The following is a 57,705-nucleotide window of genomic DNA, read 5'->3' as shown; positions in this document are numbered from 1 at the left end:
GCCAGTGTTTAGACACCTCCCCAGAGGATGATGTAAACAGGAAAAACCATGTGCCTGTCAGAGCATCTGTCGGCTCTCAGAGGCCTTATAAGGGCCTGCTCCTGTGACCCAAGACCAGCTGGGCCCCAAAGGGTCCCTGTGGTGGCCAAATCCATTCCAGGATGTGGCTGAATACAAAACAAATAAATCCCAGTTGTTGGTCACACGCTGTCGCATCCCGGGGCCTGGGGGTGCCAAATGGGGCCAAGATGTCTTCTCCCTTGACAAGGACCGGGAAGCCAGAGGCCGACTGGAGTGACCGCTATATCCACGTCTCTGTACATTGGCCCCGGAGGATGCTGGGAGGTGGCTCCAGTGAAGGGAGGGGAGGATGTAGATTTTCTTGGTGAACTTCAGTCCATTTGGCCTGGTCCCTGCTGTGACATGTGTTGGGATTTGAACCCTGTCCCCCAGAAGACTGGTCATCCAGTTTTCATGGTCATGGGCAAGCTTAAGCGCCGGAACGAGGGGTTATTAACAAAAAGCACTTCTACACGATCCCGTAGTCAAAAGATGAACCGATAGGGCAAGGGAAAGGCTTTTTCTTCTGCTTTATTGAATAAACAATAGCCTAGAAGTGAGGGAGGGACAGGGACAGAATCGTACTTCTGATCAAAGTCCCCCAGTGCCTGGAGGGGGTTGAATTCCAAGTTCCAGTGGTTCCCCCTTGAGGCTGCCAGATCGGGTCTTTGTAGCCACATCAAAATCCCCAGAAGTGAATCCGAAAGGAGCTGAGGGAAAGCATCCCATGAGCCACCTTGAGCTGCAAATCTAAAGTACCCTCCAATTTCTGGGTTCGTAATGGCCCTGGTCTCATGTCCCTCTGTCTGAGAGATGGCCAGCTTGCAGCTGTCACAAGCCAACCCAAAGGCCTCTTTATGCTCCTTTTAGCATCACCAGAAAGCAAAGGGCGTCAGAACCTCACAGTGCCAAAACTAATGGAAAGAAACGGGAGAGATTCAAAGAAAAAGTCAAGGAAGAGAGGATTCTGGCCTCACTAATGTGCTGGGCTGTTATGGAAGAAGAGGAATTACCCTTAGTTGGGGTGGTTCCAGGTGGGGACCCTCTTTCAGAGGGTCTGCCCAAGCCTCAGCCCCATAGCAGCCATGACAGAATGGAGAGCCCTGTCCCCAAGCCAGGTGGTGGGAAGAGGGGTGGACACCTGACCAGAGTCATCGGGCCAATTGGATTCTCTCTCTGGGAATCTGGAGTCAGAGCCGAGAGATACTACTTAGGAGTGGCCGAGGGCCATTCAGAACCCAGGAGATATAAACCTGACTGCTGCGGGGAGGCCACGTTCGGCCTCCTGTCAGACAAAGCAGAGATTGCCGATTCACATGTAGAGCAAAGTGCAGGGGAGCTGAGGTGAGAGGCAGAGACTCGAGGCACAGAGAAGAGAGAAAACATGCTGATTCCTGGCTGGGTGTTCTGAGGTGTAGCTGTCTTTGTCCTTTCTAATTGCTTTGTCAAACCACCTTGAGTGGGCATTCTTTGCTATCAAAATCGACCCCTCCTGGTTCGGAAGGATCCGAACAAGACTGTTAAACGCGGCCTGGGCAGTATGGAGTTGGCCAATCATCTTAAGGGTGTTTGAACCAAGATATAAGAGCGTTAAGGCCCCTTTGCCTGAAACAAGGTTTGGAAATACTCGAGCTTTCTCTGAGCTCCGCAACCAGCACCTTCACACCCCCATGCAAATCCCCAGCTCCTGGTGACCGCGGGAGTTGTTGGGACAAGGGAGCAGGATGGGCAGTGGCAAAGGCCACCACCACCAGGCAGTCCCGGAGCCCCCTGGGCTTGGGGAGAAGACACCGGTGGGCCAGGCCAGCTATACATGGGCAGCACCCACGTCCGGACCACCCACGTCATTCGCAAAGCCGGGAATGCAGCCTTGCCTTTGCTGGTTAAAACCCCACTCCCTCTCTCTGAAGGTTAGAAATTTAGGGCACCTAACTTCTCAGAAGCCCCGCTTTTGCCAATTCTGAAAGTATTGGCCAAGTATCCTGGACACTCATGACCCCCTTGGGAAGATGGAGGCTCCCCATTGGCCCTTCCTGCCCCCACCCCACGCTGGGTACCGCCACCTCCCACTTTGGAACACCTTACTTCATGAAGTCTGGAGACTTGGCCATCGCGTGCTCAAACTCTGAGAAAGACAGCATGTTGTCATTGTCGAGATCCGACTCACTCAGGACCTGGCCAGGGGTACAGGAGGAGCCAGAGAGCAGAGAGGGGCCCAGGGTGAGAAAGTGACGTGGAGATACAGGCAGAGGGGGGAGGGGTGCCTCTCACCAAGTGCGGCCACAGGCCAGGTTCTCTGCTAAGTGCCTGGCACATATCCGAGTCCCGGGACCCCCTGCGAGACAGGTGTTCTCCCCACCTCCCACCCTTGTTACTTCCCACCCCAGACAAGGGCATGAAAATTCAAGCTTATGTGCGCTGAAGCCTGGGACTTCATGGGCTCGTCTCATTGTGGAAGAGACCCCTTGGTGCCTCTAACACAAACGTGGCAGTAGAAATGGTCACGGAGGCGAACAGGGTGGCTTCCCCCACCCCCACCTGTCACCCAGACACAGGCAGGGGTTCTGTAGGGCAAGGGGCCCAGTCAGGACGAGGAGGCAGTGATGACCCCTCCTGGTTTTATCTTTGCTTCTGGTTTCGACCTAGACCAAAAGCACTTGAAGGTTCTCATGGTCTTAGGACAAACAGATTCACAAGGCTGTTTTCACGGCCTGTCACACTGGGGGCTGTCACTGTAGGACATCCGGGCATTGTGTTGTGCTGGGATAATGTGGGCCAGGGGACGTTGTGATGTGTCCATCTGATGCTAAGCCTCCATTGGGCCACCTGCCTGCGGTGACTGCAGTGTGGGTGGCTCGGGCACCTGCTCTTGGGGACCCCGGAAGGGAATTAAGATTCTGGAGGAAAGACAAACACTTAGGGGGTAGTTGCCTACATCCGTGTGCCCGTCCCTCAGGACACCTCACCCCGCCTGCCACCCAGGGACTTTGGGTGATAACCTGGCCCAACCCAGCCCGTGTGGCCCCCGGGCACACACGTGGTTCGTGACGTCAGTCAGCAGGTCCTCCGACACGTCGTCGCTGTTGAGCAGTCGGAGGACAACCTTCCGTAGGTCCTCGTCGTCAATGAAGCCGTTCTCGTTAAAATCTGCAGGGTGGAGGCAGAGCGTGAGAGGAGGGGGCCTTGCTCGGCCTCCCAGGAGTCCAGGGAGCCATGGCCACCCAGAGCCCCGCTGTCCCAGGCGGGCCCAGAGCCTGGCTCCTGGTGACACTTGGGCGGGCGAGAGGGGAGGGCGCCACGGCAGCAGGGCCGGCTGCAGGGAAAGCAGCGCTAAATAACACGCTAGAAATAGCGACAGCACTGAGCGTTCACTGAGCGCACGCTACCCACTCAGACGTATCCTGAGAGCTTCACCGGTTCTCGGTCACTGGATCTACACAGTCAACCTGTTCTTGGTCTCACTACCAAAAAGGCACGAGCACAGAGGCGTCAGATGTTGGCCTCCCCTGCCAGTACGTGCAAGGCGGGGACAGGGACCCAGCCGGGCTGGGCCCCGAGCCGGCCTCAGCCACCGTGCTGCGGAGAGCTCCAGCTCACAACTCACAAGGCAGTAGGTGGCTTGGTGGCTGCGGGCCGGGGGCACGGAGGAGCAGGAGGACGCCTGGACTCGAGCACAGGTCCTGGGCCCTGCCCCTGCGCGGCGTGACCCGAGCGCCTGCCCCACCTGCGCCGAGGATAACGCCCGGTTTCCACTCCAGGGGGCACCCTGAGCCTTGTCAGACCTTGGGTCCTCCTTTTTGAGTTCAAAAATAGGGGTCATTCATACGAAACTTATATAACATTGTATGTCAACGACAGCAGAACGTGGGCATTACGCCAGCTCCCCAAACACTGGACCGCCAAGGTGCATTTAACCCGGTTTCCTACAGAGACCCCTTGGAAGGGTGTGGTTGGTCCTGTCAGTGCAGGTCTTCTCTACAGGCCCAGAGCATTCCTGCCTCCGGCCTTTGCAGAAGGCAACCCCCTGGAGAGAGGGCCCCCCTTCTCCTCCAAGCACTGGGATGCTCTGACTCAGCCCGAGCTTGCTCTCCCTGGCCTCCCTGTGAAGTCTCCCTGACACCTCAGGCCCAGAATGGCTCCCTCCTCAAGCTCCAGCAGCTTCTCACATAGGACTTGTCCTCCTGGACTGCTGTCCTCGGCACCAGTGGCCGAGGACTGCCTTGTCTTCCCGTGGCGGTACGTGCTTCTCACCACAGCCTTACTCAGGTGTAGTGGGCGGACACGGTGGGTGCCTGCTGGGTGCCCATCCCCGAGCTCTGGCACACAGCTATACCAGACTGGTTCCTGGGGCTTCTAGTCCTGGGGTGCAGGGGAGACAGTTGGGCACCTGAGTGGCTTGGCTCCAGGGAGAGAGGAACGGGCATTCCAAGGGTTCCAAGGGTTTCCAGGTGGCCAAGTTCATGTCTGATTGGGGTTGGGGGTGTGAATGAGGAAGACTTCTTGGAGGAAGAGGCAGCAGAGAGGGACCTACAGAAATGGCCACTAGAGGAGGTGCCAGGGTCACTAGGGACAGTGGTAGAGAAGGAATAGCACCAGAGTGATCAGTCTGGGGTGAGGGGAGCAGAGGCTTGGAGGTCTGGGAGAGAGAGCCAGAGGTTAAGTGTGGAAGGTGGGCTGAACTGCATAGAGCCTTGAATGCCGAATGAGGGGAACCCCAGCACAGTCCTTGAACCACTTGTCAGCCATGTGTAAGTGCAGTAAACTTAGGCAGATACAGCGGCCACCGCGACAAACACAGATGTGCCAGGCAATGATCTAAGTGCTTTCTATTTACTGCATTTAATCCTCAGAACACGGATGAAGAAAGTGAGGCACGCTGAGATTAAATAACCATACTTACTTCCTTAATCTCATTTCAGTCTCTTGCCTTAAATATCTATCTCCAGCCTGGGCTTCTCCTGCACCCCAGGCACATGTACCCATCCACAGCCCCTCCTGTCCTCCCCACTTGGAGGTATGATATGTCCCTCAGATTCAACTGATCCCAACCCAAACTGTTGATGTGCCTCCCTCTTCCCTGTCCCCAAACCTGCTGCTCTCAGCTGTGTGTTTCCTAGCAATTGGGCAACTCCACTCTTCCGGTCACTTGGCCAATGAGCTTGGAGCCGTCCTGGACCATGTCTTTTCCTCGCTCCCCACAGCTAAGGTGTCAATAAACCCTCCCAGATCCCCCCTGGAGAGACAGTGGACCCAGCCTGATGACCTCCCCACTGCACTGCCTCCACCGTGGCCCAGCCATCATCACCTCTCTCCAGGATTACCCTGGTGGCACCCTAACCAGTGTGCTTCCTCTCCGTCTGCCCCCCTCAGTCTGTTCTCCACTCAGCAGCCTGTGGTCCTTGTACCACATTCCTCCCTCAGCACCCCTTCTCACAGCCTCCCATCTCTAGCCAGAAGAAAGCCCGGGTCCTGACCGTGCTCCCCAAGGTTTACCCTGCCCTCACTCTGCCTCCTTGCCTTTCCCCATCAGACAGGCACGATCCTGCCCCAGGGCCTTTGCACTGTGCTTCCCCTCCTGGAACACTCACCCAGGGATCCTTTGGGTCTTCATTGAGATGCCACTTCTCACCAGAACCTGCCTAAAATTACGCTTCCTGTCCCTTTCCCTGCTTTATTTTTCTCCCAGCACAGAACACTGCCTAACGCATTGTATATTTCACCTATTAGCTTTATTTCTCTCCACTAGAATGTAAATTCCTGGAGGGCAGAAGGTTTTGTCTTTTTGGTCGCCACTGTGTCCTCAGCTCCAGGAACAGTGCCTGGAACAGAGTAAAGGCTCGCCGAATATTCCTTGAGTAAGTGAATGCATGAACTACCCAAGGTCACACGTTGATGAACGATGGAGACAATATTAAACCCAGGCGGTACAACTCTGCGGGCCGTCTGTGGTCTTAATCACTCATAACTGCTTTCATGGTATTCAAGTGCCCATTTTTTAGCTGGGTATATGACCATCTAAAATGAACACAACATTTCCCAGCCTCCCTTGCTGCTAGTTGTGGCCCCGCATGTTAGAGTTCTGGCCAACGAGACACGAGCAACTTCCAGGAAGTCTTTAAAGAGAAAGCATAGCCCTTTGTGACAGTGAGGCGACGCTAGGAAGGGAGGATAAAGGGACACCATGTCCTCGACATCGCTGCAGTCACTTTGCTGCACCCCGACATTGCAGAACTCCCGGGGAGCCGTCCTGGACCATGGCTGGGAGGATCTTCCACCGCATTGGAATTCCTGCATCTGAAATAACAGGCAGCTGCCAGAGATCTGGGAAGCTGCCTTGTGTAAACCACCTGGGGTTCCCTGTCATCTGCAACCAAATTTAATCCTAACTAATGCATCATCTGGGCCTCAGTTTCCTCATCCATAACACAGAAAATAGCTGTACTTCCATACGGTGGCTGTGAAGATTAAAGATGCAACTACAGGGAAGCCATGTCGCATGGGGCTTGGACCACAGAAGACGCCCAGGACAGAAGGAGCGTATTAGATAGAGCAGAGGCTCAGTTCTTTGCCACTTGATGATTGTTAAACACTAAAAACGCAAACCCCGGAAACTGTGTAACATCTCACTTTGAAGAATGAAAGCTAGAGCTATCCGGGGCCTAGAATGGAGGGGCGAGGTCGCCAATGTCCCAGGCTCCTTCAGGGTTAGAGCCCAGACTTCTGTCTGTCTTCTTTGGACGGGATATGGATGTGGAAAGTACAGCTCACCACCTCTCTTCTGAAGCAGGTGGCTCTCCCCTGGCCAACTGTTTATCAGCCCCAGGAACTGGAGGCTAAGGCCTGAGACGTTCATCCAGGCTCTCCCTGTGCTGCTGTGCTGTCACCCATCGTGGGTGATGGCTGGGAGCAGGTGGAGGGGTGGAGGGACCAGCACCCGGACCAGAGGGAGTGGGCAGCCGCAGTGACATTGCACTGCTGGTAAGAAGCTCCGCAGCCTCTCCCAGAGACCCCGCAGTGTCCCCGGGCGTCCTGCTGGCCCAGGTCCCATATGCAGAGACTGCAGCAAAGTGACATGGCTTTGGTCCCAGGCCATCTGAAAACAGAATAATTTGCTAGAGTAGAATGTAGTCCTGGACAGTTCCCCTCCTTTGGGGGTGCAAGGGCACAGCAGCCTGGGAAAGGGGTGGGGGCTGAGAGCTCTGGGCCGCTGGCCAGCCCATGCAGACTCGGCAGCCTCAGACCTGCAGCTTTGGGCCGCTCTGAGAAGAGGGGGAGGGCCCACCTTTAATTCTTGCTGTTTCCCGACAACGGGAAGGTTAGACGGCTTGGAGAGCTGGGGCCCCACCTTCAGGTCCCCCCAGAGCACTCTTGCCATCGTCATCTCAACCTGTCATGGTACTCCTTGCAATTTACAAAGTACTTTTACAGAAATTAGCCCATGTGGTTGAGTGAGGAAGGGCACGCTTTCACCATTATTTCCCAGGAGAACTGAGCCTGCCTCCCTGGCCTCTCCCGGCCCTTGGCACCGTGTCAGATCTTGGGGCGGTGTGGGAGGATCTCCCGCTGGCACTCTGACACCTGCCTGAGGGTCGTTCACATCTGATGGAAGCTGTGCTGATGGAACAGGAAGGCAGTGCTGGGGTGTTGGTCTCTGGCAGGTAAAAAGTCCCTCCAGAGAGGGCCGGGGGTGGATCTGTTAGAGGCCAGGAATGTCCCTCAAAGCGGAAAGTGGAGCCCAGCAGGTACATCCCCGGTGCTGGATTCTTGACTGATGGTCATTCACTCCTTCCTTCCGACTCTCAGCAGCACAATTCTCGTTCAGGGTGACACCGTGTTCAGCTTAAAATACTCAACTTTCCAGTCTCCCTTGCAGCTATATGTGGCCGTGTGACATCATTCTGGACAACACAGTATGAAGCTGCCAGGTGGGGCATCCAAGGACACTCGTTAAAGAAGAGTCAACTTAATCTGTGCCCTTGAATGTACACTTGATTCTTATCCCTTCTCCCATCCCTTTAGCTTCCTGTCGGGAATGAAGACACAGTCTGTAGGCACAGAAACCATCTTGTGATGATAAGGACGACAGTCCCATACTAAAGATGGCATATTAAGGGGCTTGAAGGAGCCAGACCCTTGGTTACTTCCCCCTGGCTCTGGAAACCCTAATTCCAGGCTTTTTTTTTTTTTTTAACATGGACACTCTTACATATAACTGAATGCAGGCCTACCTGGTATAGTGGGTCTGAAACTCCACTGCACTTTAGAATCACCCAGGGAGCTTTACAAAAGCCTGCCCACCCACCAGGGCAGACCCAACACCCTTACATCAGATCTCCGCAGCCGGGGCCCCAGCAGCCGTGGGTCTTAACACGCCAGATAGTGTGCAGTGTGCAGCCACGTTGGAGAAGCAATGAGTTAGAGGAGTGTTGCCTAGATTTTAAGATGTGGAGGGACCAGCTGGGGGTCTTGTTAAAATGTGGACCCGGCTCCAGCAGGTGCACAGAGGGGCTGGAGATGCTGCGTCCCTAACAGGCTTCCTGGAGATTTTGATGTTGCTGGTGCATGGACCACAAGTGGAGTACCAAGGCATCAGTCAGAGCATCAAGTTAGGTCTCTGGACTTCGGCTACCAAGGGTCACCACGGCATCACCACCACCACCTTCTCCTTTTTTGTCTCCTCTTCCTTTTTATTCCTCCCCTTCTGCCTTCAGTGCTGCCATTACCACCTCAATGTACTGAGCCGCTACCTCGAGCCAAGCACCGGGCTCCGAGATTCACTTGTCCCATCCCTAATCCTGCTGACAGCTCTGTAAGGCGACAGATCTTCTGAGCCCAGAGAGAATTCAGATTTGTCTGGGTATATCTGATGAAGCCTTGGAGTTTATGAGTCCCCAGGCATCTATTTGCACAGCTGATTTGCATGAAGGCTTTGCGCTTTTTTGTTTTTGTACTTGAGCTCAAGGAGGAAGGAAACCCCTTAAGGGGGCCTGGAGAGAGGGGCTGGAGGAAGATACAAGGACAGTGTGGGGGACAGGTGGTATCTGACCCCTGATCTGACCTGAGGCACTCAGTCTGACCTCCTGGGAGTGAGGACATCCTCCCTATTTCTGAGCTGAACACGGTTTAGCTCCTGTGCCTTGAAGCTTAAAGAGAACCTGCTGTTCTTGTAGCTCCCTGAAGGCTTGGGTGTTTTTGTTTGTTTAGCTCTGGAAACCATGGAAAGACAGCTGAGGCAGACATCTTTGGGAACATCTGCTCTGCCTACACTTTGCCATCTCTGAGAAGTGTCCCCACCCCCAGCAACAGGGCTCTAGAGCTAGGTTTATTTATGTGACTCTGCATCGTTTTGGCTGTGGTTGATTGGACAAGGCTGTTTACCCAACCTGGGGGCAGCAAGACCATTGGTTTGGCTGAGCCATCAGTATCTCCTGAGAAAATGGGGGACCAGTGTTCATCTTTGGCCCATAGGCACAGAAGCATAAAAGTCTGCAGAAAGAGAAATTGCACAGGGAGAAGCAGAGTTGAGAGACCAGGGAACCACAGAGAGAAAAGAAGAAAGTAGCTGCCTCACTTCCTGACCACTTGCCAGCTGCATCCTCGGGAGGCTGCTTCAGTTCTACCATGGGCTCCATGCTGTTCCTGATGGACAAGCTCTAGTGCCCCCCTCCCCCCCCCCCATGACCTGCACCTCTTGGTGTTTGTGCATATATAACCCCCACATCCCTTTGGTGGCTTATAACTAACCAACAGAATTTGGCAACAGTGATGGGATATTCCTTCCGTGATTACAATATTGTATAAGACTCTACCTTACCAGCACACTGGCTCCAGAGGCTCTCTCTCTCTAGCTGTCTTTGAAGAAGGAAGTGGCCGTGTCAGGGGATGCCCATGGGGCGAGGAGCACGGGTCAGCCTCTGGAAACTGAGGGCAGCCTCCAGCCCATAGCCAGTGGAAACCAGGGCTCTAAGTTCCATAGACATGAGGAAATGCATTTGCCAGCAACCAGGGTAGGCTTGTAAGTGAATTCCTCCCCAGTCAAATGCAGCCCAGACAGAGCCTTGATTGAAGCCTTGCAGAATCCTAAGAGAGGACATGGAGAAGCTGCGCCAGACTCCTAGCCCACAGAAACTGTGAGATTATAAATGTGTCACCTAAATCCACTAGGTTTGTGGATATACTGGCTCCAATATACTACTGTCCCTCATCAGCTGCCTTTCACACAGGTAAGTCCCTGATACTTGCAACCCAAAGACTCTTGGCTAATATGAGAGTACTCAGCCTGGGCCGGTGCTCTGCATTGGGTAGAGCTGTCCATCCAGGAGAGTATGGACAGGAGGCGGAAGAGGCTAGGGACAGCACAGCAAGTGCCATGCGGCACAAGTCCTGACACAGAGGGGGCAGCAACTAGTGGGCTAGACTTCCCCGCGGAGCCCCAGAAGTACTTGGGGTAAGGAAGGAGGAAGACTAGTGAACAGGTGGGAGCCACTGAGCCAACCAAATCTGGGTATGTGATTTCATTTGCACTTAACCCTGCTTGAAGTTCACTGTAAATGCATGCCTTGTGTCAAACTTAGGACATGTGGGGCCATTACTTCTTCGGATATCTTTTCTTTCCCATTAATTCTTTCCTTCCGAGATTCCAATTGAATATATATTAGATCTTCCTATTGTCCTTCATGTTTCTGAAGCTCTGCTTCCTTTTTCTCTCAATGTATTTTTCTTCTATTCTTCAGATTAGATTATTTCCATTGAACTATCTTCAGGTTTCTGACTCTTCCTTCTGTCATCTCAGTTTTCCTATTAAGTCCATTCAGTGAATTTTTAATTTTATTTTTTATTTAAAAAATTTTCAATGCTTTTGTTTTGGAGAGAGAGAGAGAGACAGAGACAGAGTGCAAACAGGGGAGGAGCAGAGAGAGAGAGGGAGACATAGAATCCAAAGCAGGCTCCAGGCTCTGAGCTGTCGGCACAGAGCCTGACGTGGAGCTCAGACCCATGAACTGTGAGATCATGACCTGAGCCGAAGTCAGATGCTCAGCTGACTGAGGCACACAGGTGCCCCATGAATTTTTATTTTAGATATATATTTTATCTTTCACTTTTATATTTTCTGTTTGATTCTTTCTTATAGTTTCTATTTCTCTGTTGAGAATCCCTACTATTTCTTTCATTATGAATTTCTTTTATATCACTGGCCAAGGTTTAGTAGCTGTTTTAAGACACTTATCAGCTAATTCCAACATCTGGGTCATGCCAGAGTCTGGCTCCATTCTTGAGAAAATATCAATTTTTATTTATTTTATAATTGTATATTGAATAATTTTGTATTATACCTTGGACATTTCTGGTTTTCTAAAATTTTTGTATGTTGAATAATTGTGGATTATATTTTAGACATTATGAATGATTTATTGTAAAAACTCTGGATTCTGTTATATTCTTCCAAAGAGTGTTGATTTTTTTTTTTTTTTATTCTATCAGGAAATTGACTGGACTTAAACTGCAAACCCCATTACCCAGGGACCTTGTTAAATGCAGTGGCTGCTAAAATCTCAGTTCTGTTATCCTTACCTGAGCTGCTTTGAGTTTGCCTTGCATATGTGGTTTAGAGGTCCTTTCTCTTGCTTTCGTTCATGAACTCTCCCTATTTGCACTTTCCAGGGGAAAAGTGCCCCAAACTTTCTGATTCTTCAAGTCAGAAAAAATTTAGGGTTTCTATCAGTCCTGCATGATGCCCCTCACTGAAGCCCACCTTTAGGCTAAAGAAGTTTGAAAAGAGTGAGGGAGAGGACCATCCAGTACCATTTCCTCCTTCCAAGTGTCAACTCTCTGCCTCTGGTAACTTTCTAGTGCCATCAGGTAGTTGATTTTTATATGTAGTTTTTGAGTTTATAGATGCTATCTGTGGAAGTGACAGTATGGTAGGAACTTACTCAGCTATTCTCAACAGGAGAATCTGTGACTTCATTGGAGTTTATTGGATACTAAGCCTGAGGACATAGGAGATACAAAAATATCACTGAGTACTTTTTATAGGTGAGAAACCTGAGCCCTCACAGGTCCATCAGACTTAAAACTCCTCCTCCACCCCATTTTATCCAAGTCCACTTGGGCAAAGCAAGAATAAGACGGTGTCCACTGTGTGGAGACAAGGAGGACCTGGCAGGAAAGAGAGACAGGGGAAATGCCAAACTGCGCCAGCCTGAATGTTCAAGTCCTTTGGGACCAAGGAGTTGCCACAATGAGCTTAAAGCCTTGCACATGGTCTGTTTGAAGACTTCTCAGATTTCTTTGTTTCTTTCCTTTTAACTTCTCTTGAGAATTCCAGCCATCTCAGTTGTGCTAAGGGCACATAAGTCTGCTGACAAGCAGAACTCTGGCAGTGCTTTATGGCTACCCCAGACAAAACCAGAGACCAAAAAAATGTCATAGGACCTCAGAGATGATCTTTCTCAAACACCTCGTTTTAAAGCCGATGAAACTGAGGCCTAGAAAGGTGAAGCGATTTGCCCAATACTTCCCAGCCATTTAGTGGCTGAGCTAGTTCTGGTGTTCAAATCTCTTAATTTCTGCCAAACAAGCATTAGCTCCTTCATACCCATATGTAGTCCTCAATCTCTCTCTCTCTCTTTCTCTGGCCTGTCCACACTGCTACCATGAAATATCAACACCAATGACTCCGTTTGACTCTGATGGCATGGAGGGTAGGGCATCCATCTATCCATTGAAGTAGTAATTCACAACCATGTTATAGTACTCAGGAAAGATGATAATACCCATAAACGCCCAAGTGAATCCCAGTGAACATCATCCCACCAATGAATTGAGGTTGATGGGTTCCAGATTGATGTATACTCTATGGTGCTTCCCCCCCCCCACCACCACCACTTAGTCACCCACCGTAGATGCGAAAGGCATACTCGATCTTCAGGCTGGGGCAGGCCTGCTCACTAAAAACAGATGCCATACCCAGGACATCCTCAAAGGAGAACACATCATCGTGGGAGAACACTTTGCAGATTCGGTCTCTAAAAGGGTTGACCTGCAGGGAAGGAGGAAGAGGAGTGAGGAGGTCTGTCGGGATCAGGTTCATGCCTCCCTGGCCCTCACATATCTATCACAAGCACAGCAAATTCCTCTTGGGCACCATCCTCCACTTTCTGTTTGCCTAATTCATTTCCACTTACCTGGGCTCCTTTCCCCCAGTTGCTCAGTGGCCCGGTCCTGGCTGTTCTAAACTCTCCTTGCCTGCTGCCAGGTCTTATCAGATCCCAACTTTGCTGTAGTGTTCTAAAAGGACCCCGATCCCTCCCCTCAACCGACCCAGATTCTTTTTCCTTAGATGCACCTCAGCCAAGAAAGCTATTTGATTCTTTCTGTGAGTTCACGTAGTAGATCTGAACAGCCAACTGTGCCCAATTTTTAATTAGTTGAAACAAATCTCTGGATGATTGTTCTAGTCACTGACAAGATACCTCTTCAAGGCTCCAAGCTGCATGCAAATGGATTAGTTCCTCTGCCTCAAGCACCCAATGGGCCTATTACCTCCCTCAAGGACAGTTGAGCCCCAGCCCCAGCCTGTATGCTTGTTGAACTCTCCTTAGGGTTTTCCCAGCAACAGCCAATGCGTACCCATCTGGTTTTGATTTCCCCATTTACAACACATGAAAATTTCTTTTTCATTTCTTTTGAACTGAGCTACATGTTGAAATCTATGGTTTAGGGGCCCCTGGGTGGCTCAGTCGGTGAAGCATCTGACTTTGGCTCAGGTCATGATCTCACGGTTTGTGAGTTCGAGCCCCGCATCGGGCTCTGTGCTGACAGCCCGGAGCCTGGAGCCTGCTTCTGTTTCTGGGTCTCCCTCTCTCTCTGCCCCTCCCCCATTCGCTCTGTCTCTCTCTGCCTTTCAAAAATGAATGAATGTAAAAAAAAAAAAATCTATGGTTTAGTTTTATTTGGTATTCCTATGTGTTTGAGATGAGAGGGAGAATGTTCTGTGTCACCTCAGGTGGCCATGGAGCTCTCAAGCTTTTGTGAGCAAGTGAGGTATCTAAAGTCCTTGTTAAGAACATGAATTGTGAGCTCCCACCCTCAGATATCCCGTTTTAGAAAGCCTGGGATGTAGCCCAGCATTATGGATGGATTGTGTCTTCCCCTAAATTCGTATGTTGAAGTCTTAACCCCCAGTATCTCAGAAAGTCACCTCACTTGGAAACAGGGTCTTATAGATATAATTAGTTAAGATGAGGGCATTATGAACTAAGGTGGGCCCCTAATCCAATATGACTTGTGTCCTCAGTAAAAGGGGAAATTTGGACACAGAGACACACACTCGAGGAGACCACCATGTGCAGAGGAAGGCAGATATTGGGGTGACGCATCTACAAGTCAAGGAATGCCGGACATTGCCAGCATGCCACCAGAAGTCAGGAGAAAGGCATGGGACAGATTTTTCCTCACAGTCCTCTGAAAAAACACACGCTGCAGACACTTTGATCTCAGCCTTCTAGCCTCTAGAACTGGGAGGCAATAAACTTCTATTGTTCAAGCCACACAGTTGTGGTACTTTGTCACGGCAGCTTTAGCAAACTACCGTATCTAGGAAAATGCGTTGTGAATAAGGTCCCTAGGTGACAGGGTTAGTCTCACGTGTATATACATACGTATGTCCCAGGAGCGACCAGGGGCCCGGAGAATCCGGAGAATCCCGGCTACCTTGCTAGAACCTTCAAACAAACTCCTGCAGTGTCTGCTTCCTTCACCCTTTCACTTCAACACCCCCACTCCCTGAAAAGCTTATTGCGATGGCCTCAGATGGATGCCGATAAGGGCTCTCCACTGTGATGTGTTCCAGGTCACGTGTATGTAGCTAAGTGGCTTCACAAATTACTTTGCCAAATTTTAACTCAATTAACTCTTGCAAATGGTGGCTTAACAAGATTTCTGCAAAGAAATGACAATCCAAGATAATTCTTATAATGCAAGTGTGGTGATCAAACCAGAAAATGTCAGAGCAGAACCTCTGCTACTTAAAATACAAGTTCCTCGTTATTTGGTAGTTGAAACGGTGAGAATCGAGTCAGACATAACTGAAGTCCCGGCTTCAATTCTCATTTCCTGTGCTCAGACAGGGGCAAGGCAGACCAGCAAGCATTGAGCCTAAACATATATCCAGCCAGGGAGTGAGATACCAATCTTCCCTTCCCTGGGGGCCCACCTTCAGGACTTGGCTTTTCTGGGAGTGATGGGGGAGCAGAGATGGTTGCCAGGAAGCCAATCTACTCCCTCTTAGATCCACGTCACGTGACTGTTACACACACACACACACACACACACACACACACACACACACCTTACACCTTGTCTTATAAAGAAGATTGGGAAGGAGACGGTGTGGTAGTGGGGGAAGGAGGGAGGTAGCCAGAATAGGACATAGAACGCAATGCGTTGACTGCAAAGACTTTTGGAAGATGTGGGGAAAATATTGCTGAAGATGTAGCAAAATAAGCATTAGAACAAATTTCACACTGTGGGAAGTTTGCTAAGTAGTTGAAGGAAAGTACAGATGTTTCTAACATGGTTTTCCTAGATTCGGTTTCAGTAATGAAATACATAAAGAACTACATTTCTGTGAGCCACTAACGGAAAGAGGCGATATTGACTGAACAGTACATTACTTCTTTAATGAAAACACCAGTGATGGGAAAAACCGTCTGAGCGCAGTCACTGATGGAGTGGCTGCTCCGTGATGAAAAGGATTCTGGGTAAGGGTTCAGGGATGGCCACATGCAAAACCAATGCCCTGCAAAACTTCCTGCAGGCTACCACAGTCAAGAGGTTAAGTCTGGGAGTACACAAAGTGCTACAGGATGCATCGGTGTGGTTCGTTTTTTTAAAAAGAGTTTAAAACACAGCAAAACATACACAGTGATTTGTGATCAGAAGGGAAGTGGCTCTGAAAATCTTCTGAACCACATAGAGGTTTGCTGGCCATCTCCTGGCAGAACACTTAAAATAGCCATCAAACTTTAAGAGGAATTATATGTGTTTCTTGTACAAAAAGGCAAACATTCCAAATTCGCGGAGCGTTTTATGATGACAAGGGATTGTTGGCAGATATCCACTGAAAAATGAGCTCAAATTCTTCTGAATCTTCAAGGTAGAGGTGACTCTTTTTAACAGTGAGTGAGAAAAGTCCTTGCTTTTCCAAAAAAAACTCCTGCTTTGGAGAGAATGTTTTGAACATCAGATTTTTGTTGTTGAAAACATGTGGAGTCACCTAAAATAATGCTTCTATCTGTGTACTAGAACATATTAGAAACAGACTTTTCCAATCTGTTTGAAAACCATCCAAATGGAAAGTGTCAGTGGATTTCGGGTCCATTTGTTAAAAATATAAAAATGCAATGTTTTCCAATTAGCTTCTAAGAGCCACTGACTGGCATAAGGGAAGATGGACATCTACTAGCTTAATTTCAATAAAAGGCCTTTAATTGGTGGATGGGATTGAAAATGAGTGCCATAATTTAATACAGGCGGCCAATGATACATTTCTTCTCTTTGGATCAGCTGTGACAGCCACTAAAAATAAACTCAACTAGAACCAGACCCCCAAATGATTCCATCTCCAAGTGTTAAAGCAAGATTGTAAAGAATAATGAAGCTTATCCAACCACGTTGCTTGCCCTCACCCCACGATTATTAATTATAAGCAAACAATACAATTATGAGAGGAGGAAATTTTGTTGTACAAATGAAAGGGACATTTGTTTTTAAGATATTTTATGTTTATTTCATTGATAAAATAATTAGCTTTTAAATTTTTAAATTTTTTTATGTTTATTTTTGAGAGAGAGAGAGAGAGACAGAGCATGAGCGGGGGAGGGGCCTCAGAGAGAGAGGGAGACACAGAATCCGAAGCAGCCTCCAGTCTCCGAGCTGTCGGCACAGAGCCCGACGCAGGGCTTGAATTCACAGACCGCGAGATCATGACCTGAGCCCAAGTTGGACGCCCGACTGACTGAGCCATCCAGGCGCCCTTAGCTTTTAAATTTTTTGTTTTGCATGTTTCTGTTGTAACATACTGGTGTCATAGTAAAGGCATAGGGTTGGGATACACACATATTATGGGTGTGCAACCCCATTTTTTAAGTGCTGGGGAGGCATGATTAAAAATAGCTAGTGATCTCTGGTCTAGTCTAATCCCCTCACAAATCATGGACATGGAAAAGAGTCCCCAGAGTTGAAGGAGTGACTTACCCAAGGTCACTCAGCCTAGGACACAATTCTGAGTCCAGCACTGTTTCCACTACGGGCCCCTGTGGCAAATAAACATAAAAGAAAAGGTAGCGACGAGGCAGAACATGTGACCTTTAAAACATAAAAATCCTTGCAACTAGAACCTCTTAAAAGTCTTACTTTAATATAACACACACACATACACACACACACACACACACACACACACACACACACATTTTTGACACAGAATGCCAAATGGAGGCTAGCCTGAAGTCAAAGTCATGGCACCTGCCTGTGAGAGCTCCACGTCTTGCCGGCTAGCCAGGAGGGGCCATGGTGGCCGTCCCGTTAGCAGCCCTGGAACAGGACAGTGAGAGCAAACACAGTGGAGCTGACAGGAGGTGAAGTTAACGGGGAGCTGGCAGGCTGGGGCGTGGTGGAGGTGCCAGAGTGAGGGGTGGGGGATGCTGTTCCAGAGAGGATGGCAGGGCAGATGACACACAGGGCCAGGCGTCACCAGAGCTGTTTCTGGGCCCTGAGGCCAATGGGTGGCTGGTACGTCCTCTGTGAGACCCGGCGGGCACTTGCCAGGAGGGTGTCCCCGGCCTGTCTCTGTTCCAGCAATGGCAGCTTCCCCCTCTCCCAGGTTCCCTGCCTCATCCCTTCCCAGGGATGATCCCAGGGCACAGACTTCCCCTGTGGCGACATGTCCTCAGCACGCCTGCAGCTCTATGCAAAGGGATGCTCTTAGTGCTGCAGGGATGGTTTCTGAGGGTCCAGGAGAGGCCCATACCTCTCCCTGCTCTCCACCCTGAGCTGAGCACCAGTTCAACCAGCGTCCTTGGGTCCAGCCCAGCCACCAGCAGACAGAGCAGCTGGGAAGAGGCGGCAGAGGAGCAAGCCTCTTGAGTGATCATAGTTCCAGTTTACTGTGTTTCAGATTTGTGTTGCTATTACTTTAAAAGTCTGAAATCTGAACCAATGAATCTTGGGATCTATCTAGAGAGTTACAGTCTGTATTAAATTTCACACTCATTTAGAAGCCGCCAATACTCCCAAGGAGGAAGAAGATGACATTTGACAAAGCAATGCCTTCGTTTCAAGAATAACACGTACCCCAGTGCGAAGGCCTTCTGAACAAGGGAATATAAACATGTCAGCATAGAAATTTATACAGGTAACTCAGTAGTGCGATCTCCATCGATGCATGACAAAACTAAAAAAGATGAAAATAAACCCCAAATGCTGGGGATTTTTTTTTTTTGGAAACAGAAACTACAGTTTGTTGACAATAAAAAGATTGCAGTCCTTGCCAAAAAAACTAAAAATTTTTAAGAGATCTTCTCAAAGTTATTGAACAAGAGATTTGATTTGAAGATGAAAATCAGAAGGAAAATATTTGGACTTAGTTTAAAAATATCTCCTCACCATTTCTCCAAGTAGCACACAGTCAAAAGGAGCTTTTTACCGTTGCTGGAAAAAATTCACACAAAAATACGCTAGTGACTCAACAGTGACGTCACTGATGAAGTTTTATTTTCAAGAGCTTGTTTTTTAGGGGGAAAAAAAGATCAAATAGTAGTATTTCATGTAGAACTTCTCATGGCTAATTAAACTTTCTTAATTTTTGGTGTCTGTTGGTTTTGAATAAGGCTTCATTTTTGTTCATTTTGCCTGCTATCAATACTTGTTAAAAGTACCCGATGAATGTGTGTAGTTTTTAGATTTTAAACAGATGTAAAGCATGTGTCAAGGAAGGGAGTAGAGGGAGGTGTCTGCTGGGAGAGGTACAGAAGATGCCAGTCCCTTCTGGGTCTTGTGTGGAAGCCTGAGGTTACTGACACAGACTCCTCATATCTGTGCAAGATTGGGTGAGCAAACACCAAGTCCCAGGAGAAGAGTGTAACAAATCTTTTGTATTTTAGTGCCTTTAAAAACTTCCCTTAGGGGCATCTGGGTGACTGAGTCGGTTGGGCGCCCGACTTTGGCTCAGGCCATGATCTCACGGTTCACAAGTTCAAGCCGCGCGTTGGGTTCTGTGCTGATGGCTCAGAGCCTGGGGCCTGCTTCGGATTCTGTGTCCCCCTCTCTCTCCGCCCCACTCTTGCATGCGCTCTTGTCTCTCTCTGTCTTTCAAAAGTGAATAAACATTAAAAAAAATTTTTTTTAGATTCCTTCAGATAAACCATATTTATGGAGTGGCAGACTCAATATTACTAAGATATTGATTCTTCCCAAATTGATCTGCAGAGTTAATGCAATGCTAGTTAAAATCTTCCAGCTGGGGTTTTTGTAGAAATTGACAAGCTGATTCTAAACTTTATATGGAAATGCAAAAGATGAATAACAGCCAAAACATTTCTGAAGAAGAGGAAGAAGGTTGAAGCACTTATATGAATCAAGATCTTGCTATAGCTTTAGTAATCAATACAGTGTGGTACTGGTACAAGGAGAGACAGACCAATGGCCATAATAAAAATTGTGGAAACAGACCCACACATATTGGGCTATTGATTTATCACAAAGATCACATGGCTACAGAGTGGGAGAAAGGAGAGTCTATTCAATAATTGGCGCTGGGTTGATTTCTACCTCACACCATACGCAAAAGTCAATTCCAGATTGATCATAGATCTAATGCGGAAAACCAATAGTAAAACTTGGAGACAAAAGCAGGAGAACGTTTTCATAACCTTGAGGCAAAAATTCTTTACCAATATACAAAAAGCATTAATCATGAGGGGAAAAAAAATCCATGAATTGGAGTATATTAAAATCAAGAATTTATGTTATTCAAAAGACATCATTAAAAGGGCAAAAAGGTAAGCCACAGCAAGTGATAGGTACTTCAACAGGTGACTGGATAAACAAAGTCTAGATTATCCATACATGAGACTACTTCTTGGCAATAGATAGGAGCTAACTAGTCAATTCCTGCATGTCGATTCTGTTAGTCAACTCTGTTGCATGTTGATTCGTGCAACAACGTAGACAATTCTTAGATGTGTTTTGCTAAGTAAAAGAAGTCGGATCCAAAAGACTATGCAAAAATAAATAAATAAATAAATAAAAATTTTTAAAAAAAAAAGGGGCGCCTGGGTGGCGCAGTCGGTTAAGCGTCCGACTTCAGCCAGGTCACGATCTCGCGGTCCGTGAGTTCGAGCCCCGCCTCAGGCTCTGGGCTGATGGCTCGGAGCCTGGAGCCTGTTTCCGATTCTGTGTCTCCCTCTCTCTCTGCCCCTCCCCTGTTCATGCTCTGTCTCTCTCTGTCCCAAAAATAAATAAAAAACGTTAAAAAAAAAAAGACTATGCATCGTGTAAGTCCATTTGTATGACATCCGGGAAAATGCAAAACTATAGGGATGAAAAACAGATGAGTGGTTGTCAGTAGTTGGGGGAGGGAACGGAGTTAACTACAAAGGGGCCTCACAAGGAAATTTTTCAGGTGATGGAATTGTTCTGTATGGTGGTACTGCAGGGGCAGGTCCACACCCCTATGCATTTGTTTAAACCCATAGAACCATACCCCACAATGGGTGAAGTTTATAGGATGTGAACAAAAAATTTAAAAAGTTTTAAAGACCCGGGATGCTAGTAAACCTAGAATGACATGGAGACCACGATAAGTGAAAGTAACTGTATTACAAGTGTATGACAAAACCTCACCAAAAGGAATTGGGAGGGAGAGGCTGACCAAATGACTTCGGGAAATGGTGGTTTGACTGAGTACATAAGTCAAAAAAAAAAAAAAATAACAAACCCACAAACCAACACTGTGCTCTAGCTAGCAAATTTTTTTCACACAGGGGGAGGGTTAACCATTCTGAAACTGCATGGATACTGGGGTTGAGCAAACAGGTAAATAAATAACAGATAGTAGGACCCAAGTTTCTCACTGTCAAAAGAAGTTACAAATAAGCAAGAGGGGAAGTCTGGATGTGGTGCTGGGTTAGTCAGAGAAATCAGTATGAATTCATGGGTATCGGTATATATATACATAACCAGAAATAGTAGTGTGTGGTATATATGAGTTAATATACATACGTGTATTTTCTAGCTCCATCTACTAAGTAACTTTACAGTGGAGAAACCTAGAAACAACACCTTGATTACGTGTTCAAGGTTAACATTACCAGTAATAGGTCATGTTGATATTATGTCTTCCCTGATACGCTGTGATGAGAAGGGCACTTCACCTCTATGGTATTCATTGCACAAATCCATAACCCCTGTCTAATCAAGAGAACACAGGTGACGGACCCAAGCTGAGGGAGGTCCTACTAAAACACCTGGCCGGCGCTCTCCAAAAAATCATGAAAGACAAGACTGAGAATCTGTCACAGATGAGGGGAGACTGAAGGCAGTGTGGGAGCCTGGAGTGGCTACTGGAACAGATAAAGGACATAAATGAGAAAACTGGTAAAATGTAAATAAAGTTTGTCATTAGTTAGCCACGTCCCACCAATTTTAATTTATCATTAGGGTGGAATACATACATATAGGGGAACAAAGATAAAAAGGAAACTAGGCAATCCAAAATATAGGGAGCAATAGCTTTAACTCTGAGAGAAAGAAAGAAAAAAAGGCTCTCATCCTATTATTCTATACCCAACAAAAATATCCTTCCAACTTAAAGGCAAAAGACTTGTTCTTCCTAGACAAACAAAAGCAGAGAGAATTCATCCGCAGACCAGAGCTACAAAAAGATTAAAGTCCCTCAGGAAGAAGGAAAACAGCAGAAGGAAACTTGGATCTACACAAAGGAATGAAGAACACCAGAAATGATAAATATGTGAGTAAATATAAAAGAACTTTTTCTCATTTTAAATCCTTTTCAGGGCTCCTGGGTGGCTCAGTCAGTCTGACTTCAGCTCAGGTCATGATCTCACGGTTCATGAGTTCAAGCCCCGTGTCAGGCTCTGTGCTGAGAGCTCGGAGCCTGGAGCTGCTTCAGATTCTGTGTCTCCCTCTCTCTCTGCCCCTCCCCTGCTCATGCTCGGTCTCTCTCTCTCAAAAATAAATAAACACCATACAGAGAAAGACAGATACCATATGCTTTCACTCTTAGGTGGATCCTGAGAAACTTAACAGAAGACCATGGGGGAGGGGAAGGAAAAAAAAAAGTTAGAGAGGGAGGGAGCCAAACCATGAGAGACTCTTAAATACAGAGAACAAACTGAGGGTTGATGGGGGGTGGGGTAGAGGGGAAAGTGGGTGATGGGCACTGAGGAGGGCACCTGTTGGGATGAGCACTGGGTATTGTATGGAAACCAATTTGAGAATAAATTTCATACAAATAAATAAATAAACAAACAAACACCAAAAAAATATTTAAATCCTTTCCAAAGAGACATATCCATATATATAGCTAGAGATTTCAATATCCTTCTGTCAATAGTTGGTAGAACAATAGACCCAAAAATCATTAAGGATATAAAAGGCTATCAACCAACTTGTGTTACTCAACATTTTACAGAGCACTCCACCTTACACAGTACAATACACATTTTTCTCAAGTGCACTTGGCACATTTACCAAGATAAATCACATTTTAGGTTATAAAGGAAGTCTCAATAAATTTTAAGAGATTTAAATCATACAGAATATGATCTCTGACCGCAACAAAATTAAATTAGAAATCAGTAACAGAAAGATATCTTGAAAACCCCCAAAGTCAAAGAAAGCACAAGGGAATTCAGAAAATGATTTGATCTAAATGAAAATGAAGACACAATATATCAATACCTGTGGTATTTGGTACAAGCACTGTGTACAAGGAAATTAACAGCATTTGATGTTTATATCAGAAAATAAAGGACTTAAATATCCATGTAAATGGGATAAAAAGGCCCTTCACCCAAGAGTCGGAGTTGGTCACTGGAAGAAAAGGGAGTCAGAGATTCCAGGTCTCTCAGGTGGAGCCCATTCTAACCCCATGCTCCTGGGCTACTTGCCCCAGGAAGGTGGCCGCTGAGGACATGAAGGAGCTTGTCACCAGAGGCAGTGCTTGGAAACCACGGGTGGATAGAGCTTCTGGGCTGGACTGAGAATGGACAAGTTGGATGTCCCTTCACAGACGGCTTCTCTTCCTTCCATCCCATTGCCCGGGAGGAATTCCTAGATCTGGGTCTGAACCGGGTCACCCTTCAGCACGAGAGTAACTCTGCCAGCAGGTGGCAGTGTTGAGTTGAAGTTGTTCAGTCAGCTCTCAAACCCAGCACGGGTGAGTACCTACTGTGTGCAAGTCACTGATCTGGGCTGTGCCTATCTCGCAGGCAGATGGCAGGATACACATCACCACTCTGTTTTACAAAGACAGGAAAGCCCAGGGAAGAAGAATTCACACTCCTAATTCAATGCTTTGTCTGCACCGCTGCTCTTGACTCCATTGGGTATTTAATTAATTTTTTTTCCAAGACAATATCTCAAATTCATATTTCTGCACACACAAAGCAGGTGGGGTTTGAGGCATTACCCTGAGTCCCAGGCCCCTGAGAGTTGGCAGTCGATCAGAGAACAAACCAGTAGAGCTTGAGGATATGGCTTCTCAGCTAGGACACAAAGGCACAAAGCTCATGACCTGAACTTCAAGTCCTTGGAGCAAATGCATAAGGTGAGTCACTGCACAGTGGGCACTGAGCAAATTCTGGGACCCCCCCAAGTGATGGAGATGCCACCTCTGTCCTTTATGGGACTCAACCCAGGCACTCAAATAAGTCCGTTCAGAAACAGCGGGGGCGGGGGATAGAAGTATCTGAATCAAGTACAAGTAAAATGACAAGAGCCTGGACAGAGTAGTGTTGCTACAAGGTAGGCTAGACAAAGGGCCCGGAAAGAGAAACCAGCCAGGAGACAGAGAAAGGACAGGAGCCAAGGCCACATCAGGCAGGGAGCAAGATATGGTGGGACTCTGGGGCGGGGATGAGGAAACCAGGCCAGGCAGCAGGGTCCCCTTCCTTCTCCCTGTGGCCTGAAGCCCCTCTCTCCCCTTCCAGCCGGGCCAGGTTTCAGCCGGATGGATAAAAATGTTCTGTAGGAGAGAGCAACCGTGGGGCTTAACCTGGACCCTCCAGCCTCTCAAAGGCCCACACTGGTCTGTATGATCTTCACCAGGTGGAGAGAAGCCTGACATTTCCATTTAAGGGGAGTCGGGGACAGAGAGCGTGAGGGATGGGCGATGTGCTTAGGTGAATGCACTCTTAAGTTGGCCAGGACTTTGTTTATAAAAAAGGGACAGTCTCTGCATTTTAGATGTTCAACCTTCCTGAAGTCTAAAAACAGAGAGGCCCGTATGGGAGCTGTCTCCTAGTGACAGATGGGTTGGCAGGGACAGGCTGAGGATGTGTCCTGCCGGCAGCTGGAGGCAGATCACTGGAGGAACAAACAGGGGAGAAAGGCAGTAAAAAAATGTTCAATATTATTAAACATCCATGGATCCACGTGGCTTAAACCTGGCTCAGGCCCACCAGCCCCATCTCTCCCCAGATTTCAGGCCCACAGGTACCTGCCACTGCCCCGAGGAACCTTCCAGAAGAGCTACCTGCCACCCCAGAGGAGTTCGGGGAACTGCATTGTTTTGGGGGTGGCCCAGGGGCCTGGCATCATGCTGTGGGGCACTCGAGGTAGGGAACAGAAGGAGCACAGGCTCCGGAGTCAGACTGACTATAAAAAGCCAGTAGAATAATTTTGTTTGACATCTGTAAGATTTTGGTATCTTGCAGCTTCTGAGGTTTATACAATCTCAAGTGCAACTTGCCCAAGCAAGAAAGGAAAAAAAAAAAAGGGGGGAGCCAAAAAGACCAGTTGTCCCTCACTGGTTTACCAACACCTATTACAGGAAAGACGGACTTAGCCATTTTATAGATGAATGTCTATTCACATCCGTACATCCCTCCACCTCCTTTTTAACAGCTCGAGATCAACTCTAGAAGCCAAACAAGACATCACATCCCTGGGTAACAAGAGCCACAACAAAACCAGCTGCGTGACTTTGGGCAGACCATGGGCCCCTCCACCTCCCGTATGTAAAATGGGCAGAATCGTAATTTTGCTCATGGGGTTTTATAGGGATCGAATGGGCTCATGTTTGCAAAACAACTGCTCCTGGCGGGACCTCAATAAGCATTAGCTTCAATTAGTAAGCCCCCCAACTTCACCATCCCCTGCACCAGGATCGCCAGCACCCCTAGGCCCTGGCAGAGCTGAGAAAATTTTTTTGAGATAGAGAGCTGGGGAGAGGGGCAGAGGGAGAGAGACAGAGAGAGAGAGAGAGAGAGAGAGAGAGAGAGAATCTTAAGCAGGCTCCACGCCCAGCATGGAGCCTGATGTGCGGCTCAATCACACCATCGCGAGATCATGACCTGAGCTGAAACCAAGAGTCGGACACTTAACCGCCTAGGCCACCCAGGTGCCCTTAAACACTTTGAGCTCCCAAGCAAAGATGTCACCTGGGCCTACATGTTGCCCGGAGCTCACCCTGCCTGCCCATGGGGAGTGGAAACGTTAGTTCTGGCTCCAGGGGATGCCCGTGGCCCAACATTTCCTCAGGGGCACTGCTGACTGTGGCCAGAGGCCTCACCTCCGTGCGACATCTCCAGGGGACTCGGGAGAGCAGTCTGAGGAGAAGATGGGTGCGAGGGGGGCTGGCTAGAGACTCACCAAGATGCTTAACACACCCACTGGCTTTGCGTCTGAACCCACAGGTACCTGTCACCAGAACTTGCACTCATTACCCCATCAGAGGCTTTGTGAATCAGCTCCTGCCACAGCAGGACCCAAGAATCCGTATCTTAACAAGCTGCCCAGGTGGATTTTATGGCGCGGATCCTTAGACTACACTAAGTGACCCTGTCAAAGTCACAGTGCTTATCAATGACAGAGGCACGACATCAGATGCTGCCCCCCCCCCCACCGTGTCCCCTCCAGGACACAGCATGCCCAGCCAACAAAGACGTGGGTGGGGATGGGGGCCAAATGGGGAAGCGGTGGGCAGCACAGGCAGCCTCCAGCCTCACCCCGGGGCCGATGCCCAGCTGGCAAACATTTGCTTTGCACGAATACCTCACAAACTTCCTTTGCCTCCCTCTCGCTTCCCTCCGCTCCCATCCATCCCACAGGCCAGCCCCTGCAGAGGCAGGTGGGGTCCATCGCCCCCACCCCACGGGGGCCCTCCCTTATCTGAACTCTGGCCGCACATGGTCAATTCCACCCGTGGCAAACTGTCGCTCCTGCAAACGTGTCCTTCAGCTGCTTTCCCTCTCACTTCCCTCTTCCAATTTCTGCCAGATTTATTTCGGAAATGTTTCCATTTACTGCCTTAGACCTTCTGATGAAAACCACTCCTCCCGGAGTACCAAATAAAGCGCTGGTGTTGAACGAACGACTCTCTAGTTCAATCCTGTAGCTTCGCTGTTTTGTTGAATTACTAAGATAATGAGAAAAAAAAAATTGCTCTTGATACTAAAGCAGCTGGCATCTGGGGAGGGGGGTCCTGTAAGTGGGACCCTGTGCTCCAGGAGGTCTGGGTGGAGAGAGGGAGAGGGAGAAGCAGGGGCTCCAAAAGGCCCTCTAGGCTGTGGAGAGTGAGGGGGACAGATGGGAGAGAGGGGCGGGGGCGGGGGGTGGGGGGGAAAGGCAGTGGATGCAAATGATTCAAGATGGTACCCTTCCTGGGACCTACCTGCCCCTTCAGCAGTGCCGACCAAAATCCATACAGTGGTTGGCGTGAGTGGAGTGGAAATCAGTGAAGAGGTCAAGGATTTTGTTGGGTAAATAAGAAGCGAAGCACATGTGCAGGGAGACGGAAGGAGAAGGGACATAAGCATAAAGGGAGACATCAGAGCCCTTCTTTGTCCTTGCAAGCCCTCTCCTTCCAAGAAGAGGAGGAGGAGGAGGAGGAGGGGAAGGGGAAGAGAAGAATGGGGGGGGGGGCTCTGCTCTCTCACAGGGCATCGTATCAGAGGAAGGTGGCTCACAGCCAAGTCAGCTGGGGTTTTCCGGGGCAGGAAGGCCCCCAGGTACTTAGGGCTCCACGTTCTGCAATCGCAGCAGGACGGGTCCCTCTACTTGAACGAGGCCGCACCGTGAGTGGCGTCAACCTGTGGTTCAGGCTGGGAACTTAACAAGAGTTTATCCGTCTTTCTGTGGAAAATGCAAACAAAGTTCCAAAGAGCCAATATAAAAACGGCCTGTACCTGTACTTGAAGGGCACTTTGTGCAAAGCAGGACACGGTGACTGACGCAATGAGGTCACCCAGGGCAGACCAGGCCCGAGACGCTCGGGGAGCTGGCCGGAGCTGAGCTCCCCGGCTTCTCACGGGAGGGCAGGCTGCGTGTTGTTGCCCCTCGGCCCGCCCGGTTCCGGCCTGCTGTTTATAAGCAGCCTTCCTGTCTGTAAGCAGCGGGGGCTCTCAGAGTGTGGGGGCTGCTTTGCAGCTGTTTGGGGCCACCCACCCCAGGGCCCCCTGGGAACATGTTCCTCTGTGAACTCTGCAGAATGTATATCTTTGCCCGGAGACAACAGTCTCTCTTTTATCAACACATCTAAGCAACAGCAGTTGCTGTATCTCGTCACTCACTCTGCATCAACCGATAGAAACCGAAATGGGCTCGCCCCCCAGCCCGGTAGCGATGCTCAGTGATCCTTTAAACATCACAAAGTCCAAACCGAAGCGGCTCAGAGGCCCTGGACCCTTTCGGTCCCTGATCGTTGGGATTATTGGCCTTTTGAAGCCCCCAACTTCCTCTCCTTCACTTTCCCCTTCATCCCGGGAACGTTACCCCAACCACAGCAGGCTGTCCTTGGCGGCTGAGGGCCCAGCCAGCACGACTCGTCATTACTTACGCATTCATTAAGTGCCTACTACGGGCCCAGACCTCTGGGCACCATGACTTATCCACATTTCCCCTTGGGCCCGCGGGGGAAACCGGTGCTCATTAAACATTTATTGCACGTCACATATTGTGCCATTCACACTCACACATGTGACCCCATCTGTTCTTTACAACAATCCACGCAGTAGATATGACTAAGTTCATTGTGTAGATAAAGAAAACCCAAGAGCTGAGAGGTGGAAGAACTTGACCAAAACAAGAGGGAGAGCGGCCATCAGATCCCAGGTCCGTCTGACCCTCAAACCTGAGCCCCCTCCATTGATTGTGTCCCAGGAAGATGCTACATCAAAATGGAAAAAATGCGCACGGAGGGGTCAGGCTCTTGGGTCGGCAGGTGGGTCCAGGCTGAGCCCCGAGCAACGTGCTGTGACTGGTGCTGGTCCTCCACCAAGGGGAGGACTGAAAAGTGTCCTGTGAATCCTGGCATTGGGGGTGGGGGGAGGACGCACTGATGCTGGGCCACAGCAAGGACGTGGACCCCTGCCCCCGGTTCACAGCAGCGCAGAAGGAGGAGTCCCAGAGCTAGGGCCACCACATCTCAGCAGGAAACGCCGAGCAAATCCCTGGTGCACGGCACGTCTGGGGAGGTGCTCACGCCGGACCCTCGTGGAAGATGGGGAAAATGGATAGGACCCCAACACACGCCTATCGAAAAACCACATGCAAGGCGACCTTTCCGTCAACTTGGAGAGCGGTCTCCAGGGCTCTCTCTATCTTTCACCATTGACTTGGGTTAGGGATATTTCAGAGCCCAGGTTTTACATTTATTTTGTCCCTCTTTCCCCCCAGAGGCATAAATGTTCCTTGGTGTTGCTACTTAGTATAATTATCATTTTAATGGCTGCATAGTTCAAATTCAAATTCACCAAGTGGACGGCCCTATCTCTCTCCTGCCTCCAAGGGGAACCTGGAAATCTAAACTAAGAAAATAATTCCGTAAAATGAAGAAAATAATACATGAGGATACGTATTGCAAAATTATTTATAGTAGCAAAAAAAAAAAAAGAAAAAGAAAAGAAAAATCCCAGACTGGGAACCATGGTAATGTCCTGCAATAAGAGGGTGGTTTAGTAAATCAGAACGCAATGCAATTATGCTACCATTAAAATGATAATTACATGAACTATGTAACAACACGGAAAAAAAAAAGCCAACACTTACGCCTAACGGTAGGAAAAGCACAAAATAAAATTGCATGCCTGTGTGTCTACAGTGATGTAAAATAGTGTGCCCAGCAGGGAAAGGTCCCAGAAGCGATGACAACTTCCGTTAGGGTGGTCGGATGCTAAGGAGTTCATTTGTAGAAAACGTATGTTAATGCTGACATAGCATTTGAACGTAAATAAAAAGCGAGTTAAAAAACAACGTGTGCTTCAGAGACATTTTGCTAAGCTTAAAAACAAACTCTCCTTCCCAGGAGGTGGGAAGCAGGGGCTTTTGCTTTGCTTTCCTGCTTTCTTCTCTGCAGAGCAAGGGCTGGGCCCCAGGCCGAGCTGGATTGGGCTCCCAGACCCAGCGAGAGGGCGGGTGGATTTACTTCTCCTGCAAGGCCAGCAGGGAAGTGCCCGACTGGACTGAAAGTTCGGTGGAAGAAGGTCACTGTACCTTTCCAGATACACTGTAAAGTAGAGAGCCACGGGTTGGTAACTAAGCAGATAGTGAGCATTTTTCCTGAGAATTCTATGGGATTTTATTGGCTCTCTTGGTTTGCATGACTGGGGAACCACAGGGTCCCGGCCTCCCTTGCCCTTCAGGGTCGCTGCTGGCTCAGAGGCCTCTCTGAGGGGGAGGGGGGGTCCCCCACCTCAACTGCCTGGCCTTGCTGGGCAGCCCACCCTTACCTTCGGGATTTTCCCTGTTCCCGGAGGGCTTTTGCCGGGAATACAGAGAGCAGAAGCGGCCGGCCAGCTAGGACACTGCTTGTGCAGAGAAGGGACCGACCTGTCCCTGACCCAGAACTGCCCACCAGCTGTTCTCCCTGACCGACCTCCTGAAAACGGGGGACACCTGAGTCCTGGGGGTGCCGGGTGAAGGAGGGGCTCTGGATCAACAGGGGCCAAGGAGCAGGATGAACTAGGTGCCTCCAGCCATCTCCAAAGAGAACCCATTTCTAATCTTTGCCTTTTCTGCCACCTGAGAAGTGTCGTCTTGGTCTAGACATCTGCTTCAGTTCCCCCTGACGCGGGGTTGGCCTGCGGGTAGCACTTCCCTCAGGCGTCAGGCAGAGAGGAGGAGGGGGAAGAACCCTCTCCTAAGAGCCTGGCGGGAGCTCTGGAGGCAGGGACGTGCACGTTCAGGGGATGGAAGGACATCGATCATCTCTGCTCCTACTCTCTACTTCAGCGTCCTAGGCAGGTGGGCCACCCCCGCCTCAAGTCTGATCCCCCTGCACTGCTGTCTGGCCAGCTCACTCCGGGATGCCTCCAGGGACAACCAGGGACAAGGAGCTTGCCGTCCGAACGAGCCTGCTCCGGCTTCTAAAAGTGTCATGTGTTCAGGGATTTCCACCTAATCCAAGTGATCCAACTCGTCCTCCACCTACATCCTCTGAGTCTTTCTTCAGGTGGGACACGCCCACTTCTTAGCTGCCTTCCCGGTGGTGGTGGCGTTTGGGGACCCTCCGACAGCCTGGTGCTAACCAGGGACGCTGCCCCACTCCCTCAAGCCCCTGCTGCGAGGTCAGAGGGCAAAGCCACTGCCTCCCTTCCAGAAGTTCTTCCTCTGGGGAGGCTGCCCGAGATCCTCTCCACCTTCCCAGACCATTTCGGCATCTTCACGGCCAGCCATCGTCTCATCCAGCCTTTGTAAAAGCCCTCGAGGCAGGCAGAGAAGCTATCACTACGTCCTTCAGGCGGGGAAAACCCAAGTCCTAACACAAACTGCAAACCCTGGTCCAGGACCGTGAACAACAAGCCCGTCAGCCTGAGACTTGTGGGCAGAGCCCCGGGGGTCGCAGCCAGTGCCTGGCACACAGGAAGGGCCCGTGGCTTCTGTAGGGGCTGAGCTAAGAGGAGGGGAAGGTCCCTGGCAGGTCCCTCTGTGGTTGGGCCCGTGCTGGGCCTGGCCTTCTGCACCTGGGTGGATGTGTCCCCGGCCCCAGCTGTGTGGAGCCCCAGCGGCCCACAGCTCCAGGCAGGCTGCGCAACGCCAGCCCCCACTGGCTGTCGCTCACGCCCCTGGGAAGCCTCCAGAGCTATGGGGCGTCTTGTCCCTGTGGAGGCGGCGGGAGGCCTGAGGCCCGCCGAGGGTGGAAAATCCTGGGAACCGAGCCCCAGCCAGCCCAGCCAGCACCTCATTAGGTGGCCCAAAGCTGGGGGGAGGGGGCATTTCAGGAACATTGTTGTTTATTTTTCTATTTTTAAACAAGTCTGAGGTCTCTGGGGGCACAAATGAAGTTATCAGAAAAGACATGAGGGGAATAAAGCCTCAAGCCAGCAGGCTGAGAAGGGCCCTTGGGACCAGGACTCTTGAAAAGCTGAGATGGGGTCTGTTTACCTTGTACTCCCCGACACAGGACTGGGACCAGGGTGCTGGACAAACATGTCCCCAAGCCCTCTGCGGCCCGTTCCCTTGGGTGCTGCCAGGGAATCCGGGCGCAGGCAATGCTTTTTAACTGATCCCATCAGTGTCGTCTCCACCTCGGGAAGGAAATCCGGATTTCCTTCTCACCTCAGCCTCGGGAATGGTTTTCCCAGGGGCAGGGAGCCCGGTGGGGCCACTGCCCCCATGGCGCCCGGGCCCAGCCCTCGCCCGGCCACCGGCTGGCTCTGTCGCCACACAGCCCCTCCACCTGCCTGACTTTCCATTTCCTCATCCGGCAGTGGGGCTGGCCACTTCCGCCTCGACCCCCAGAAGCCTGTCACAGGGACAGGCAATGAGATGATGTGTCACCTGGGGAAGGCTGGCACCCTTACTTCACTGGATCCTAACACAGCCCTGACACGGCCCTGGAAAGGAGACCTGGTGTTCCCATCTTATTTATTTATTGTTTTAAAGTTTATTTCTTTTGAGAGAAAGAGAGAGAGAGAGAGAGAGTTGCAGAGGGGCAGAAAGAGAGGGAGAGGATCAGGAGCAGGCTCTGTGCTGACAGCAGACAGCCCGATGTGGGGCTTGAACTCACAAACCATGAGATCATGACCCAAGCCAAAGTCACCAAAGTCGGACGCTTCACCGACTGAATCGCCCAGGGGCCCCTTGGCGTTCCCATCTTAAAGGTAAGGAAGCTGGGGTTCTGAGGGTTTGTCTGAACGACTCCCCGAAGCATTCAGACCCAGGCCTGGCTGGTCCACAATGCCAAACTGCCCCTCGAGTGCTCTCAAGGGTAAGACAGCTGCTGCTCTTGGGAGCTTTGGGAGACATCATGAATCGTGGACAGAACCAGGTAAAGGCCCGAGTGGGTTTGGCTGCAGGAGACATACCTTCCAGAAGTGAGAGGTGTGGTAAGAGGCCAGGGGAGCAGAGCAGGACTTGTGGGCAACAGTCCTAGTTTGACTGGGGTTTGACCTGGAGACAACGAACAGTATCTACTTCCCAGGTCAGTGAGAGGGCCCAAAAAAAGATGTGGCACGTGAGGTGGCAAGAGGATGCTCGGACTCTGCAGATGAACCCAAAACACCTCTCCCGCCCTGCCCCGGATGACAATGTGACATATGGGCTGAACAACCGTCACTCCTGTGAGTAGAGGGGAGTGCTACGCATGACCCCCTCCCAAAGGCCCCCGCAGAGGCAGCCCTCAGCATCTCCCATCAGGACCCACTGGGGGAGGGGCTGCCCTTGGCCATCCCACAGGCTCCCTCCTCCCCCCTGCATCCCCAGCTTAGAGCCACAGGGCATCCGTGCCTCGCTCGGGGTCCAGATAGAAAGCTGAGGCCAAAGTTCACCCAAGGCCAGTCAGTCAGCGGAGAAAAGAGCCACAAGTGGAACCCAGAGCCCTTCCCCCGCCTCCCAGGCTTTCCTAACTGCTTGTGTGGGAGGCATCATCACCCCCATTTGGAAGAGGAGGAAACTGAGGCTCCGAGGTGGACAGCGACATGGACTCAGGGCCACTGGTGTCCGCCATGCGACGACCCACGCCGAGGGCCAGATCCGTCTTCCCCTTGCTGACTGCTCACCCGCAGCAGAGGCAGCTTCCCACATCGCTGAGCTTTTTCTGAAACCAACCACTTCTTAATTCTTTGGCTGAATGTCTAAATACGGATTTTTGCCAATTCTGAGCCCTGCTAACTGATGAAGTTGTCAGAAAAAGATCTAATGATGCTTGAAAATGCAGGGAGTGAGCCAGCTGCCAAATTGCCCTCCCAGCTCTGACTCTGCATCAGAGTCGGGACCCTCCCCCCGGGGGGGGGGGGGGGGGAGGAGGAGGGAGTCGGCCGTGGAGCTGCTGGCGGAGGCTGCTGCCCTTCATCAGCTGTGTGACTGTGGACAATTTGCTTAACCCCTTTGCTCCTCTGCTTCCCAGCTGGAGGGGAGGATAATAACTTCCTCCTCGCCGGGAACTTTAAGGATTAAATGAGATGATGTGTCCGTGACATCCCAACACTGTGCCTGGCACAGCACAGATTTCAGGGTAGGCTGGGAGGGTGGGACAGACGGGGTGGCCGGCTGGCCTGCACGCTGCTGAATGGACCCCCGTGGCCCTGGGTCTCCCGCCCCTCTGGGGAGGCGCTGGGTCTCTGATCAGCACCCGGTATTTATCTTGGGAGGGGGTGCTTGTGAACTAGCTTACTTCTCTCCTAGGAGTTGAAAGGCTCAGAGCGACCTCTTGCCCTGTGAGGTGGGGCCTCCGGGTGGGAGCCTGGGAGGCTGGGCTGGGGTGTCCGCGGGGCAGGGCTGCCCCTGGGTTGTCTCTTCTTTCTCAGTGGAATATTTGTTCCACTGGGGAGTCTGGGCACTGGGGGGGCAGGGGGGCGTGGCTTGGGGACTTGGGAATCAGACAATTCCCAGGCTTGCCACAGGAGCCCCGGGAGGCTGGGCTCTGGGAGGGGCCCTGACGAAATGACCTGGACCTAAAGGCAGGCCTCCCCAACATACAAGACCCACATGTGTGATCTGTCGCCAAGGGAGGGCTCGGGAGGGCATCTCGGCTAGAGATGGGAAAAGCCATTCCTCCCTCAATCACCACCTGTGCAGGCCACCAGCTCCTGCCCGTCCTCCTTCCTCCTTCGGCCGCACCCGTGCATGTGCCACCTGCTCGGTGACCTTGATGTCATCTGCCCCCAGAAGATGGAGGAGAAAGAAGTATTTTTGCAATTGTGTGTGGACCTGGGGAGAGCTTTTCACCTCTCGTGGACTCAGTGTCCTCATCTGTAGAATGGGGATGTACCACCGTGCTTCACCCTCCTTCTGTGAGAAGCAAATGAGGCAGGGCACGCCAAGGGGCTTGTTGTTGTGTGCTTTGCATGAAACACACAACTAGTGGCGGGGGACACGTGGGGCTGGACAGTAGAATTGCTACAACCGTCCAATCTGCTTCTATTGTCAGCAAGCCAGGGAGGATATCCGAGGGGGTGGAGGGCCCAGGGCAGTGGCCTAAATACGGCATGAGGATTACCACTGGGTCCAGCTGTCCCGGCCTGGGCCGTGGGTGATCAGACAGCCCCTCCGGCCTGCAGGCTTCCCTCTGTGCTCCGGTCTCTGTCCTCTGGCTGAATACAGATGCTGAGAGGACTGCCCTAAGCTCATGGGAGCCAAGAGGTGAATGTTAGCGGCGGGCAGGCCAGCCCCCCGTCAGGGATCTAACCTCAACAAGAGCTTCCTCAGGAGGCGGTGGGAATTCAGAAGTGAGGCGTGGAAACAGTCTAGTCTGAAGCAGGAGGCCTGGGTTCCAACCTTGACTCGGCCTCTGACGGGCCCCGCGACTTTGTATGGGTCACGCGCTGCCTGTGGGCCTCCGTTTCTTCAGCTGCAAATGCCTGTCCACCCTTGGGAGGTGCAGCAAGGTGGTAGCCATTGAAAGGCTCTGACAAGGTGGGTCAAAAAGTGCACCAGGAAGACTCCCGAAGTCCCGGTACAGCCTTCCCACCGGCCCGATCTCAGTTGGACAGGCAGGTTCCAGTCTCTCCAGCTGTGCCATCCACCTGCCAGGGAAAAGGGGCTTGGGAACCCACGGGCCTCTGGGACCCCTTCCAGCCCAGGCTCGGAAAGACGAAGCAGGATGGTCATTTATAGTAGCAGAGTTTTCAGTGGACGGAGTTTTCAGCCTACTCCCCTTGACCCTCTGCTTCCCCAGCTGTCAATTCGGATAATGACTCAGCGGCCAAGGCTGCTGGGAGAGTTGACGTGCAGGTGTCTCTGTGCCGAGCCACAGCCCTGGACCAGCCACAGGACAGCTCTAGGGGGGTCCTTCCAGAACCCTCAGGGAGGGGTGCTGTGCCTAGACGTGCCTGGCTGCCCCAGAAGCCACTCGGCATCCTAAGAAGTGGGGAGGAGATGCTCACAGAGATGACCAAGCGTCTTGGGCAGGGTCTCTCCAGGCGCGCTACACCCCCCCCCCCCCCCGAGGGGGCCTGGGTGTGCCTGTCTGGGCTCCAGCATTTGGCACTGGGGTCAAGAGCTCGGCAAAGCCCCCACAGTTTGTGATTCTTCTATTTGTTCTTTACCCAGAATGCCATGAGAAAGGAAGCCCCCGAGACCTCACTCAACGCGCCGTGCATGGGAAACGCACGATAACTATTATAGGGTAAATGGATGGAACCCGGTGTGAGAACCCCGTTCATCAGACTGAGTCCACAAATGTGTCTTATCCGTGGGAATGTCTGCCTGGTAAGGAAATCAGCTGGACAAGGAGTGTCATTTCCCAGGGGTCCTCAGGGAGGGAGGGGCTCCCAGAGAAGCCTGGCTACGCTGGAGGGTGATGTGGGGACAGGAGGAGGGAATGAGCAGCACAGGAGCTCTGAGGACGCGAGCAGAGTGGAGCATTCAAGAGGCTGGGAGTGGGGAGCGGGAACATTCTGGGGGCAGCTGCTGCGTGTGGCATATTCTGAGACAGCAACAGTGAGGAGAGGCTGTCTTTGTAAAGCTTTCCTGAACGTCAGGAACGCAGGTGTTATTCCTGGGTAAAGATGACGGGCTGAACGCCTGCATCTATTTTCACTCTCTCTGACACCCACGAAAACTACTAGGAAAGGGAGTTTTTAGAGGCATCACCCACAGAAACGGAGAGAACACGAGAGAAGAGCAGCGCCTTGACACACACAGGAAGCAGGTGGGAACAGGATTGGTAACTGACCCGGCAGACATGAGAGAGCCCAACCCTGACCCCACAGCGGGAACAGCTAGCAGCCTGCTCTGCATCCCAGGACCCTTGGAAGGCTCTGGAGCCGGAAGCACCTGGCTGCACTGGAAATTCATAGAGGTCGGGAAAGGAGGATCGATTGAAGATGTTGAAAGCACTGGAGTTCTAGAACCCTCCACTCGATGCCGGGTGGCTGGCCCTCCCAGCCCCTGCACAACACCGGGAAAGGTGTTCTCGGGAGAGACTTAATAGAGGCTTTCTGCACCGGCGATGTCAGCCACATTGAGACCCGGGGATCAAATAAATATACGTGTGCTGAAGTCTGAGACCCCGGTAGCCCTCTCTGCAGAACTTTACCCCCATCCTCTCTAGGGAGACCTCAAGAAATAGCCCCCCTCGGCTCACCCTCCAGGAAAGCTCCCCGTTGAAAGCCCACGCAGGGACTCCAGCTTTGACCCCCACTCTTCATTATGAGCAGACGATTTCCAGATAGCCAAGGAAGGCCTCTGACACAAAGCTGGAGACCCAAAGAAGCCGGGGGAGAAAGCACCGTGGGGAAAAGATGGGATAAGACGTTGCGTCAACATCCTAGACCTGAACGACAGTTTCCAGACGGAGCGGGTCCTGTGTTTCCTGTACACGGACAGAAAGGCCCATGCCAACTCACGTCACTGGGAATTTCAGAATACTGGGGCCGAAGAGAAGAGCTGACAAAGTTTCCAGAAAGAAAAACTCAAGTTACCAAAAAAAAAAAAAAAATCGGGAAATGGAAAGGCTTTGGACTTCTCAGTAACAACAGCGAAAGCTAAAATGCACCCCAGTGCTGCTTTTCCAATTCCAAGGAAAACTGACAACCAGCCTGTAGTTCAATTCCGTGTAAATGCTCCATCAAGTATGAGGGGAGAATAAAGACATTATCACCTGGGTCAGGTGGAGGTATGGTGGCAAGACGTTTACCTCTGTGAACCTTTTAGGAGGAAGCTACTAGGGGATGTGCGTCACCAAAACAAGGGAGTACACGGAGAGAAATTTAGCCAAGAAAATCGACCATACAGGGGTGCCTGGGTGGCTCAGTTGGTTGAGCATCTGACTTCACGCTCATGGTTCGTGAGTTCGAGTCCCGCATCGCGCTCTCTGCTGTCAGCACAGAGTCTGCATCAGATCCTCTGTCCCCATCTCTCTCTCTGCCCCTCCCGGCTCATTCCCTCTCTCAAAATAAATAAATAAGTTAAAAAAAGAAAAAAAAAAAGAAAATGGAATGTACAGAAAGCATCTCACTCCTGAAAGCCTTAGGGGAGACTTTCAGGTGATTGGCAGAGGTTTAGTGTGAACTTAATGATAAGTACGTAGAAGCATAATCAAAAGCAATGATTACATCCAGGAAAGACAAAAACAAAAAACGTGCAGAAAGGGAAAAGTAACCATAGCCGATTTCCTGGCTCAGCTCTGAGTAGCATATGGAGTCATAACAACGTATACACTGAATACTGATCCAATCAAAACATTTATATACCTACACTGGGAGGGTGGGGGATAGAAGCAAGGTGGGGGATGGACATGGGGGAGGGAAGCGCTAAGCCTCTTCTCTAGGAGGTCAAAGGCCGAGGTATGAAGAGGGGGCCATACAAGAGCCCTCTCCAGGGATATGGAGGCAAGAGCCAAGAATCAGCTGAGAGCTGCAAATGTTTGCTTCCAGAAAAGGGAAATGAGGGTAACCCTTGTAGGGCAACTTGACTCTTGACGTGCATAAACAATTTTGATTTGAAAACTTAAAAAAAAAAAACCCTTTTAAATAAAAAAATACACTCCCATTCCTGCCCCCCCCGCTACCCTGGTAGTTTCTCCAAAGTCTGAATAAGTATGAGGACTCTTCGTTTGCTGAAAGCGTTGGGAGTGGGTTCTTTGCAAAGTATTTGAAGTGGATAGGCCCAGCCTATAAGTGGGCATCAGAAAGGTTCAGAGAAACTGGGGACAGACAGAAACTGACACGGAGCTGGAACCTTAGGAGCCACACCCACAGGGCCTCCTGCTACCTCGGGCAGGTTTCCTAACCTCTCTGTGCTTACAGTGCAGAGTTGATGCTGGAGGCAAAAGCAGAAGAGGCCAGGCTGTGCACACACCCCACCTGCCGTCAGGAACCCCGGAGGGGGAGGCGGGAAGAGGCCCGAGAGCAGTGTGGTGGCCCCTTCAGTGTGCGAACCTCCACCCTACCGGCTCTGAGACCCCGGGATCTCCCACAGGTCCTTCCACCCGCCATCCTGGGCCCGGAAACCAGAAACCTGGGTCACACTGTGCCACTACTCATCCAAGTTTACAGAAAGCAAGATGGTTATTTACAAGAACAGAAACATTGAGCTAATTCGCTTTCAAATACACCAACGAAAGCCCCAAAGAGAAAACAGAAACTTCTGAGTGGAAAAGGGCCACTGTGTCCCCGTCCTCAGGGTCCCCCCCTCCCTGCCCTGCGGCCCTCGGCTGCCCAGGCAACTCTCTCGCCTTGTTCATCTGTTGATGGGCAGACCCTTCCCAATATTAACCAACCCACTTTTTCCACCAGTGAATCCAAGTTAAGAAAACAGAACTTTCTTCCCAGACCACTCAAGCCCCTGAGCCAAGTTATAGCTGTACCCGGAGCTCCCTGGGGCCCAATTCTCACAGCCTTTTCCAGAGATGTGTTCTGGGCAGTGTGAGTCAGACTGCTCCCATCCTTGGGCCCTGAGGACCCAGGGACACTCGCGCCCTCACCCCCCAGCAAGCCTCTCCTTGCTCATTTCGGGAAGCGAGCCTCCCTCTGCGACCAAGATTGGAAAGACCTGGAGGGCAATTTAGTCCTCAATCCCCAAAAGCTAGTCTGAGGACCAGTGATGACTGGTGACGGAGTGCTTAATGACCAGGAGCAAACGTAGAAAAAGAAGCACAAAAAAGAGATGTGTACGGGAAGAACTGTTCTTGCTTCTGGGATTAGATCGTTCTTATATTTTTGATCTAGAATGAACATGCTTAAAAAATGAAATGATGGTGATGGTGGATCCCATCGTTTGTAAATGTCCTTACTTGGCCAAATTGGAAAGTTGGCGTCTCTAATGGTTCTTTCTCAAAAAGAGAAAAAAAAATTTGGGGGGGTGGGGTGGGGCGGGGAGTTTTTTATCGGACACTGAACATCCAAAGTCTGGGACGTACTATGGAGGTGGACACAGAAGACAGCAAGAACGAGTGCCAGGGCCAGAGCCCCAGGCTCGGGAGGTGAGGAGGGAACACCCCGGCCACATGCTTGTCTGGCCCCGCTTCACACCCTTCAGTGACAGGGAACTCGTGCCCTCTGCATGCAGCTCTACTGATTAGAAAGCGCTTCCTCATACTGTCACGACACCTGCATCCTTGGACCCAGATCTACGCCTGGGAGCACCTAGAGCCAGGCCTCTCACCTGCTTTGGAAAACGGGCTCTCCACGCGGCACCCCACCCGCCCAGTCTCCTTTGCTTGGGGTCTATTTGCTTCCTCACACCCTGAATCATTCCCCTCGGGAAGTGACTGGCCTCAGATCACTTAACTAGCAAGCGAGTTCTAACCCAGCGGCAGTGGTCGGGTGTCCCAAATGTGTGAGATCGTTCTGGCTGTTCAGAACCAGCTGGAAAAGGAACAAAGAAACCAACATGGGGGGGGGGCGGGGAATCATGCAAAAAAGTCCAGGGGATCCCAATAAACACTTCACATATCTGCTTAGAAAAAAATCTGAAAGGAAATAAGGCAAAAGAGTCATGACCGTCATCCCTTGAGGTGAGCTACCCTGACAGTTTGTATTGCATTTTGACTTTTCTGTTTTCTGGGTTCTTTTTTTTTAACGTTTTATTTATTTTTGAGACAGAGAGAGACAGAGCATGAACAGGGGAGGGGCAGAGAGAGAGGGAGACACAGAATCGGAAGCAGACTCCAGGCTCTGAGCCATCAGCCCAGAGCCCGACACGGGGCTCGAACTCACGGACCGTGAGATCGTGACCTGAGCTGAAGTCGGACGCTTAACCGACTGAGCCACCCAGGCGCCCCTGTTTTCCGGTTTTTCTACAATGATCTGGTTTGTATTTGTACAATGGGGTAAAGCGATGGCCATTCAGAGGGAAGAGATAAATAAAATTAAAGAAGTCTGGTCCCAAGATCCCGTCTCAGTTCCCAGCCACTGTCCAGTAAAGTGCCTGGGGGTCTGGCGCTCCAGAGGCGTCCTGGGCTGGTGCTCCCTGTGGGCAGCGGCTGCCTGCACACACTCCCACAGCCCTCCCACCACCGTGGGACGCAGACCCCAGGCCACCCTTCTGCCCCTCCTCTGTTCTCAAGCCTTGCAGTCTCTCACCCTTCACTTGGCTCCCTGCCCCGGAGATGGAAGAGAGCAGCGGACAAGGGGAAAAAACGGAGGGTGCAGAGGACTGTGGCTCATCCCTGCACTTGTTACACAGCAGAGGGCAGACACATGGTTTTGCAGACAGGGATTCATGCTTAGAGGGAGACAGCACAGGTGGAGTGATGGAGCCGGGCCCTGACCCGGCCCTCTGATGCCAGTGCGGCGTGCGTTCCTCTGGGGCTCAGGACAGAGCCCCCAGGCCCGCCTAGGGTGCTCTGGGGCCATGTGGAGTGCCAGCTCACGCGTCACCCCTCACTCTCCAAGCCGGCCCTCCATGGCTGGTCTTTGCCAGGCGCTCCCCCTGTGCCCCCAGGGCGCCTTGCAGACCCAGCGCTCAGTCAGCACTGAGCCAAGCCCTGATCAGAGGGGGCGCCCCCGGTTGGAAATGGGGTCAGAGCCAGCCAGGCTCTGCGGTCACGTAGCCCAAGCAAGGTGTTTCCCTCTTGGGGCTTCAGTTTTCTGAGGGGTAAAGCCGGGGCAGAGAGCATTTGGCAGTGATTCCCTGGTGGTGCCTGATTTTAAGGCTTCACCTTCTGATATTCTGAGACTGCCCGAGTGACACTGTCCCCCATCTGGGGAGCGGAGGGCACAAGTTTCCCATTCGGTCCCAGGGCCCGAGTGGATAGCCTCCTTCTGAGACACACCCCAGCCAGCGCGTGTCTGGGTGTCTAAGCACACGCGTGTGCGTGCATGGGTGCGTGGGGGGCGATGGGGACATGGAAGTGTGTGTGTGTCGGGGTGAGGGGGTGGGGGGGTGTGTGCGAGCAGGGGGTACCAGAAGGACAGGCCCCCGTCTGCCTGGGCCAGACACATCCTCCAATTATTTCACCTTTTTGAGGATTGTGCTCCTTTCCTCTCCAAGACCCCAGCTCCAGCTCCCCCATCCTACTCCCCCCCCTCACCCCCTTCTCACTCCTTTGTTTTCTGTTCCTGCCTCCATGTCAAGCCCCAGCTCTGTGCTCTTTCTTGGTCTCTGCCCAAAACAAGCTCCCTTGCTTCGGAGATGCTGCAGAGCCCTCGTTGAATGTGTGTCCCTTCCACCTGTGCAATCTCCTCCTTAGGACCCTACCCGAGTCCCCAGCCCTCTTCTAAGAGGCGCCCACGGCTCTCAGAGCCCGTCTTGTTCCAGACAGAAGAGAAGACGGGCTCTCGTTGCACAATGACAAATTCAAACCATTATTCTGCCGAGATCCGAATGAAAAATCAGGAAGACTGACACCGCCATGATTTGTTAACCCGACACTGCCTCGCTACGCACTGCACAAATTTTAATTAAAAATCTTAGAAGTGATTGGGGAGCCCTTTTATTGTGACTCTCTGGCCTCTTCCGGGTGCTTTGCGGGGAAGGGCAGAGCCTTGTCACAGCAGGAACAAAAAAACTCAAGGATGGTCCTTAAAAGATTGGTGGTGATGGGCGGCCTGGGGGGATGCAGCAAGCCTTCGGGAGCATGTGCAAACAACCCCCAGCCACCCCCACCACTCCACCCATTTCACAGGTGGGGAGACTGAGGCACAGGGAGTGGTTTGTACAAGGACTCTGCTATAACAAGCACAAGATGTGTGTGTGTGTGTGTGTGTGTGTGTGTGTGTGTGTGTACTGGGTGTATGAGTTATGAGATTTGGCCCAGGAAACTGGGAAATCTAGGAGAAGATATGAACATCTGGCCCACCTCTCTTATCTATCAGGCTCTCACTCAGGGAGGATCAGCTAAATTCAGGGGGAGAGGATAAAGGGACCAAGAACAGAAATGCACGTGTCTTTCTTTCCTGTAGTCACACCTGGAGATAGACGGAGGCAGGCTGGGATGACAGTCCCCGGGCTCCAAGTCTTGCTCCTGGCTTCTCAGGGAAGAACCTGAGAAGGTTCTCAGTCGTTCTAGAAAAGCCCTAGTCCAGTGAGGCAGCCTGAGCAGAAGAGAAGGGCTGAGGAGGGGGCTGGGAGAATGACCTGGGGTGGCACCCTGGTTTCCCCTAGGCCCGAATGATTCTGCAGGGGATCCTCGACCTTCCTGCTTATCTCATTTGGGGCATAAAAGAGAGGAGAGAGAGCTGGCTGGTGCAGGGTCCTCTGGTGGGGGAGGGGGCGTCAGGTAAATGGCCGGCAGGAAGCCGGAGGGGGGTGTGGTGCGGTGTTTAAGCTGAGGCTCAAAAGGGAATCACAAGCAGGCTCTGGAAGATCAGTCAGCAGAGCCAGGGGGACCTCGGCTAGGCCTGCCACCTTCACCGATAGGACCTGGAACAAGTGGCATTGCCCCAGTGCACCTCTGCCCCTCACCGAGAAATGGTGACTGTTGCCATGCCTGTCCTGCCTATGAGACTGATACAAGGATAAAGTGAGGCCAGATTCATATGAAAAGTCCTGGGGGGGGGGGGGGGGGGGAGGGGCGCGCCTGGGTGGCTCAGTCAGTTAAGTGTCTGACTTCGGCTCTGGTCACGATCTCACCGTTTGTGAGTTCGAGCCCCGCGTTGGGCTCTGTGCTGACAGCTCAGAGCCTGGAGCCTGCTTTGGATTCTGTGCCTCCCTCTCTCTCTCTGCCCCTCCCCTGCTCGTGCTCTGTCTCTCCCTCTCGCTCTCGAAATAAATAAACACTAAAAAAAATTTTTTTAAGAAAAGTGCTGGGGAAGCATGCCCTGCTGGGCCCGTGCCTGGAGGTCCAAGAGCCCCTCTGGAGATGCTACCACCAGACGGCCCACGGTCAGAGTGCCCTCCCCTCCCCCAGTGTCCTCCACCCCTCCATGGCCCCCAGTGGCACCTCCCCCTGCCCCCATCCAGCACTCACCCTCAGGGCCGGCAGGGAGCTGACCTGGTCTGTGGTCAGTGTCGCCTCCTTGTAGTGCTTCCCAGGGGGACAGAGCTTCAGGAAGGTGTCATGGATGCTAAGAAGAGAGGCATGATGAACTGCAGGCTCAGCTCATGGACTGCAGACCGTGTGCCTCTGTCCCCCCGGGATCCCTGGAAGAAGGGGACTTACAATTGAGTGACATAGCAAAGGCAGTTAGACCTTTCATTCCACCCTTCTAGAAACATCCTTGAGGAGTCCAGGGTGCCCAGCACACAGTAGGGGGTGCAAAGATGAGCCGGGCATGAGGAAAGGTGTGTGAGTGTGCTCTATAGCATGGAACATACGCCACAGGTGTTCGTTATAGAATGTCAGAGCTGGAGGGGACATCTGTGGTCACACCGTCCAGTCCCTCACTTGCAGATGGAGAAGCCCGCAGGGCCTTGGGGAAGCCAGCGCGCAACCCCAAGCCATCTGCCCAGCCCGGCCCTTGGCCCTGAGAAGGTGGGTGTGGCTGAGTCAGTGTCTCTGTCGCAGGCCCATACTGTGCTGGAGGCTTTGCTTGTGAGGGGCAGGCAGAAGGCGAAGGGGCTGTGTGACCTTCGAGTGGGGGGGAGGGCAGGAGCCCCAGGCCAAGAGAGCACAAGCCCTCATCCTCCCGCCCTCCTACCCCATCCTGGTCACAGGTCTTGGGTCTGTTAGGACGGGTGACCCAGAAAGTGGAGAGGAGACGTGGTGGCCTGGGACACAGGAGGCCCACACTCCAGTTCCCGCCCTGCCACTCCGGTGCCGTGACCTCGCCTTACTCTTGAGCCTTAGTGTCACCATCGGGAAAATGGGCAATAATGATATTTCTCTTGGGAGGCCAGGAGGCGGGGGTGGGTGTTGACATGATGGAGAGTGCAGGGCCTTCGTGTGACTGTGTGTGTGTGTGTGTGTATGAGAGTGTGTGTGAGTGTGTGAGGGGTGGGGGGTTAACACACGCTGGTGAAAAACGGTCTCTAGAGCCAGACAGACCTGAGTTCAAGTCCTGACTCTGCCCTCTGGTAGCTCTGAGACGTTGAACAGGGTTCTGACACCACCTGAGCCCCAGTCTCCTCATTGTCACGGTGGGGCCAATCTCCCCTCACAAATATGTGAGGAGTAAACAGGAGGAGCTGTATAAAGGTCAGCCTGGCGTTGCATAGGCTCTCAGGAGATCCCGAGCTTCTCCACACCCCTGTCTGTGCTCCTGTCCTGCAGCTCAGACACGCTGTGCCCTGCCTCCCAGAGCTCGGCCCCAGACCATGATGGTGGGTGCCCTCTAACCTGACCTGGGTCCCTGGGCCTGCCCTTTCTTCTTCCCCTAGGATCCTTCCTGCTCCAAAATTACCCTCTCTCCTTTGGTCCTTTCCTTCTCTTCTGCCCACCATCCAGCTTCTCATCTCGGCCGAGCGCTAGGAGGCGAGCATCTGGCCAAGTTAATCCCTACTCAGGAAAGTGACTAACAGCCCCTCACTGTCACCTGCGGGGTGTGTGGTTTGGTGACCCAAATGAACTCTGATGGGTGGGATTTAGGGACATGTGACTAAGTGAAGACTTCAGAGGGTGATTTTGCCAGTGAGGATTTGCAGGTAGAGAAGAGGCCCTCCCAGGGCCCTGATTATGGTAAATGGAGGCCCAACACCAGGAGAACTGACAGCCAGGATCTGCTCCCCATCCGGCCTCTCATGTTTTCACAGCTCACCGACGGGGAAAACGTCCTTTAGATCCCGGCCGTGGGAGAGTAGAAAGAACATCAGCTGTGTCTGTGCTCTTACTGTTTTCCCACTGACTGCCCAGGCGAGGCTCTGATCTCTATGGTGTCTCCCACCGCCCTTGCCCTCTGGCTTCCAGATGCTTCCGGATGGCTTTGGCCCAAGGGAGGCACCATAGGGAGACTGGAGGTAGTGAGAGAGCCTGGTGGGTGTGTCCCCCTCCCCCTTCCAGCCTTGGCCGGCTCTGGTAGCATCTGTGTCTGTGTGATCCCTCCAACGTTCACTCAGCTCCGGCGCTTGACTGGGCCGTGGGCCTCGGGGGCAGTAATCGCTAGTCCCTGGCTGTTTCCTTCAGCCTCTGAGAGCAGTCCCTTCACTACAAAGTCCCTTCAAAGACCCCAACTGAGCGTATGATCTGTTTCCCCGCTTCCTGCTGGAAGGCTGCCAGATCAGTCAGGGGGACCCATTTGGACCCTGATCCCTCTTCCACTAGCTGTGTGATCTGAAGCAAGTTGTTTGACCTCTCTGAGCAGAGAGACCTAGGCTTCAATCCTGACTCTGCCGGATGGGGAGCTAATCCCCATCACTGGCCTTGTGCTGACTCATGTCAAGGGCCTGAAAACAGGAGCCAGACCGGTGCATGGCTATTCGTGAAGAACAGGCTCCATCAGCCTCGTAAGGGGCCCTGAACTTGTCACCAGACACTTCTCTGAAAGTTCGGGAGGGAGCCGAAAAGCGGAGTACGGAAAAGGTGAGGGGAAACATTCTCCAGGAAAGCACAGGGGACACTAAAAGGCATCGAGGAGAAAAGGAAGGCCATCATCCCCGGAGGACCCAGTGGCCCACGAGGGGAAGGGACAGGGGGGAGGGGGCAGCAGGAGCTGTCACTGTCACTGTTAGAACTCCGGCCTGAGGTGAGAACAAGCAGACTGACTTTCAGTAAGTTGTACTAATTTTTTAGAATTCTCTTGAGGTCCCAGGGCGCCTGGGTGGCTCAGTGAGTGAAGCCTCCGACTTCAGCTCAGGTCATGATCTCACAGTTAGCGAGTTCCAGACCCGCGTCAGGCTCTGCACTGACAGCTCAGAGCCTGGGGCCTGGAGCCTGAAGCCTGCTTCAGATTCTATTTCCCTCTCTCTTTCTCTCTCTCTCTCTCAAAAATAAATAAATAAACATTAAAAAAAAAAAAAAAAGAATTCTCTGAGGTCCTGTGCCATTATGGCGGGCGCCCAGGATGGACTGCTCCCTGGCTCCCCACGGGAGTGGCCCGAACCCCACAGCGGGTTCTTCAGGCTGTGCAGCCCCCACCCCCAAGGATCCACCCCTACCCAGGTGTGAGTTCCTCGGCCCCGCCCTCCCCCCAGAGCTTTCTGGTGGGGAGGGCTGCTGTGGGGAGGGCCTTGCCCAGATTTCATGCCATCCCAGGCCTCCGAGTGGGTGGGCTGCCCGCAGATGAATCGTGGCTGCATCTCAGCTGCCACAAAACGTTCTCCTCCTCCAAATATGGATCAGCCGGCTCTAAATGGAACTCTGAATTAATCACTAATGGACTCAAGAGTCAAAGCCATTTGAAAAACTCACACATTCAGCCTGCCAGAAATCAAGGAGCCCATGCTGTGGCTCCCTCCCAGACGAGGGGAGGGGCCGTCGGCGGGCTCAGAGGCCCCAAGACAGGGGAGACCAGCCCTGCAGCTCACACTCTTCGGGACCTTGGACCTGCCACAATCCCTTCTTGTGCCTCAGTTTCCCCTCTGTAAAATGAGAGACTCAACGATCCCTCCCGCCCCCAGCGCCCTCCAGTTCGGGCATCCTACGGCTGCTTCCGTACCTTTCTCTGCACCCTTGCCTCTGAGGCCCTCTGTAGTGGTGTTCAACTGGGTCCCACGTTAGAAACCTGTGGAGACTCTGTGAAAGGACCGGGCCCACCCCTAGAGGCTCTCATTCAAGGCCAGGGAGGGGGCAGGACCTCTAAGTCCCGCGAGCTCTCGTGTTCCGCTTGTCCAGGAAGGACTGAGAACACGGCTCCGTTGCCAGTCTCCGAATCTACTCTTTTCCTCTGGGCTCAGCTCCCCGGGCCATGGGGTCAATAGTTCTTTGCCCAACAGCACAGCCTGAAGGTATTTTATAAATAGCCCTATCTTTAGCCTGAAAAGGTGGCTTTTATGGTCTGCTCCTTTCAAGCTGTGTGGCTTGGGCAAATCACTTCATTTCTCTGAGCCAGTTTCTTCATTGCAAAAGAAAAAAAAAAAGACAGAGAGAGAGATAATAATAGCATGAAAATAACAGCTATACCACATAGTCAACACTGACCCACGTGCCGGGGGCTGCTCTAACCCCCTGACATGCATTCGATCACTTAATTGTCCTAATAACAACCATGCGGGGTTAGGTTCCAGGACTTGATATCATGCTTTTTATAAGTGTGGGAACAGGTTGAGCAAAGGCTCAGCAAAGGTAAGAAACGTCACAGAGCTAGAAGGTGGCAGAGCTGAGTCTCGAACGAACACAGGCCTCTGGCTTCAAGGAAGCAAGCTTGTAACCACTCTGCCTGCTGACCTTCTGGTGCCCCAGGAGGACCAGCGCTAATGGCCAGGATGGGGCCTGGAAGCTAGAAAGTGTTGGGCACTCAGGGGCGCTAAGAGGAAAGAGCGGCCTCATGGCAGGGCCTGGGGGCAAAGCTTCAGGCTCCCAAAGCGACCTACATGCAGCCCGAGGTCATGACAGGAGAGGTCACTGAGGGTTACAGAGTAATCCAAACTGCTCAGACGGAGGCGGGCCGACCTGGGCTCCAACCGTGGAGGTCAAAAGGAAACCACGCGTGCCCTCTTCGGCTCAGACCCCAGAGGCAGAGTCCGCAGCCACAGCTGCAGATAAGAGCCTGCGAGGGCTGGTGCACCGAGCCCAAAGAGACATCTGGAAGGCTTCTCCGGGAGCAATTCAATCAGAAGTCAGGGAGGGCTGACCTGGAACTGAGGCTGAAAGGGACTTTCTCTTTAAAAGACCAACGAGATGAGATAGAAAATCCCCACAGGCTAGAAACTTAGGGTGGACAGACCCCTTCCTGGAGAGCCAAGCCCAGGCAGCCTGGCACAGGGAAGGGGCAGGCTCGAGGACCAGAACCTGTCACATGTGGTCTGCCCTCCCAGTGTGCATCCCCTGCAGATCTGGTGACCAGGCCTCTATGGCCTATGCAAGTCACAGGTAAGAGCGTGGGAACATACTAGATGAGGCAGAGCCACCCTCTGGAGGTTACTCCTGTCTGGTGGTGTCCTGGATACTTTTTTTCAAATGCACTGATCTATCCAACTGCATTGCCATCCAGGCCGCATTTCTTTGTCACATTAGTAGGAAAATCACAACACGTCTTCAGAGGCCACATAGGAAAACTGTCTAAAAGCGACTGGGGCTTAGTCTAGCCGAACTTGGCCACTTTCTCCGGTGCCATCAGCTTCCTAAGCCACTGCAAGTGCCACTGGGTGTCCGTGTCAAAGCTGCCCCTTCGCTTTCCAGACAAGGCACCAACACTAACACTGATACAGTCAGTCCTCCGGGTCCCTTCCGACAAGCTAACCTACGATCGCCGCGTGCACGCTGTGTGTGTCCTTCCAGAGATCTTCCCTTTGTGTGTGTGTGTGTGTGCATGTAGAACCTTATGTTTTACAAAAACGGAAGTACCCTGTATATACCAGTCTAGTTTACCAGAAGAACACAGTTTCCTTACTAGTTTTAATGGAGCGTGTCCTCCAAAAGCTTCCTCAGACAGCATGCATAAGAGGTACTTTTTAAAAATAATTTGCATGTCAAAAAATAGTCACTTCACCTTCACTTTTGATTAATAGGTTAGCTATGACTTAATTCTATATTGGGATTTTTTCCTTATAATTTTGAAGGTCTTGGGGCGCCTGGGGGGCTCAGTTAGTTAAGTATCTGACTCTTGACTTGGGCTCAGGTCACGATCTCACAGTTTGTGAGTTCGAGCCCCACATCGGGCTTTGCACTGACAGCGTGGAGCCTGCTTGGGATTCTCTCCCTCCCCCTCTCTCTGCCCCTCCCCCGCTGGCTCGCTCACTCTCTCTCTCTCCTCTCTGTCTCTCTCTCTCTCAATAAATAAATAAAAAAGCTTTAAAAAATAATAATAATTCCGAAGGTCTTTAGCTGCTGTCTTCCAACCTTTCCAAGTCCCAAACCATTCTGATTCCTGGTCCTCTGTATGTCTTTTGTCTCTGTTTTTTTCTCTACAGAGGTTTTTAGGCTCTTATTATCTCTGGTGTTCTGAAATGTTATGATGACATGATTTAACGTAGGCTTTAAATTGTTCTCTTCAAATAGCTAGTGTCCCTCAGCTTCCAATTCATACCTAACAAGTGGGGCTCAAAAACGCTGACCCGGAGCTCGTCCCTGCTTATCACTGGGCCTGGCGGCCCTGAGGCTGGAGCCTGTGTGCTCGGCTCTGTCCAGATGGTAAGCACCTCTCTTCTGCTGGGCTGGGGAAGGGGTGCTGAGTGGTTGGCAGAGCAAGAGAAGGAGTCACATGGGACTTCCAGTCAACCTTCTGGGCCTGGACGGAGCACTCACACACCAAACCAGTCACTCTCTCTGCAATCCGATGAGGAGGGCGCCTGCAGCCTCTCCATGCTGCATGACGCTTGTCTTTGGCCCGGAGCCTTCCCTGCTGGACAGCAACCCGCATGACAACAGGGATGGTGGGCTGTTCCCCATTATGCTCCCAGGGTCCTCACAGTGTCTGGCACATTCCAGGCCCTGAAGAGAGGCTTGGAGAGGGACCCTGGGCTTAGAGCGATTCAGTAACGCATCCAAGTTTATCCAGCCAGGCTTCCGACCTGTTTCCTAAGTCCTTTCTTCCTTCCCCCATCACCCCGAGGAGGCCCTGTCCACTTCCGTGATTATGTGAAGAAATCCTGCATTGGGTCCCATAGTGGCTTAACGCCTGAGGTTTCACTCAACTCAAGCTGGGCCCTGGGAATCACGGTGTCAGCTCTCCTGACTGGGTTCTGTCTCTGCCCTCCCTGTTCCAGCCTCATCTCCGGGGCTCCACAGCACTGGGCAGGAACCACACTCAGGGACCAGCACGGGGCTGTACCAGGATGAGACCTCAGCTCAAGGGGAGGCAAGGGGCCCCTCTACTCACCACAGGATTTCATTCCTGGTCAGGAAGGTCAGGGCCTACAACAAACCACAGAGAGATGACCTGCCCACTCCGTCTGGCCCTACCCCGGCCCCCTGCGGAATAGGGAGCTTCAGGGACTGGGAAGGAAGGAGAAGCCCATTTTCTCACCCCGTAGCTGGTGAAATGGAGGCACCCCAGCCCTCTGCAGGGGACGCCCCCAGTGGTGGCAGAGGAGAAAATAGTGCCCTTCTCTCCTCCCCAGGCTCTGACAGCATGGAGAGAGGATTGAAGCCACAACTAAAACCCTGGGCTCTGAAGCAGGAGACAAATGGGGGAGGGAGCCTCAGAGTACTGGCCAGGGCTCACATGGACGCAGGTTCAATGGCCACCACATCCTTGCCTGGGAAACTCTCCACCTGCTTCGGGAAGCTCCCCGCTCTTCCCAGAATCTCCTGGCTGATCTACCCACCTGGTATTCTTCCAGGTCCTCCCAGTGCATCTGGTGCCTCAAACATTGCCCCATGCCACCCCCCCCTTCTCTGTGCTGCAGTAGGACCACAGCCCCAAGGGCCCAGCAGGTAATGTGACCAGGTGATCCGGTTGCCATGGTGACCTACATTCCACCTTCTGCCCATTCTACTCGATTGAGCCTCTGAGTGGGCAAAGAAACAGATTCTTTGGGTTCCCAAGACTAACAGGCATCACCCGCCTTACACCCAAACGACAACCAGAAGGCAACCCACTGGCAGGGTTGAGAGTCATCCTGTTGGCTCAGGAGTCACACCGGCTGGGTTCAAACCCCAGCTCTGCTACATGCTGACAAGACATGTGACCGTGGGCTAGGTACTCAGCCTCTCTGGATCTTACTTTCCTCAACAGTAAAATGAAGGTGATAATTGTGGGATTCTTGGGAGGATTATTTGAGTTAATGCAGGTAACAATGTTGGCACATTATAGGTGCTCAATAATCTTAGTTAGCTATTAGAACCACATCCCAAGTACGGTGCCAAGTGTGGGGACATAGTGATGAATAAGCATAGACCCCGACCTCAAGAAATGACTGAAAGAGTACAGAAAAGGGCATTCCCCGCCATCAGCCACGGTCCCTTCAGGAATAGAAGGCACGCTCAAACCAGAGTAACTTGAAGAGGAAATTAAAAATAGAACTACCCAGGGGCGCCTGGGTGGCTCAGGCGGTTGAGCGTCCGGCTTCAGCTCGGGTCATGATCTCACAGTTCGTGAGTTCAAGCCCCGCATCGGGCTGTGTTGTCAGCACAGATTCTCCTGCTTCAGATTCTGTGTCTCCCTCTCTCTGCCCCTTCCCCGCTCATGCTCTGTCTCTATCTCTCAAAAATGAATAGGCGTTAAATTAAAAAAAATTTTTTTAAATAGGATTACCCCATGACCCAGCAATAACCCTCCTAGGAATTTGCCCAAAGGGTACAGGAGTGCTGATTCGTAGGGGCACATGTACTCCAATGTTTATAACAGCACTTTCAACAGTAGCCAAATTATGGAAAGAGTCCAAATGTCCATCAACTGATGAATGGATAAAGATGTGGTTTATATATACAATGGAATACTACTTGGCAATGAGAAAGAATGAAATCCTGCCATTTGCAGCAACGTGGATGGAACTGGAGGGTATTAGGCTAAGTGAAATAAATCAGTCAAAGAAAGACAGATACCATATGTTTTCACTCATCTATGGAACTTGAGAAACTTAACAGAAGACCATGGGGGAGGGGAAGGGGAAAAAATAGTTTCAAACAGAGAGGGAGGCAAACCATAAGAGACTCTTAAATACAGAGTACAAACTGAGGGTGGATGGGGGTGGGGAGAAGGGAAAACAGGTGATGCGCATTGAGGAGGGCACTTGTTGGGATGAGCACTGGGTGTCGTAGGTAAAGCGATGAATCATGGGAATCTATCCCCAAAGCCAAGAGCACACTGTGCATGCTGTTGTCAGCTAGCTTGACAACAAACGATATTTAAAAAAAGGAGAACTTGAAGCGGGTCTGACAAAGGGACTCACCACAACGGCAAGGTCCGGGTGTAGGGAAACCACCCAGGATAGCACAGATTCCTGGGCTAGTAACCACAGAGCTGTTATCCGCCCTGACCCATGCACACAGAATAAAGAGCCCGACATCACTCTCTCTTCTTCCTCTACTCTCCTGTGAGGATGAGGAACAAGTAGAGAGTGAATCTGGAAAGGTGGAGAAGTCCAGCACAGGCCATCAATGCTAAGGCCAGGAGGGTCCTCCCAAAGCCCTGTTCCCTGCCCTGCCTCTGGGAGGGTCCTCACGTCCGCCCTCACTGTGCCAGTGTCGGTCTCCTGGTTCAAGCCCATGTCTTTCCACACGCTCTCCTAGGTAAACATCCCAGGGGCTTTCTGATGGAGCTAATTTATATCTCTGGAAATACAGCTGCTCATTTTTCTTCATCTGTCCTCCTCTGAGACGGAGCCTGGTGGAAGAAATCCAGAAGCCTCCGGTCCTTGATTTACTTGGGGACACAGGTGGAGTAGCCACAGTGTGCCAAGTACGCGGCTTGACCCTGGGAGAGATTAGTGAATGATTTCAGCCCTCAAGAAACAGATACTTGCCACACACACACACACACACACACCCCAAGGGAGATTGAGTGGATTCCACCAGAGAGGTAATAGTGCAGAATTATGGGTATTTAGAAGTGGAAACCATGCGGGGCAGGAAGTCTTCGTGGAGGCGGTAACATTTCTGTGTTTGTTGCGTCATGGTCGAGAACCTAAGCCGGCTGCGTCACCTCGGGCAAATCACCAAACTATATTCTAAACTCATCTGTATAATGGGAACAATAAATCCCCACTTCGGAGGATTATTGAAAGAATACAACGAAATTGTAAATTTACTGAGTGCTCAGTAAAGAGGTGAATTATATCATTACTTTTAAAAGTTGGGCCTGGGGAAAAGGGGTAGGATATGTTAGCAGGCGGTGTCAGTACTTACATCCCATCTTCTGGAAAGTCCTTTGAGCTGCTGCTCCCTTTGAACAGCTTCTCCGCCTGGTGTGTCTGTGAGGCTGGCAGGGGACGGAATGGGTCCTTTTACTCTGGGGAAGGCGGACACAGGGGCGGCTCAGTGATGCCGTGGAGTCACTCAGCTGGCCAATGGGCAAGTGAGGATCCGAAGCCTGCATTGCGGCTGTGGCCTGGGGGGTTCCCACAGCGCGGCCTGGGAGGCTGGGGGTGGGGGGGAGGCGCTGTGGGATCACACTCAGAAAGGCCGCTTCGTTCTCAAGCCTTGCGCAGTCCCCCCCGTCACAGCAAGGTGCAGGTAGCGGTGTGGCACTGTCCGGGGTGTCCTTTAACGCCCGGTTGACACACGCTAAGAGGAGAAAAACAAACTGGAGAATAACTTTGCAGCTTAGATGAGCTAGTCATTCGGCAACTATTTATTGAGCTAGGGAGTGGAAATAGGGAATAAGACAGCCCCTGCCTGCTCAGAGCCAGACACACATGGGAAAAACGATGTCCCTTAGCTAGTGATGAGCGCTGTCAAAGAAAGAAAGCAAGGATGGAGAGGGGTAGGCTTAGAGAGGCCCTCCGCCCCCGGGAGGCACCCTTTGAGCAGAGGCCTGAGTGACAAGGAGAGGTGAGCCAGCAGGGGGCAGCTCTTACAGGCCTAGGAGACAACGGCACCCAGATAGCATTCAATAACACTTTGGTTTTTGTTCCATTTGTTTATATGGCACATTCCAGTTTGAAAATGAAGCAGGTTTGCCGTGTATAACTGTGATATAGAGTTTCCTTTGTAAACATGTTTAATTAAAAGAAAGAGGAGCCCATTCAAAGAGAAATATCCAATAGATAATCACGCAGGTGGTAAAAGAACATGGCAGAAATCACAAAGGTCTTCCTGTCCGTCTCTCTCACACACACAAACGCACACATGCACGCACACACAGAAGTAACCAATGTCTGCAAACTCTCCCGCCCTCCTCTTTCCTTTCCTTTTCATCCCCCACGTTGCCCCTAAAACCCTGCTCACCCCCCACCCCCCAGGCAGGCTCTGTGATTTCTTTCTAGAGAGCGTTTTCATGGTGCCTACATAGAACACTAGCAGCAATAATATCACCTTACATTTGCATATCCCTTTGTAATTCCAAAATGCTTTTCTATGTACCATCTCATTGGCCCAAGAAATAAAAGCCTATGCTAAAAAAAAAAAGAAAGAAAAGAAAAGAAAAGAAAGGAAAAGAATGCCCCAAATGGATTCCACCTTCAATACACTAACCAACCAACTTCCCCACCCACCTCCAGCCTGTTAAATCTCTCAGACTCTTCTCCAACAGGGGTTTTGAAAAGGGTGTAACTGAACAGAGAGCAGGCCCAGGCCTGCCCCGGCAGTTCCAACTCCTTCTTCTCCAAGGTCTGCCCCTGCGTGAACCCTCTGCGTGGGGTGGAATGCATTCTTTGCAAGGTTTCTGTTACCTTGCGGTGAACTCCACAGACTATCAAAGCGGCAACCCCTGGCCTGACCTTGATTTAGAGGTCTCTTAAAATCCAAAAGGGGCCAAAGAGGAATCTGTATCCAGAATATACAAAGAAATCTTACAACTCAACAATAAAAAGACATATAGCCAAGGAAAAAATGGACAAAGGATTTGAATAGATGTTTCTCCAAAGAAGACACATGAATGGCCAATGAGTGCATGAAAAGATGCTAACGTCATTAGCCATCAGGGAGATGCAGACTAAAAACCACAGCAAGACACCATAGCTCGCCCGCTAGGATGGCCAAAACCAACAGACAGTAGGTGTTGCTGAGGATGTGGACAAATTGGAACCCTCCCATGCTGCTGGTGGGAATGTTAAATGGTGCAGCCACTTCGGAAAAGAGTTCGACACGTCCTCAAAATGTTAAGCAGGTTACCATATGACCCAGTGGTTCCACTTCTGGCTATATACCCGAGAGAAATAAAAACATTTGTCCACATAAAAACTTGTACATGAACGTTTATAGCATTCTTCATGATAGCCAAAAAGTGGAGACAGCCCAAATGCTCACCAACTGATGAATGCATAAATAAAATACGACATATCCATACAACGGAGCATTAACTGGCAATAAAAATAAATGAAGTAATGATACACAGTGCACCATGGATAAAGCTTAAAAACATTATATTAAATGAGGAAAGCTCATTTACATGAAATGTCTACAAACAGACAAATCCATAGATACAGAAAGTAGATTAGTAATTTCCAGGATCTGGCGGGGGGAGGGAATACGGGGGGCGGGGGTGGTCTACTGCTAATGAGTATGGGGTTTCTTTTGGGGTGATGAAAATATTCTAAAATTGGATAGGGGTGATGTTTCTACAACTCTCTGAATATAGTGAAAAATATTGAGTTGTTCACTTTAAGACTAAACCGTATGGTATGGCAATTATAGCTTAATAAAGCAGTTATTAAAAATAATTTCAAGGAGTGTTTATGTCCTAACTTAGCAACTGGCACACAGTAAGCCACCATATATATCATTAGAGGAGCATGTAAATGGGATTATATTTTGAAATAGTTTCAGATCTATTTCCTCAGCCTGTGAGTCTTGGAGCCCAGGGGGTCCCACCCACTGTGGGAGGCGAGGGTAGATCTTGCTAGAGCAAGTCACTGCCCAGCTTTGAACATCAACTACATTTCTGTTTGAGTTCCCAGCGACCAAGGAGACTGGAAAGCCACCCTTTGTCTGGAGAAAGGATTTTCTAAATTCCTTTGTTGTGGCAAGAGGCAGGCCTAGGCGGTGTAGATCCTGGACTCTGTAGGGGCATCCCCAGCAGGCATAGAGGAAAAGGATGAAAGGTTTGCCCTCCTGGTCTTGGGGACAAAGACGATGAAGAAGATAGCAAGGACATCACACCATCATGAGCTCACTACCCAAGGACGAGGGTGCAGGGGTGCCGAGAATCTCAGGCGCTTGAGTCATGCTTCCCTGAGCTCACCGATTGTGGAGGGTGGAGGAGGGGGCCTGACACCTCTAGAAGTCCGCCCCATCTAGCGGGGTGCAGAACAAAGGTGCCTTAGTGGCCGGGGAGGCAAGACCAAGGCAGGACCCTGCCTTCCCTGGCCATTGTGGGGACCCAGAAGCTCTCACATGCCCCAGGGAGAGGATTGGAGAGGCAGAGAGCTCCGGCAAAGGCCTGTCCAGGATGAAGAGTCCACTAAGGCACCTTCCCAGGAAGAAATGGGACACTGCAACTCCCATAATGCACGTCAACACATTACCCAGAAGGCCAGGTGTGACTATCGTGCCTCATGGGACTCCAGCAAAAGTATATAGAACAAGTATGGATCCAAGGATGTCTCCCCATGGCCAGGGGAGTGTCCTCATGTGGCCAGATACTGACATGGGGTAGAGAAGTGGGTGCAAAATCTGAAATTTTGAACATTTGCATAGAGGGGACTGGCTCATCCAAAGAGATATTTAAACCAGTTCTTTAGTTTTCTATTTACATTGCCCTGGGGGAGTAGGATTGTTCAGAGTGGGGCTAGAAACAGAGAATAAATCTTTGAATAGATGGAAGATTTTTATTTTTAAAAAAATTGTTAATGTTTATTTAAACATTAGAGACAGAGAAGGAGGGACAGAGTGGGCGTGGGGGGAGGGGCAGAGAGAGAGACACACACACAGAATCCGAAGCAGGTTTCAGGCTCCGAGCTGTCAGCACAGCGTCCGACACGGGGCCCGAACCCACGAACTGTGACATCATGACCTGAAGTAGGACGCCTAACCTAACTGACTGAGCCACCCAGGTGCCCCAGAGAGTAAGGGGTTTTTTTGTTTTTTAATGTTTATTTATTTATTTGGCCGGGGGGGAGAGAGGAAGGGGCAGAGAGAGGGAGAATAAATGGAAGATTTAAATGGGAAATAAATCATTCAACTTGGAAGACACCAAAATATTATTAATGGCAAGTTCAGGAAGTGGAAGCTTGGGGGAATTTGAGGAGTTCTAGAGAACAAACTCTCTTTCCTTTGTGTGTGTGTGTGCGCGCGCGCACACACACACACACACACACACACACACACACACACACACACACACGGGAAAGACTCAGCCAGGAAGAGAGCGCTGGAGTGTGAGTAGCTGGAGGGATCAGGGAAGCAAGGGAGAGCTCTGGCCTAGGAAGGGCCGATCCAGCCGGCCCCAGTGACCGTCCCCAGATGAGCTAGGCTGGAGCCTGCACACCGACAGCAGCAGG

At 51.3% G+C, this 57,705-nt stretch overlaps 1 protein-coding gene across 2 annotated transcripts; it reads right to left on the bottom strand.

The window, feature by feature from the left end:
- Positions 1-575: 575 nt before the first annotated feature.
- Positions 576-53,298, bottom strand: CIB4 (calcium and integrin binding family member 4). Of its 2 annotated transcripts, XM_015064125.3 has the most exons (7): positions 50,932-53,277; positions 50,484-50,518; positions 43,601-43,697; positions 12,961-13,102; positions 3,098-3,207; positions 2,146-2,234; positions 576-770 (listed from the first exon to the last, which is right to left on the bottom strand). In XM_015064125.3, the coding sequence occupies exons 1-7, from the start codon at positions 51,067-51,069 to the stop codon at positions 740-742; spliced, it is 642 nt and encodes a 213-aa protein (XP_014919611.2). In that variant the 5' UTR covers positions 51,070-53,277; the 3' UTR covers positions 576-739. The 2 variants fall into 2 exon arrangements, with proteins under 2 accessions (XP_014919611.2, XP_026889181.1); XM_027033380.2 differs by lacking the exons at positions 576-770; positions 2,146-2,234 and adding an exon at positions 2,241-2,957 and having other exon boundaries at positions 50,932-53,298.
- Positions 53,299-57,705: the final 4,407 nt, after the last annotated feature.

The sequence above is a fragment of the Acinonyx jubatus genome, chromosome A3, assembly GCF_027475565.1.
Source record: "Acinonyx jubatus isolate Ajub_Pintada_27869175 chromosome A3, VMU_Ajub_asm_v1.0, whole genome shotgun sequence".
Taxonomy (NCBI): Eukaryota; Metazoa; Chordata; class Mammalia; order Carnivora; family Felidae; genus Acinonyx; species Acinonyx jubatus.
The sequence above is the reverse complement of the archived record's forward strand: the minus strand, read 5'-3'. Positions and strand labels throughout refer to the sequence as shown.

Coding starts and splice junctions, on each gene's coding strand:
- CIB4 (XM_027033380.2), bottom strand. CDS start 51,069: ATGGCAACCGGATCACCTGGTCACATTACCTGCTGGGCCCTTGGGGCT. Junction 43,698..50,483: donor ACCAGGAATGAAATCCTGTG/GTGAGTAGAGGG, acceptor CTCTCTTCTTAG/CATCCATGACACCTTCCTGA. Junction 13,103..43,600: donor GCTCCCTGCCGGCCCTGAGG/GTGAGTGCTGGA, acceptor CCTTCCCTGCAG/GTCAACCCTTTTAGAGACCG.